This window comes from Podarcis bocagei, assembly GCF_964188305.1.
Source record: "Podarcis bocagei genome assembly, chromosome: W".
Classification (NCBI taxonomy): domain Eukaryota; kingdom Metazoa; phylum Chordata; class Lepidosauria; order Squamata; family Lacertidae; genus Podarcis; species Podarcis bocagei.
Genome location: NC_138131.1, coordinates 58,432,937 through 58,505,025, shown reverse-complemented (window position 1 = coordinate 58,505,025; position 72,089 = coordinate 58,432,937).

Genomic DNA, 72,089 nt, shown 5'->3' with positions numbered 1-72,089 from the left:
ATAGGGTCTGTTTCTGGACGGACAATCTAGCGGTCGTGTCAGTTTTGAATAAACAATTGTCACGCTCACCCAGAGTAGCGTCCCTTTTACGGTACTTTGTCCTCTCCTGCCTGCGGTTGAACCTTCACGCTTCAGCCCAGTTCGTCCCTGGTATTGATAATAACATCGCGGATGCTCTATCTCGTTTCCAGATGGAACGCTTTCGCTCATTGGCGCTGGATGCGTAGCAGCAGCCTCAACCATTCCCGGAGCACCTCTGGAATATTGGCAACAAGAAGCAATAAAGGAGTATTGTCTGCGCTAGCGCCTTCTACCCTGAGATCGTATAATAAGGCGTGGCTAGACTTCACATCCTTCCGCATCAAAAAGGGACGGTCCAAGCCAGGCAGGCCACCGTCCAAGTCTGAAGTCATAGAGTACTTGGTCCACCTTAGAGATCTTGGCCGGGCCCCCAAAACCCTCAATATTCATTCAGCAGCTATATCCTTCTTTTCTAAAACTTTATTTTCTGTGGATCCCTGTTCGCATTTCGTTGTGTGTAAGATGCTTGAGGGCTGGCGCAGGTCCAGGCCTCACAGCCGGGACAGGAGAAGGCCAATAACTTTAGATATACTCACCCAAATCCGTAGGAAGCTGAGGGCCCTGTGTTGGTCAAGATATGAAGCCAGATTATTTTCAGCAGCGTTTTCTTTCGCATTTTTTGGCGCCCTACGCATAGGCGAAGTGGTTTGTGAGGACCGCGCAGCGTCCAGGGGGCTACTACTTGAGGACGTAACTGTGGGCAGTGCTCATGTAATGTTAAGAATCCGTAGTTCGAAGACTGATCAGCTTGGCAAGGGAGCCTTGGTTCGCCTCCAGGCGACTCAAAAGGCGGGCCCTTGCCCTGTAAAGGATGCTAGAAAATACCTGTGTGTAAGACCAGAATCTAGTGGCCCCTTTTTCTTGCATTCCGACGGTTCCTCCCTCTCAAAGCAGCAGTTCACGAGGGTCATGCGCAAAGCAATTGCCGCCATCGGGCTTCCCCAAGAGGAGTACGCCGCGCACTCCTTTTGCATTGGGGCGGTGACCACCGCCGCCCATATGGGCTTACCGGCTGAAAGAATTATGGACATGGGGCGCTGGAAATCCAACGCATTCCAGGGTTATATACGGTAGACCTTCTAAATTCCCCTCAGCTTTCCCCCCGGGCACTCCTCCTGATCCGGTTCTCCGATTCTCTCTTTTCAGGTACTGGTGTGGTTCGACTGTGGATCCTCGGCCACAGCATCGTATATTGGGCAAAGCGGCGCGCCGAACAAAGGGGCTGGGTTAAAGAGCTACGGCTACCCAGCTGGGTCAAACTATCATGGATCACTAGGAGGGGTATGCGTTGGGAAGAGTTTTTCCCAGTTGTATCCAAAAAAATCGCTGCCGAGGGCCCACCCAGTGCCTTGGTCGTCCAGCTGGGCGAGAACGACTTGGCGTATAGGAAAGGGGTGAACTTGATGTGGAACATTATCAATGACTTGGAATTGTTGAGGGCATCCCATGAAAACATTACAATAATTTGGTCATCTTTGCTGGAAAGGCGATGTTGGCGGGATGCAGAGAAACCCGTGGCTGTGAATAAAGCTAGAAGGATTGTGGAGCGCACGGTGGCACGTAGAGTGGCCGCATGGGGCGGTCGGGTCATTCAGCACCCATGCATACGGTTTGACAAGGAAATGCTTTATCGCTGGGATGGCGTGCATCTATCTGATGCGGGAAATGATATTTGGTTGGCTGATATTTTTCAAGGTGTTAGGGATTGGTTACAGGTCTGAGGGTATTGGCGGCGAGCCGGCTTGAGGCTCGGTGGCGGTAGGCATTGGCCGGGGTATTGTCATGCAGATGAGGTTGGGGGGGAGGAACGCCATCACCCCCCCAATGCTTGAAGGGTAGTTCGTTAAAGGACTCCGAGGGGCGACGCCTCGTCCGAAACCTACGGAGGCTAGGGCCTAAAGCGCGCCCCCGAGCGGTAACCCCTTGGGGAGCGCCTAGGGATACGCATCTCAGGTGGCTCCCCCTGTTGGTGTTTAACCCTTCCCGGTCAGACCGGATAGTCGGTTAGGGGCCAATGCCTAAAGCCAATACCCTTCATTTCCGGTAATCAATAAAGTTGTGGCCATTTTCGCCCATTAACCTAAAACGCTGTGTCCGTTGTCTTTATTTATTCCACCTGTGGGGGGGGGGGGGAGGGAATAGCCACGCAAAAGCGAAATCACCCCCACACCATGCAAAACTAAGGTTTAACTGGCTTTGGGGTTTCTGCGCAATTTACTTTTCCCCTCTTGTCGGGGGTTTCTGGTGGTATTTCTTCTGCTTCTCACATTTCTACTTCTTTTCTTTTCTTTTCTTTTTTAATAAAGTTTATTGGTACAACAAGAAAAAAGAAAAAGAACACAAGTACCAAATTACGCACAAGAATAACCATAGACACATAATTTTCTTAGCAAATAATAAAACATCTATTGGTCTTAACACTAAAGAACCAACCTCCCTTCTATTCCATATTTCAAATTCATATTACTTATTGCCAATACACACTTTTATCATAATTAAACTTATTCTTAATACCGTATTTTTTGCCCTATAGGATGCACTTTTTCCCCTCCAAAAATGAAGGGGAAATGTGTGTGCGTCCTATGGGGCGAATGCAGGCTTTCGCTGAAGCCTGGAGAGCGAGAGGGGGTCGGTGCGCGCCGACCCCTCTCGCTCTCCAGACTTCAGGAGAGCCCCAGCGCCAGCCCCACAAGGTCGGGGGACAGAGGGAGGCGGAACGCCGCCATCCTGCTGTCTCCCGAAGTGGTTTGGAGGCTGACAGCGGGGAGACCCCACCGCCAGCCCCGCAAGCTCCGGGGACAGCGGGGAGGCGCAGCGCGTCATCCCGCTGTCCCCGGACCTGATCTGAAGGCGGGCAGCGGGGAGAAGAACGCTTCTCCCTGCTGCCGGCCCCACAAGCGCCTGGGGGGAAAATAATCCCCCCCCCTTTATTTCCCCCCCAAAAAACTTGATGCGTCCTATGGGCCGGTGCGTCCTATGGGGCGAAAAATACGGTAAATATAATTTCTTATATCTACCTTGCAACTATTACTCGAATGCTGCAACTGAATTTAAACTACTATATTTATTTTTCAGATATTCTTTGAAAACCTTCCATTTTGAAACAAATTCCTGTTTTGATTTATTCTTTATTTTTTCTGATAAACCATCTAATTCGGCATATTCTGTCAGCTTTTGAATCCAATCTTGTATAGAGAGGATTTCATTACTCTTCCATTTTGCTGCGATCAAAACTCTTGCTGCTGCTGTCACATATAAAAAGATACCCTTCCTCTTTTGTGGAATATCTAAATCTGTTATTCCCAGGAGGTAGGCCTCTGTTTTTTTATTGAAAGAGATCTTTATCATTTTTTTGCAGTTCTGCATGTATACTCTCCCAGAATACCTGTATTTTCCTACATATCCACCACATATGGTAGAATGTTCCTGAGTCCCCGCATTGCCAACAATTACTTGACACATTTTTATACATTTTTGAAAGTTTCCATGGTGTTAGAATACCATCGATGTTGCATTTTTTGAAAGTTCTCTCTAATCGTGTAACAATTTGTGAATTTCCAATTGATCTTCCATAAATTTTCCCATTGTGCCATGGTTATTGAATGGCCAAAATTCTGGGACCACCTCACCATTGCCACTGTTACCTCCTCCTCCTTGACTGTCCAGTCAAGGAGGAGTCGATAAGTTTTGGAAAGAGTTTTTCTTTTAGAATTTACCAGATCAGATTCGAATCGGGAAATTTCTGTTGAGAACCCCTTTTGTTTGTCAGATTTAAATTTTTCAAATAACTGATGGTATTGAAACCAGTCTGAGATGTGTTCTCTTATTTCCTCAAAGTTTTTAAATTTTATTTGGTAATCTCCATTTTTTAGAAGTGTTTTATATGTTGGCCAGCATTCCTGGGTTTTTTCCCCGTTTTACTGCTATGGCTTCTATTGGAGAAGTCCACCACGGGACTTTAGGCTCCATCAGGTCTTTATATTTTTCCCATACAGCAAAGAGTGACTTTCTTATTATATGGTTGGTAATTTTTTTATGAATTTTCGCTTTTCCATATATCAGGTAGGCGTGCCATCCCCAACAGTTGTCAAAACCTTCCAGGAGGTCCGAATCCTGCAACGTGCACCAATCTTTTAGCCAGGTGAAACAGGCTGCCTCGTAGTAAAGTTTTAGGTCGGGTAGAGAAAAGCCTCCTCTCTCTTTTATGTCTATTAAGATCAGGTGTTTAATCCTAGGTTTCTTCCCTTCCCACAGGAATTTGGAAATTTCTCTTTGCCATATCTTGAGACAACCTGCTTCACCCAGTATTGGAATCATTTGAAATAAAAAGATGAATTTTGGAAGCACATTCATCTTTATAATGGAAATCCTACCCAGAAATGTTAATTTTAGTTTACTCCAGGTTACAAAGTTTTTTCTAATCTCTAACCAAGTTTTGGTGTAATTATCCTGAAATAAGTTTATGTTCTTGGGGGTGATCCAAATACCCAAGTGTCAGAGCCGCTTCCAGGTCCCAGCTCACAGAGGACCACGCTAGCCGGCAGTATTGTACAAACTTCTTTATTGAGTTACAGTTTCCATTTTCAAGCCGCAGCGAGCAGCTCTACGTCTTAGAAGCTAGACCGGCAAAGCTCCGTCTGAGTCTCCGCCTCCTGTACACCAACTTAATACTCTAGCCTTACTCCACCTCTTCCGTCTTTCCTTTCTCCTCTGGGTCCCTCTACCCCCCGTGGTCTCTTCCTTCCTGGACTCTTCTGACGCTGACCCCCCCGACTCTTCTCCCTCCTTGCGGCGGGCTTTAGGACCTGGCTCCCTGTCCGGGCTGCTTACTGTGCCGCCTTCCTGTGCATTTGAACTTGGCGCGCGCGCGCAGCCTTCAACCTTCCTCTTCACTGTTTCCTTGCTCCCCGATGGAGGTGTGGCCAATCCTAACTCCTGCCCTCCCGCTTGCGGCGAGCCGCCAGATCCCGATACCTGGGACCCCTCCCCCCTACTGCGCTCTGGTGGGGAAGCTGGTCCCGATTTCCAACTGCTGCTCTCTGAGTCCCCTCTGGTCCCTTCTACCTGGGGTGTCCCCCTAGGCGCCCCCCTTGCTCTGACCACTGGCGCCCCTTTCTGTGAATCTTCCGACTCACTGGAAAGACTTGGAGATCTCGGGCCGCTGTCATCGCTCATTTTACCTTCGGATTCCTCCCCCTCGCTCTCTGTTTCCTCCCTTTCCTGTGCCTCTGCTCCTGAACCCCTGACATCCATCCCCCCTCGAAGCCCCCCCTTCCCCCTCCCCTCCTTCAGGCGTGGGTGCTGGGTGCTCCGTTGATATGGGGGTGAGTGCCGGATACAGTTCATTCCCCGTGGCGTACATCCAACTGGATAAGTCCGGCTCTTCCTCCTTGCACTCGCCGACATCGATCTCCTCTGCTTCCATCTCTGTGCCGCCGTGCTCGAACCCAAGGTCCTCCCCGAACACGTCCATGTCCGTCTCTCCCTCGGTCCCTTCTGGGGACGTTGCTCGCCCGGGACCCTCCAGCCACTTCCTGCGCCACTGCTCCTCTGGTCGGTCATCCCACCAATACGAGGGTTCTGAGGCAGATCCCGAGGGTGACCCCTCCGGGGAACGTGTGTTCAGTGTCGGTTCCTCGTCCGAGTCGAACCCCTGGAACGTGCTGGCTGAAAGCGTGGGTGTGAAAAGCCAGTCGTCGAAAAACTCGGCTGGCATGGGCCTGTGTGGGAAGAGGGCATGAAACTCGTCTTTTAGCAGAGGTTCTTCCAAAGCGTAGCCCGGCACCCAGCTGTTGGCACTGACTGTGGTGCCTTCTCTGGCAAGAAGGTATTCCACTCCGTCTTCCCCCCATCTTGAGTCTAAAATCTCTGTGACCTCGTTGATGGGCTCCCCCTCTGGTGACCCCCCCTGCTGTTGATATAGCAGAGTCCTCTGCACAACGGAATGACGAACAGTACGTGCCACATGCTTAAAGTTGCTTTATTTTCAGTTTATTGTTGAGAAATTACAAACATGCATCTTGCCTCTGCTGGAGCAGAGAAGCAACCATCCTTCTCCTCGGAATGAAGAACACCGAGAGAAACAGTGAATAACAGGAAACCAGTGTACGTCACATCCAGCTTCCCATTCCCGTGGGAAAACCCAACAGTACTCTGACTGTGGAATGTAAACATTGTCTTGTGACAAGCACTTCGCTGCACAGTGAAGAGAACAGAAACCAACATCCTCCCCCTTTCCGTGAACATCACTGGGCAGCGTGTTCGTACAGTATCAGTACAAACCCAACTTCTGTACATAGGTACAGTGTTGATCCCTTGATACAATCTTGGACAATACATCAGCAGGAATTTCATTACCTGGCATATAGGACACCGTTACGAGTCCCTTCTGAATATGTTCCCTAGCATGTTGCACCTTCAACTGCAAGTGCTTCGTGCTTTGCTTACAACCTTCCGAATTCAGCAAAGCTAAACATGCTTTGTTGTCCTGGTAAACCTGGATTGGACATTTGACAGGAATTTTCATGTCTTTGCACAATTGTAACAACCATTCACAATCCTTAAGTGAATAAGACAGTGCATTCAATTCAGCTTCACAAGTACTTAAGCTAATTGTTGTTTGCTTCTTGCATGACCAATCAAATAGACCCTGATTGTACATGTAGCAAACTCCAGACGTACTTTTCCTGTCTGCAGTGTCACTTCCAAAACTTGCATCTGCAAAGATTTCAAGACCACCAGACTTCTGATTGTTAAATCTTAGTCTGTAATGCATAGTGCCTTTCAAATAGCGTGCTATGCGTTTCAGAGCTTTCCAATCCTTAACAGTAGGATTGTTGACTTGTCTGCTTAGCAAATTACAGCTAACAGCAATGTCAGGTCTTGAACATCTGGCAATGAAGTTTAGCTTACCTAGCACACTTCTGTACAGTGTAGTGTCAGAAAATGCTTCTTCAGTGTCTTCTACCTGATAACCTGTTGTCATCGGTGTGTCTACAGGGTTAGCATCCATCAGGTTCAGTTTGCTTAACACATCAGCAATTTTCCGTGACTGGTGTACTAGAATGTTACCACTTTGATCTTTCTCTATTTCCAGAGATAGGTAGTTGTTTACCTCACCAAGGTCTTTCATGTCAAAGTGCTCTTTCAGTTGAGCTAGGGCGTTATTATACATTGTGACATCTTTCCAAAAGAATAAAATATCATCAACATAAAACAAACAATACAGCTTCTTTTGCCCTTCCTCTTTGACAAATACACATGGATCAGATTTCCCTTGTTGAAAACCTAGAGAAAACAATGCTTCAGTGAGTTTTGTGTGCCAACACCGTGCACTTTGTTTGAGACCATAAAGGGACTTTTTCAGAGCACAAACAAATCCCTGTTTTACCTGTACGCCATCAGGTGGAAGCATATAAAGTGATTCACCTAGAGATCCGTACAAAAACGCTGTATTCACATCGTGGTGACTAATGTGTAGATTCTCCTCTGCAGCTAGCTTGAGCATAAGCCTTATGCTCTCATACCTCACCGTGGGTGAGTAGGTCTCGTGATAGTCTTCACCTGGTACCTGTGCAAAAACTCTGGCTACCAATCTGGCTTTGTGTCTGACTATCTTGCCATTTTGATCAGTCTTCGCTTTGAAGACCCATTTGCTTCCAAGTAGTTTCATTCCTGGAACTACTGGAACTAGCTCCCAAGTTTTGTTCTTTTCTAAGGAATCAAGCTCAGCCTTCATTGCGTTTAACCATGGCTCAGCTTCCTTAGAATCCAAATCCTGGATTTCTTGGAAACTTGAAGGTTCAAATACCTTCTTGGAGCTTTTAACAGCTGCTACTGCTGTTTTAGCAAATTCATCAGCAAATCTCTTTGGAGGTCTGCCTTTTGTGGCTCTTTGTGACCTACGAATTAGCCTTTGGTCTTCAACACTCTCCTCTTCCTTCTTAGGAGAAAAGTGACCTATTGTGAACAATGGTTCTTCCAATTCCTGATCAGAGCTTTCAGAGGGTCGCATAGAGGCTTTCGCACTCTTGAAATCCTCTGAAGTATCCGATTCAGTTTCAGACTCAGAATCAGAACCTTCATCAGTGGGTGTGGGTTGTTGTTGCTTATCCTCAGTCTCATCACTGTCATCAGGATAACATTGAAAAATTCCCACATTCTCCCCCCACTTTGCATTGTACTCAACACTTCTTGTGAGCCTAATTGTCTTAGAGTCAGTCATCATTATTCTGTAAGAACCTTTCTGATAACCTAGAAAGATACCATGCAATCCACGTTTGCCTAATTTGGAGCTTTGTGGTGAATGAATCCACATATCAGAACCAAATATTCTCATGTGTTTGATGTATGGTTTCTTGCCAAACATCTTCTCATACGGGGTACAACCAATCGCTGAAGATAACCTGCGATTGTAACTGTAAATAAAACACGAGAGAGCTTCGGCCCAATAACTCTCTGGAAGATTGGCATCATGCAGCAAGGTTTTTAACCCTTGAAGCAATGTTTGATTTGCCCTTTCGCAAAGTCCATTCTGCCATGGCGAGCGAGGACTGGACAAATCGTGTTGAATTCCTTTCTCAGTCAGAAAAGCTTCAAACTGCTGAGAAGTGAATTCTCCCCCGCGATCTGTGAAAAGAATTTTTATCTTCTTACCATGCACATTTTCCAACCAAGCACAGAATTCCTTGAACCTTGGAAAAGCCTCTGATTTCTGCTTGAGATTGTACACATAAATATACCTGGAAAATGCATCAATGAGAACCATGAAAAACCTATTGTCATCCAAAGAGGGCGATAGTGGACCAACTAAATCAGCATGAACAATCTGGTATGGTTCTGTAGCTTGCCTACTAGACACCTTACCTTTCGCAGCCATTTTCACCTTGTTTGCTGCGCATGCTTTGCACTTCATGTGGTACCTGCAGGGCTTAATAGTCATACCTTCAACCAAGGTAGGCATTTTAGATACTGCCTCAAAATGCAAATGACCAAATTTCCTGTGAAAATCATGAATACATCCTGCATGCAAACTTTTGTTAGAACCTGCAATGCAACAAGTATCATTCTGCACAACATCATCATAATACAAAACAAACAAACGATCAACACATTCAGCATGCAATACATAATCGTCTTTCTTTGTGATGGTGCATTTCTTGTTCTTGAAGGAAACGTCAATGTTCCGTTCATTCAGCTGCATCACACTTAGAAGATTGTGTGTGGCATCTGGAACATAAAGTACATCCTGTATCGATAAGTCCAAACTGTGAAGAACAACAGTTCCGTAGCCTTGACTGGGAATCGTGTGGTCATCCGCCTGGTGAATCGCACCTTCCTGCGGTGTAAAAGACACGAACAGTCTCTTGTCGTTGCACATGTGGTGGGTAGCTGCTGAATCAACAACGAAGAAAGATCTAGACGTCTTCTGGACCTTTGCAACCTTTGGAGTGAAGCGTGAGACCATTGCCTTGTGCTGCGTTGTCCTTGAGACCGGGCCTTTGCCTTTGCTTTGGCCTTTTCCACGCGATGAGCTTCCGCTGCGCTGCTCTGTTTTGGCCCTGGGATATCTGCATTCCCTCTTCATATGGCCTAGACGTCCACACGAGTAGCATTTCACTGCCTTCAAAGCTTTGGCGCCCTCTGGTGGTTCCACTGCACTCTGGGATGACGTCTGTGAAGACTCCCCCTTACCCATGCAGCTAGCACCCCGGCGATCTGCTTCATTCTGGATCACGGCAGTAACATAGGCTACTGTGAGCTGAGCAGTTGGTTGAACAGCAATCTGAGTGGCAACGGACTCCCAACTTGGTCCCAAAGAATGTAGTATCATGAAGGAATACACAGCCTCTGGAAAATTGAGTCCTCTCTGTTGCAGCTCGTGTCTCAGATTTTGCATCTCCATCAGATGTTTACGCACATCTCCACCTTCAGCAAGAGCCATACCATGCAGCTTGGCACAGTAGTACATTGAGGAACCAGCTTCTGTCCTCAAGTGAGCCTCTCTTAAAGAGTCCCAAATTTCTCTGGCTGTGGTCTTTCCACGCAACAGACAGAGCTCTTCTGGGGATACTATCAACGTAAGCGTTCCCCGTGCTTTGGAATCCTTAGCATTCCATTCAGCTGTAATTGGAGCTGGGGGGTTGTCTGTAATAACATTAAACAGACCTTCTTTCCGCAGAATTGCCTCTGCATAAAGTACCCACTCTGTGTAATTTTTCTTATTGAGCTTTGGAATCCCAAAAGCTTCAGCCAGCTTTGCATCAGCCATCATTGCTGCTTTATAACAAGCTGTGTCACAGTACTGCAGCTTTTTCCAAAAGCACTTTTAAAAAGTACTTTCGTTTTCCCCAGCCATTGCCTGTTTCGCGGCAACACGGCTTTAAAAGTTCAAAGTCCAGCCATAAACTGGGAGGCTTCCCGGAGCATGAGCACATACCTTCATCAATCAAACTTGACGCGCAGAGCAGATAACGCGATCCGTTCCTCTGTACCTCTGCCGGCATTCCGCAGCTTGATTTACGTCTTTCTGGGCCCATAACCAAAATGTTGATATAGCAGAGTCCTGTGCACAACGGAATGACGAACAGTACGTGCCACATGCTTAAAGTTGCTTTATTTTCAGTTTATTGTTGAGAAATTACAAACATGCATCTTGCCTCTGCTGGAGCAGAGAAGCAACCATCCTTCTCCTCGGAATGAAGAACACCGAGAGAAACAGTGAATAACAGGAAACCAGTGTACGTCACATCCAGCTTCCCATTCCCGTGGGAAAACCCAACAGTACTCTGACTGTGGAATGTAAACATTGTCTTGTGACAAGCACTTCGCTGCACAGTGAAGAGAACAGAAACCAACACCTGCGTGGTCCTTTCCCTGAGCGGGCTTGGTGCCGTCCCTGGCTCCTGAAATCTGTGCGGTGCCTTGTAGGGAGTGAGCACTGATCTATGGAAAACCGGATGCATCCTGGATCCCTCCGGAAGTGTCAGCCGGAAAGCCACCGGGTTGACCTGTGCCTCGACTTGGTAGGGCCCTAGCTGCTTATGGCCGAGCTTCTTTTTCGCTAACGATCTGGCCGGCACTGCCTGGGCTGCCAACCAAACCCAGTCTCCCACCTGTATTTCTTCCCCAACCCTCCTGTGTCTGTCAGCCTGCAGTTTGTATGCGTGCTTAGCTAGCTCTAACTGCCTTCGAAGCTGTTCGTGGACCTCCTGCAACTCTGACGCGAAGGCGTCCGCTGTCTGTGGCTCCCCCTCCCCCACTCTCTCTAATCCTGGGAAGGTTCTGGGATGCCTCCCATTGTTGGCGAAGAACGGCGTCACCCCCGTGGACACGTGCTTCGTGTTGTTGTAGACGAACTCGGCGAGTGGCAGGTAGTCCACCCACGTTGCAGGCTGCTGATTTGCGTAACATCTCAGGTACTGCTGCATGATGGCATTGACCCGCTCCGCTTGCCCGTTGGTCTGCGGGTGTCTCGCCGACGCTAGGTTGATCTTGACGTTCAGGATGCCCATCAGCTTCTGCCAGAAGTTCGAGATGAACTGCCGCCCCCGGTCGGACAGTATAGACCGTGGCAGACCGTGAACCTTGAACACGTGATCTATGAACAGTTTGGCTGTCTGTTCCGCCGTGGCCACCTTCGCACACGGAATGAAATGTGCCATTTTGGTTAACAAGTCCACCACCACTAGCACTGCTGTCTTGCCCCTCGAGCTGGGCAGATCCGTGACAAAGTCCAGGGCCACTCTCTCCCACGGTTCGAGCGGAGTTTGCAGCGGTTCCAGCAGTCCCGCCGGCGGTTTGTGCACTGGCTTAGCCCTCTGGCAGGTGTCGCACCTCGCGACGTAATCCGCGACTTCCCCCCGCATCTTGGGCCACCAGAAGTCTCTGGCGACTAATTCTATCGTCTTCTCTGTGCCAAAGTGCCCGACGGTGGGTGCGTCGTGCAACTGCTGCAGTACCTTAGCGCGGAGTTCGTCTCCCGGCACGTAGAGGGCCCCTTTGCGCATGAGCAACCCTTCGCGTATCTGGAACTCGCCGCCCTTCGCCGTGCCCCTGTGCACCTCCTCCATCTTCGCTCGTGCGAAAGAGTCGTCCTGCAGCGCGCGACATACCGCATCCAGGTCGACGGTTGCCGAAGCGCACGCCCACGTTTCTGGTGCGAAAATGTGCTTGGCCGCCGCTGGCGTTGCCTCCTCTAGGTATTGCGGCTTCCTGGACAGTGCATCCGCCATGATGTTGGTGTCACCTGGGACGTACTCTATCCTGAAGTTGAAGTCCGCAAAGAACTCCGCCCAACGTAAGTGCCTCTGGTTCAGGAACCTCGCCGTGCGCCAGTACTCCAGATTCTTATGGTCCGTGCGGACCTGCACTGTCTGTTTGGCTCCGATCAGGAAGTGCCTCCACGCCTTGAATGCTGCATGAATGGCAAGCAACTCCCTGTCCCAGATGGTGTAGTTCTGCTCCGAATTGCTGAGCTTCCTGGAGTAGAAGGCGCACGGCCTCCAATCCCCATGTGGATCTTGCTGCAACAGGACTGCTCCCACGGCCCTGTCTGAGGCGTCTGTCTCAACCCTCATCGGTTTGCTAGGATTTACATGCAGCAGCTGCTCTTCGGACGAGAAGAGACGCTTGAGTTTCTGAAAGGACTGCTCCGCCTGCTCCGTCCAGATGAACTTCTTCTTCTTGGAGCTGAGCGTGTCGGTAATGGCCGCCGTCTGCATCGCAAACCCCTTGATGAACTTTCGATAGAAGTTAGCAAAGCCGACAAACCGCTGGACCTCCTTCCGGTTGCGCGGGCTCTTCCAGTCCAACACTGCGCGAACCTTGGCGCTGTCCATGGCGAGCCCCTTGTCTGACAATTTGTAGCCCAGGAAATCCACCTCCGTCATGTCGAACTGACACTTCTCCAGCTTGGCGTACAGTCTATGCTCCTGTAGCCTTTGCAGAACTTCCTTGACGTCTCTGTCGTGAACCTCCTGCGATTCTGAAAATATCAGGATGTCGTCCAGGAAGCAGACACACTTCTTATAGAGGAGCCCCGCTAACACGTGATGCATGAAAGCTTGAAAACAGTGGGAGCCATTTTGTAATCCAAAGGGCATAACTCTGTATTCGTAGGTGCCCAGGGGCATGAACATGGCCGTCTTCCACTCGTCGCCCTCCCGTATGCGAATAAGATTGTACGCCCCTTGCAGATCCAACTTGGTGAACACGCGTCCTTTGCGCACCGTCGCGAGGAGGTCGTCGATCTTGGGCATGGGGAAAGCCGTGGGCTTGGTTTTCGAGTTCAAAATGCGATAGTCCACCACCAGCCTTTTTGGGGGCGTGTCCTTCTTCTTCACAAAGAATACGGGACTGCCCCCCACTGCCTGGGACTCCCGGATGAACCCGCGCTTCAAATTATGATCTATGAACTCCCTGAGTTCCTGTAGTTCATCTTCAGACATGGAATACAGGTTCCCTGTCGGCAGCGTCGCCCCTGGCAGAAGGTCAATCTTGCAGTCATAGGGCCTGTGTGGAGGTAGCTTGTCCGCTTCCTTCTCGCAGAAAACCTCCAAAAATTCTGCGTACTTGTGGGGCACTGCTTGCAGCGTGCCCAATTGCAGCTGTGTGTCCTCTTCTTCCCCCTCCAGTCTGGGTAGGATGCAGTGTTCTGCACAGTAAGAGGAGCCGAAAGTTAGTTGCCGCTGGTACCAAGCCAACGTCGGACTGTGCCTGTCCAGCCAACTCATGCCCAATACTACAGGCGTGTCCGACAGTTGGGTGACATTAAAGCTGATGACTTCCCTGTGATTTCCAATTTGCATCACCATCGGTGGCGTTTGCTTCACCACTTGCCCCCCTAGCAATTCTCTGCCATCCACCGTGACAACCTTCAGGGGCAGCGTGGCTGGCAGTAGCGTTATCTTGTGCTGCTCGATGAAATCCTGCCCTATAAAATCCGCGTTGCTACCAGAGTCAATGGTAATTGGCACTTCCATTGTAAGTCCGTTGGGTAGCTGAAGCGATGCGGTGAGCTGCACTACTGGTTTGGGCGGGAGGGGGTCTGTGGGCTGCAACATCCCTGGGGACTGCTTCACTGACTCGTCTGGCTGGGCCCCAGTGCCTCTGTTTCCAGCCAGACTCCGTCGTTTCCCTGCTGTGGTTCTCTCTGCTGAGTTGCTTCTGTTACCGTCGCGGAGGCTGCAGTGTGCTTGTGGAGCCTCTGGGGACACTCTTTCGCCATGTGCTGAGGACTGTCACAGAGGTAGCACTTCCTGTTCCCTCTAGGAGGCTTCGCCTTGACTGCTCCCGGTGCTAGGGCTCTGGTTGCTGACTGAGCCCTGGCACCTCCAACCTCCATAGGTTCCCCTCCTCCTCCTGGCGGAGGCGTGGAGAGCGCACGCGCTGCATACCTGGGAAAGAAGGAAGGCGCTCTCGCCGACTCGCGTCCTCCACGCCCTTCATCTCTGCTCCATGGACGTTCTTCTAGACGCACTCCAATCGTCAGCGCCCTCTGAACGATCTCCTGAGTGCTCCGGGGCCTCTCCCCCCTCGCAATTTCGTCTTTTACCGCACTGTTCAACCCTTCCCAGAACAGGTCTCTGACTGGAGCTGAATCCTTGTCCCATTCCAGAGCACTGACCAGTGCAAAAAAGCGGGAATGATACTGCCTCACACTGGCCCTCCCTTGTTTCAGCCCATGTATCTCTTTTCTGGCGATATCAACGTCTATATTTGATAGAAAACACGAATCCATCGCTTTAATGAAGGCATCCGCACTTCGGAGCGCCGGATCCTTATCTCTCCATAGATTGCGCAGCCACGCTTTAGCGTCTCCATGCAGATGGGATAAAATAAACCCCACCTTCTCTTGCTCATCTCTAAAGTCTTTATCCAGCAGTTGCAGCGCAAACTGCACATCTGCTCGGAAGTTGGGGTACTGCTGTAAATTCCCATCGAAATGAGATACAAGGCTGCCTCCTCTTCTCCCCAGCCCAATTCCCTCCGATTTGGGTCCCGGTTGCCCCTGCTTAGTAAGCACTTCCAACCTGACTTGGAGATCCTTGTAGGCGGCAGCCGCTTCCTCCTCCCTCTTCCTGGAGGCTAGTATCTCGGTGTTTAGATGTGACACTGTATTTTGCAGGGCTGCTATCTGCTGTTCAGTATTCATCTCTTCCGACTTTCGTGAGCTTGCGAAGCACCAATCTCCACGCCTCGCTGCGCCCACTCACGCTGCGAGGCTTTTGGTGCAAAATCTTGGGACGGAGCTTACTGTCAGAGCCGCTTCCAGGTCCCAGCTCACAGAGGACCACGCTAGCCGGCAGTATTGTACAAACTTCTTTATTGAGTTACAGTTTCCATTTTCAAGCCGCAGCGCGCAGCTCTACGTCTTAGAAGCTAGACCGGCGAAGCTCCGTCTGAGTCTCCGCCTCCTGTACACCAACTTAATACTCTAGCCTTACTCCACCTCTTCCGTCTTTCCTTTCTCCTCTGGGTCCCTCTACCCCCCGTGGTCTCTTCCTTCCTGGACTCTTCTGACGCTGACCCCCCCGACTCTTCTCCCTCCTTGCGGCGGGCTTTAGGACCTGGCTCCCTATCCGGGCTGCTTACTGTGCCGCCTTCCTGTGCATTTGAACTTGGCGCGCGCGCGCAGCCTTCAACCTTCCTCTTGACCGTTTCCTCGCTCCCCGATGGAGGTGTGGCCAATCCTAACTCCTGCCCTCCCGCTTGCGGCGAGCCGCCAGATCCCGATACCTGGGACCCCTCCCCCCTACTGCGCTCTGGTGGGGAAGCTGGTCCCGATTTCCAACTGCTGCTCTCTGAGTCCCCTCTGGTCCCTTCTACCTGGGGTGTCCCCCTAGGCGCCCCCTTGCTCTGACCACTGGCGCCCCTTTCTGTGAATCTTCCGACTCACTGGAAAGACTCGGAGATCTCGGGCCGCTGTCATCGCTCATTTTACCTTCGGATTCCTCCCCCTCGCTCTCTGTTTCCTCCCTTTCCTGTGCCTCTGCTCCTGAACCCCTGACACCAAGTATTTCGCTTTTGAGGAGATTTTAAGGCCCAATATTTTTTCTAAGTCATCCTTTTCTTCCGTGGTTACATTTTTAACAAGCATTTTTGTTTTTGTTATATTCAGCTTAAAGCCTGCCACTTCTCCAAATTCTTTAATCAATTCCAGCACTCTTTTCAGACTTTCTTTAGGGTTTTCAGTCATAACAAGTAAATCATCCGCAAAAGCTTTAATTTTATATGTTTTGTTTCCCAGAGTGATGCCTTTAACAAGCTGATCCTTTCTTACCTGATTGTTCAAGACTTCCATCACCAAGATAAATATCAGTGGTGACAGTGGGCAGCCCTGTCTGGTTCCCTTGTTTATTTTGCACTCCTCAGTAATTCTTCCGTTGATGATTAATTTTGCATATTGTTCTGAATAGATGGCATTTATTCCTTTACAAATATTTTTTCCCAGTCTGATTTCTTCCATTAATTTTTTCATAAACTTTCAGGACATGTTGTCAAAAGCTTTTTCAGCGTCCACCAACATAATAGCTGCTGGTTTATCAATGTTAATATCCAAATATTCTAATACATTAATCACACATTGTCAGCTTGCCAGCTGCACACGTTGCTGCACTTAGCAGAAAAACACTCCCGGCAGCCAGCCATAAATTCCTTTCTTTATTTTCTTCAGACAAGATTACATGCCGAATAAACAAAGTGACCCCTCCCTCGAGACCAACAGAGCCAACGGCTCAGCCCCTTCCGTTTCCCCCTGTGACGTGGATCCCCATCTCTCTGAAGCACCCCTTCCTCCCCAGACTCATCCTCTTCTCTGTCTTCTGAGGAGGACTCAGTACTGAGCAGTGGAGATCGTTCCCTGTATCCTCTAATTCTTTCCTCCCTCGCTGCCTGCAGTTCCCTGACACACATCTAATATTGGATTGCATAAATCGTCCGGGAAGAAATCTGGTTTGATCTTTATGAATTATCTCTTTCGGCACCATTTTTAATCTATTTGCAAGAATGTCTGCAAATATCTTGTAATCGTTATTTAGCAGTGCAATGGGTCTGTAATTGGCCATGTTTGAGGCATCTGTTCCCTGTTGGTGGATAAGAGTAATAAAGCTGTCCTTCCAGGTTTTCGGTAGCTTTCATTAGGTCTTTCATGGGAAGAAATAATGCTTGTTCTAACTTTTTATAGTAATTAGCTGGGAGACCATCTGGGCCTTTCCTAATTTTGATCTCTGTATAGCTTGTTGCACCTCCATAGCTGTTATTGGTGAGTTCAAAATTTCATTTTTTTCCTTAGGTTAGGTAGTTTATTTTTGCCCAAATAATCAATTATTTTCTCTAGAGTCTCTGGACCTTCTTTATATAGTTTTCCCAAAAAAACTAGCAAAGTTTTTACTAATTTCCTTCGGTTCTTGGATCCATTTGTCTTCAGTTTTAATTTTATTGATAATTCTATCTTCCTTTTTCTTCTTTAATTGCCGGGCCAGAAGTTTGCCAGGTTTATTTGCAAACTCAAAATTTCTATGTCTCAACCATTTTATCTTCCATTCTATCTCTTCGTTTATTATCATGGAGAATTGCATCTGTAAAATTTTTATACTTTGCTTAATTAGTTCATCATCTGGTTTTTGGGAAAGGGTCCTTTCCTTTTTTCTAATTTCCTCCCAGATCTCCATTTTCTTCTCCTCCTTTATTTTCCTTTGGAATGCGTTTTGTTGGATAAAGAAGCCTCTTATGACGGCTTTACCCGCGTCCCAAACTTTCTCTAGATCTACTCCTTGATTTAAATAAACTTAAAATATTATTCTAAGATTTGCTTGGCCTTCTGTACAGTTTTTTCATCATTTAACATACTCTCATTAAGTTGCCACCTTTTAACCTTTTCTTCTTTTCCTTTAAAGAGTTAAAAGAGACTAAACAGTCAGCCGGACAGTTATTTGCTTTTGCTGCATTAGATTTGACTCTGAATGCTTTTTCTATTTTTTGTGCTACTTCTGCTTCTTCTAGGTCTAACCAAGCTGCTAGCTCTTTTGAGTTTTTCCCCCCAGTTATTTCTTCTGCGTCCTCTGTTAGTCCTCTGAATCTTAGGGTATTCTCCCTTCTCTGCATTTGCAACATCGCAACAGAGTCCAGAGTTGAATCCTGCTGCGCTTTCAGATCTGCTGTTTCTTTCCTTATCTTATCACATTCCCTTTTCGACTCTCTATTTTCATTTTGTAATTTTTTCTGAGCTTCCTCTAGGTTCTGTGTTTTACCTTTAAGGTCTAGCACTATTTTCGTCAGTTCTGAATTTTTTTGTACTAAATTGTTGACCTAAGTTGATAACTCAGCTGTTATTTTCACATTTTCATCTATTTTAACACCCATTGAAATAAATTTTTCTTCTGTTGCTTTTGCCTTTTCATTTACATTATTTTTTAAATCTTGGATATCTTTCTTCAAACTTAAAATTAATTCTCTCATATCTAGTGGTTGATCCATGTCAATTACAGAAGTTCTCCTGTTTTGTGAGACTGAAACTGCCACAGAACCTGACACAGTTGTTTTTTTACCAGACATCACTAAGAAATTCAATTAGCTCACAAGGTAATTTGTTCTCTTTCTTTCTGTCTTACAGACTGAATATCAATAAAATTCAATCTTAATGCAATCGTGACAATATTTCAATGTGATAATTAATGAATGTCAATTAAATTCAATCTTTCTTAATGCAATCACGACAGTTTTACCAATCTGATAATAATCTCTGGCCTATGTATCCACTAATTCTTTATATTCACCAGTTTCACTAAATATATTTAAAATTGATTATGGACAATTATCTAATTAGTGACAGCCAATCATCAATACAGAACTATCACAAATTCATCAGCTCAAATAAATATAATAAATGATTGCAATCCTTGCGTTCACTTACTCATTCAGGGTGATAGATCATATATACAAATCTTTAAACAGGTTAGCGGTTCAGTTAATCAGCACCTTACAACAAAACTAATGACATCTGATGCTAATATCAGCTGCATTAGCTACCAATAGATGGCAAAAGGCAAAGCAAATAAAAACAGAAAAAACAGCAACAAAAAACAAAAAACACACACAAGACAAAACCACACAAAACCACAACCAGAAAAACAACAGAAGTGAAACAGAGAAACAAAACAAAACAAAAAATACCCCCCCAAAAAAATACAAAAGAAAGAAACAAAGAAAAGATGGGAGGGTAAGAGAGAAATAAAGCAAGAGAAAGTAATAATAATAATGCTATTTATAATTTATAATTTGTAAAGGAATAAAGAGGGGGAAGAAAATATGAAAAGTATATATAAATAATAAGAAAGGAGCTGGTGAGTATTTTCAATTAATAATGTACAATGCAATAATATTAGGTACTATTCTCTCTAGATGTTACTCTTCCAGAGGCAACAGGAATGCTATTCCAGTAATGGGGTATAAGGTCTATAAAATTTTATGAAACCTTTTCTCTTTCAGCAGATTATGATGCAGTGCTTTGGTATCTTCACTAGTTGCTGATCTTGCAAAAATCCCTGTAATTGATCTTATAAGTCTTGTTAGAGGAACGTCTTTTTCGAAAGAGTGCAAAATTTTTATTCACCAGCTGATGTCGCTGTTTGAGTCACTCCCTCTCTGCAATTTCCAACCCTCTTCTCAATCTATGTCAGTCTATGTCAGTCTTATACAATCCATTTCCGTTCCTCAAACCAGGAAAATGTTGGTCTAAGAAAATGTCAGAGCACGTGAGTCAGCAGAAGTACTCTTAGCCGTTGTAAAATTGATTTATACTCCGTTGAGCGTCCATGGTAGTCCACAGCCAACGACAAACAGAAATCCCCGGAAAGGAAAGATAGCAACACTTCGTGGGAGAGGGGAGGCTATGCAAAGTTGATTACAAAGTTATAAATCTGCTTCTTTTCAATTGGTTTTGGGATTCTGGTGAATTTGGTAATGATTTGATTGAAGTCTCTGTCTGGCAATTTTCCTTTTTCATGAATTCCTTCCTTCTTGGGTTTCTGGTATCTCACTTTTGGTTTTCACATTTCTCTTAGTTTTGCTACGTTTCAGGTAGTTTGCTTACTTTTTGGAATTATCGAGTCTCATAAAAATGAAGCAATATCATTAGAAGCTTAAAAAGCATGAAAAAAAAAAAAAAACCCAGGCACTAACCCTAACCCTGAACGTCCACCTATCCCCTCCCTAACCCTAATCCTGATATTCTGGTCATCCATCTTGGGGATAACAATCTGGTGAGGTAAATTCAGTTGAGATCACTAAATATCAGCTGTGCTTCCTCATCCCTGAGTTTATCATAGTTTGGTTTGGAATGTTGTAGAGGTGCTTATGGAGTGGGGGCAGCCTTCCTAAGAAGGTGGATGGGCAAGACATAAAGCTAATCATTCTACAATGATGTTTGTGTTTGAGAATGTGGGTGCTTATATCCCTCATGGCAGAATTATGTTCTGTGCCCCACAGTTGTATAGACCTGGTGGTATGCATCTTTCTGATTTGGGTTGTGACATGATTCTTAAGGATCTGCAAAGAGCTCTGTTTGAGCACTTGTGTGTTTGTGGGTGGAGGTGAACAAGCACACCTGCCCAGACTTAATTTGATTTGGTTTCATTGGTCAAATCTGACTAGTTTTGCTGATCCTCAAGTTGTTATATTTAATAAATACAACCTATTTATCCACTTTTGGTTGTCTGGACTCTTCCTCCTGATGTGCTAGGAACCACTCCCTTTGTGGGGCACTGCAAAATGTGTGGTTTTTACTGTAAACATTTTGCCAGACTTTGGCCCTGATTTGGAGTGAGTCAGACGACATTGGGTTTTTGGGTGACCTCATGACCCCTGTCAGTTACTTGGTTTGTGGGGTGCTGCAAAATGCTACAAAACTTTTGCCAGACTTTGGCACCAGTGTGGAGTGAATTGGACAATGTTTGGTTTTGGATATTAATTATGCACCCCAGTTTGATGTATCAATTACTCTGTTTGTGGGGTGTTACAAAATGTGGGGGTTTTGCTGCAAAACTTTTGCCAAGCATCAGTTTTGATGGGATCCCAGATTTGGGGGTTTGTAGTTAAATGAAGCGTTCTTTCAGTGCTTCTTGGGAAATGTGCAGTTTCCGTCAGATCAAACTAATACTACTGGATAAAATTATATGGTTGTTGATTATCAGACAATTCTCCCATTTATCAAGGAAAACGTCTGTTATGGGTGGCTTTTGCTTGGTGTGTGTGACTGTTGACAGACAGATTTGAAAAGGAACACAGCTTCCTCTGTTTGTCTCACAGTAACTTACTGGCTTTTTTGATTATGCAGTCGGCTCGCTCAACACTTCCAGCTGGATTCCGAGGACAGGAAATGATTCTGCTAAAGGCTTTCTGTGAATATAATTCCAGTTGATTTGTTTTAATGGTCACATAAAGGCACTTTCTTTGGTTATAAAATGATGTTGTGAGTCTTATATCTGAGCAATCAATAAACTCCCTCCCCCACAGAAACGCTTGTCTTACTTCTTCTTCTGCTTAGCATCCATACTTACATGTTTGTTTAAAGAAAGACTAACCCCACCCCGAACCCCACCTCCAGCTTTCATCTTATTATTCTAGTGACTAGTCAGTGTTCATAGCAACAGTTGCTTTTGTTCCTAGACAAACTGCCCTGAAAGACAGTTACTATGAACTACATGTGTCTTCTTGATATATAAAGTTGTTGCTGGTTTCTGCAAAACACTTCTTTATCTTTCAACAAGAAATAAATGAATAGGAGGCTGCCCTAAGGAAGAAGTGTGATTGCATCTGGAATATCAGACTCTCTGTATTTTTATTTATTTACTTGATTTAGGGGTGGCCACTTCACCCCCTGGCTATGCCCATGTCCCCAACTAAGTGATCCTGCCATGCTGTGAGCTACTACATTATCCTGCACTTTACAGAACCTTCCTTAGAGAATAAAAAACTGAGGCAAATTTCCAGCCTAAACAGGCTACACAAAAAGAAACAGCAGCGATTCTTTATGTTTGACTTGTGCTTGAGCGCCTGATATCTCAGAAAATCAACATCAGTGTTGGGGTGGGTGGGTCAGGGCATTTCCAAAATGTTATGATAGATGGAGCCATGGATGTGGCCAAGGGGGGCCTACTAAATAAAAATAAATAAAAATACATAGCTAACTGAGGTTCTGACCCCCTAACAAAAGGCCTGCCCCCACTAACAAAAATGCTGGCTACGCCCATGGATGAAGCCAACTACAGTGTAGCATGTGTGGGCCGTGGGGGCACAAATTTGTGGCAGGGGGCACAAACAGGTGCCCCCAAAGCAGGCTCCCTCATTGGTGCCTGGCTCTGTGTGAGAAGGAGCTGACCTAAGCTGCTGTGCTTCTGCTGGCCAGAGTTCTGTCCTTATGTTAGGCCTGACCCAGGGAAGAGAGCAGGAGGGTGGGTGGCCGCAGTGCACCTCGCTCCCAGTCACAGCAGCAGCTCCGCCTCCGGGTCACGTCTGACCTGGCGCACTCAAGGAGCCTGAGCAGCAGCTTCCCTGCCCCTCTCCTCCCCTGGACAGGGGCATGTGGGGCATGCCCCTCTCCCCTCGTTGAGTTCTGCAAAGGCAGCCTGAGACTGAGGAGGAAAGAGCTCACTGCTCATGCCAACCCTAGAGAGGATGTAAGAAAGAAGCAGGCTGTTGGAGGACAGCAGAGAAGCAATTGAGCTTGGTGGAGCAGTGCCCCAGTCCCCCTTAAGGATGAGCCTCCACTGACAGGGAGCAAGAAGGAATTTTAAATGGGGAACTGCAATATTGGCATGGGAACTACAATAGCTCAGTGTTGCAATTTGTCTACCCTACTTAATATTTACCATTAAGGAAAGTATAAAGTCATGGAGTAAATCCATTCAGCTTGTTGATGTGAAACAGCAGGCCTCAATCTGATACTGCAAGTGTTATGGAATTATTGAATATTCAGAAGTATACCTCTCCACCACTCCTTAGTCAGGCTAGTTTTGGGCATTTATGGCAAGATTATCCCAAGTGGAAAGGAATAATATATTTTCACTGTTATGTATTCAGTGGTCTGTCTTTGCCTGAGCTTGAGCCTGGACTAAGGATTCTGAGCTCCTGTGATAATTTGATAAATTGATTTGATAAATGATGTCCAATCACAGAACATTTCAGGATTTGGGCCTCTGCCATTGGCCCTTGAACTCTGAGTCGTGATTTGCAGCTTGGAAGTTTAGATACATAAGCGTAATAGGCCATATAGTAACAATTGCAAAGCTATCTACTCGAAACTACTTTTCAAAAATTAGATACAGCTTCTTATAATGCCAAAATCAACATCGCATGCACAGTAGTCTCTGCTGCAATGCAGAGAACTACAATGCTAGATAGGTCAACACTTTTAAAAACCCACTCTGGGAAGGTGCCATTCAGAATATGCAGTTGGGCAAAGCTCCAGGGCCAGATGGTTTAACCTCAAAATATTATAGATCTTTGAAGGACTGGATAATACAACCACTAAAGGAGGTTTGTAATGAAATTTTGGAGGGGGTTGGCCAAGGGTTTGAAAATGGTATAGGTGCAATTTATTCAGAGCAAAAGGCCAAACTAATAGTTAACAATGTGGTAACAGAGGGATTTAAGATAGAAAAAGGGACACGACAAGGCTGTCCAATTTCCCCATTGCTTTTCATTTCGGTCCTGGAGGTTTTGCTAAACATGATTAGAAGGGACCGTTTGATCAAGGGTATACAGGTTGGAGCTAAACAGTACAAATTGAAAGCTTTTGCAGATGACTTAGTATTGACGTTACAGGAGCCAGAATCTAGTACTAAAAGAGTATTAGAATTGGTTCAGGAATTTGGTCATGTGGCAGGATTTAAGCTGAATAAGTTAAAAACTAAGGTGCTTGAGAAAAATTTAACACCGATTGAGAAAGAGAGGTTTCAGAAGGAGACAGGTTTAACATTAGTCAAGAAAGTAAAATACCTGAGGGCATAGGCGCCGACTCCATGGGGCCTGAGGGGGCCCGATCCCCCTCAAAAATTCGTTTGGGGGGGCTCTGCCCCCCCAATAATCTTGGGCGCCCCTCCAGCAGAGCGCCGCCGCCGATCGCGCAGCTCTGCTCCTCGGCTCAGCTTCCCTCTCGCCTTGATGTCACGGCGCCCAGCTACGGTCTGTCCACCCCCCCTCTCCACCGACACCACCCCCAAACACACACACACACAACCTGCCCAGCGTGCTCCTAACGAGCGCCCACCTGCTAGCCTCAGTGTGGCTTCTCTGGTTCCTATTATGAATGTGATTTCTGCCTCTCAGTGTATAGAAGGCATCGACAAGGGTGTGTGCCCCCTTTCTTTCTTTCTCTATCCCTCTCCCCCCTTTCTCTCTCTCTCTCTCACACACACCACAGGGAAAGGCATGTGCTGGGAGGTGGGCGGGGGGGAGCGGGGGGTGAGGGGAGAGGCGGCAGCAGCAGCGGGGAGTAAGGGAGAATAGCGATATAAAATCAATTGCGGCTGGAGGGTGAGCGAGAGTTTCAGCTGGGCTGTAGGGCGGGCGGTGAGGGGGGGAGAGTGTGAATCTGTGGGGAAGGCGAGAAGGAAGGAGGGAGGGATAGGGGTGAGATTGAGAGAGGGGGAGGGAGGAGGGGTGGGGGAAGGAAGGAAGGAAGGGTTGGAGGAAAGGAAAGAAATGAATGAAACAGGAAGCAACGAGAAGAAGGAAGGATGGAAAGGGTTGGAGGAAAGGAAGGAAGGAAGGAAGGAAGGAAGGAAGGAAGGAAGGAAGGAAGGAAGGAAGGAAGGAAGGAAGGAAGGAAGGAAGGGAGAGAGAGAGGGGTGAGATTGAGGGAGGGGTGGAAAAGGAAGGAAGGAGGGAGGGAAAGAGAGAGAGGGAAGGAAGAAGGGAAAGAAAGAAAGGGCAGGGAAGGGTTGGAGGAAAGGAAAGGAATGAATGAAACAGGAAGCAATGAGAAGAAAGGAAGGAAGGAAAGGGTTGGAGCAAAGAAAGGAAGAAAGGAAGGAAAAAGGAAGGGAGGGAGGGAGGGTGAGATTGAGGGAGGGGGTGGAAAAGGAAGGAAGGAAGGAAGGAAGGAAGGAAGGAAGGAAGGAAGGAAGGAAGGAAAGAAAGAAAATGAATGAAATAAGGAGCAATTAGACGAAGGAAGGAAGGAAAGAAAAAGCAGGGAAGGGTTGCAGGAAAGGAAAGAAAGGAATGAAATAGGAAGGGAGGAAGGAAGGAGCATCGAAGGGTTGGAGGAATGGAAGAAAATGAATGAAATAAGAAGGAATGAGACGAAGGAAGGAAGGAAGGAAGGAAGGAAGGAAGGAAGGAAGGAAGGAAGGAAAGAAAGAAAGAAAGAAAGAAAGAAAGAAAGAAAGAAAGAAAGAAAGAAAGAAAGAAAGAAAGAGGGGAGCAGTGGAAAGAGGGAGGGGAAAAAACAGGAAGGAAGGAAGGAAGGAAGGAAGGAAGGAAGGAAGGAAGGAAGGAAGGAAGGAAGGAAGGAAGGAAGGAAGGAGTACTTAGGCTATGTCTCTTGGGACAGGTTAGCTGAGCTCCTGAGCAAGCGCCCCGTCCCCGCCTGCCCTCTTCGCCCCTCGGCCCCGTCTGCCTCCGCCCCCGACTGTATCAGGACCCCCGCCTCCTCCCCACCTGCTCCCTCGCCAGCCAGCCAGCCAGCCAGCCGCGCGCCCTAGCCGGAGAGCCCCGGCCGTCCCCGTCGCGCAATCGGCTGGATCTCCCTTCAGCAGGCCGTGCTCACAACTCGGCCCAGGGACCCCCCAGCAGCGGATCTCCGGCCCAGCTGAAGAATCCGGCAACAAGCCCCCTCCTCCCCAATCGCTCCGCCAAAATACGCTCCAAAACCCCCCAGATAGGCCGCCGGCCGCCAAGTCTCGTGGCGCCCTGAGCGAGGGTCTCTCCCCAACACCGCCACCTCGAACTGCGTTCTCCCGGCTACCCGAGCGAACCAGCGGCAGGACCCCGGTATGGCCCCCCCCCAATATTTTTTATAAGTCGGCGCCCCTGCCTGAGGGTGAATATGACCGCTAAGAATTTAAACTTATTTAAAGATTTTTAAGTGCTGTCCATGAAGAAAGAATGGGCCATGATAAAGAGACTTAGTGGTTTTAATGGTAGGTGATGTTGCTGTGTTGTATTATATTATCTTTGTACATCGATTCATTTCTTGGAGTTAAGAATAGGACTAGGATAAATTGTGTTCGCTGAGCCCGTATTTTATACAGTCTGTATATGATGTTTGTTTGTTAATGTGTGGTGTGTTATGCCTAATAAAGGATTTTGAATTGAATTGAACTTATTTAAAGACAATTATGAGAAATGTTGGTCAGAAGTGAAAAAGGACTTAGAGATATGGTCAAACTTGAAGCTTTCTTTGTTAGGTCGAATTGCTGTTATAAAGATGAATGTATTGCCAAGAATGTTGTTTTTGTTTCAATCATTGCAAATTTTGGACAAAATGGACTGTTTCAAGAAGTGGCAGAGAGACATTTCTAGATTTGTCTGGCAGGGCAAGAAGCCCAGAATAAAATTTAAAATATTAACTGATGCAAAGGACAGAGGTGGATTTGCCCTGCCAGACCTTAAACTTTACTATGAGTCAGCAGCATTTTGCTGGCTGAAAGAATGGCTGCTTCTTGAGAACACAGACATTTTGGATCTAGAAGGTTTTAACAATGTTTTTGGGTGGCACAAGGTTAAAGCACATAAAGTATTTAAAAACCATATTGTCAGAAGAGCATTGTTTAATGTCTGGATAAGATATAAAGACTTACTTGAAAACAAACCCCCAAGGTGGCTATCACCAATGGAGGCGAGGGCTCAGAAAAAACTTAATATGGAGGTCAAATGGCCAAAATATTGGGAAATTTTGGAACAAGAAGGAGATAAATTGAAATTGCAGAGTTTTGAGAAATTAAAAGATAAAATGCGAGACTGGCTTCACTACTATCAGATAATGGAGGCATATAACTTGGATAAGAAAATTGGCTTCCAGGTGGAAAAATCAAAATTAGAAACAGAACTGTTAGAACCTAAAACTAAGACTTTGTCAAAGATGTATAACTTGCTGTTGAGATGGAATACTCAGGATGAAACTGTGAAATCTGCCATGATTAAATGGGCACAAGATGTTGGACATAGTATTATGTTTGCTGACTGGGAACAGTTGTGGACCACAGGTATGAAATTTACGGCATATAATGCCCTAAGAGAGAATATTATGAAAATGATATACAGGTGGTACATGACCCCAGTCAAGCTTGCAAAAATCTATCATTTGCCCGATAATAAATGTTGGAAATGTAAAGAAACTGAAGGTACATTTTTTCACCTTTGGTGGACGTGCCCAAGGATTAAGGCTTTCTGGGAGATGATTTATAATGAAATGAAAAAGGTATTTAAATATACCTTCCTGAAGAAACCAGAGGCCTTTCTCCTGGGCATGGTCAGCCAATTGGTGCCAAAGAAGGATAGAACTTTCTTTATGTACGCCACAACAGCAGCAAGAATACTCATCGCAAAGTACTGGAAGACACAAGATCTACCAACCCTGGAAGAATGGCAGATGAAGGTGATGGACTATATGGAACTGGCAGAAATGACTGGCAGAATCCGAGACCAGGGAGAAGAGTTGGTGGAAGAAGATTGGAAAAAGTTTAAAGACTATTTACAGAAACACTGTAAAATTAATGAATGTTAGAATGATGGTGGATAGAAATTAAGTGGTCTTTTGCTGTAATGCTATAAGGGAATATGAGAAAATGGTTATTAATAGGTAAAAAAAAAATAATGTTATATTTAAAAATTGAAGATTAAGATGAATGAAGAGGGGAGGGATTTGCTGAATTAACAATTGGAACTGGAATACAGAAAAGGAAGGTGTGAGGGGGTCCGGGAAATAAGCAAATGAAAAATATGTGATAGAAAGATTGAACTGTTTTTAAACTATTTTTATTTTGTATTTTTCTTTTTTCTTTTTCTTTTGTAATTTTTCTGAAAATCTTAATAAATATCTTATAAAAAAAATAAAAATAAAAACCCACTCTGATACCAACAAGAGTCATAGGAGGATTTATGTTTCCTTTGAGTACAACTATATGACAGCCAAAATTGAAAAAATAACAAGACGCCATTGGTATATTCTGAAAGAAATTCCTGGCTGTGAAGTCTTTCCCTGCCTCGCCAAACGACGTACTAGATCACTTAGGGATATGTTAGTACACACTGACTTAAAACACACATGTACACAGTAGACCTTGACAACAGGTTTTTTTCAAATGTGGACATTGCACCACATGTAGGTTTGCATTACTAGTAAAAGAATAGTTAAGACTTCAACTTTACCATACAGTCATGTGTGCCACAGCACAGGTTGTTTATATAATTAAGTGCCCTTGTGGCTTACTGTATGTTGGGCATAAGACCTATCAGGACCTATCAGAGCATCGCAGTAGGATCAGAAACAAAAACGTAGATGCACCTTTGGTACAGCACTTCATTCAGGAATCACATACTGAAGATGATCTAACATTTTTTGTTCTTTAGGCTTACCAGGGGCCTCTAGATCAAGCAAGGAAGGTTCTACAACAGAAAGAAAGTAGGTTTGTTTTCCTATGGAATATGCTTCATCCTTTATGGTTAAACACTGAATTCTGTAGCTTCGCTGTGCGCCAGTACTCTAGGTTCTTGTGGTCCGTGCGGACCTGCACGGTGTGCTTGGCTCCAATGAGGAAGTGCCTCCACGCCTTGAAAGCCGCGTGGATGGCCAGCAACTCCCTGTCCCAGATGGTGTAGTTCTGTTCCGACTTGCTGAGCTTCCGGGAGTAGAAAGCGCAGGGCCTCCAGTTCCCCTGCGGGTCTTCCTGTAAAAGGACGGCCCCCACCGCTCTGTCAGATGCGTCAGTCTCAACCCTCATGGGCCTGCCGGGATTCACGTGTAGCAGCTGTTCTTCGGACGCGAAGAGACTCTTAAGTCTCCTGAAGGACTGCTCTGCCTGGTCCGTCCAGGTGAACTTCTTCTTCTTGGAGCTGAGAGTGTCCGTGATAGCTGCCGTCTCCCTGGCGAAACCCCTGATGAACTTGCGGTAAAAGTTGGCGAAGCCGACGAACCTCTGGACCTCCTTCCGATTTCGCGGGCTTTTCCAGTCCAACACCGCGCGGACCTTGGCGCTGTCCATGGCTAGTCCCCTGTCGGACAGCCTATAGCCCAGAAAATCCACCTCCGTCACGTCGAATTGGCACTTCTCCAGCTTGGCGTAAAGCCTGTGCTCCCGTAGCCTCTGCAGGACCTCCTTAACGTCGCTCTCGTGAGCCTCCGGCGATTCCGAGAAGATCAGAATTTCGTCGAGGAAACATACGCACTTCTTGTAGAGGAGTCCCGCTAGCACGTGGTGCATAAAAGCTTGGAAATAGTGGGAGCCATTCTGGAGACCAAACGGCATAACTCTGTATTCGTAGGTGCCCAACGGCGTGAACATGGCCGTCTTCCACTCATCACCCTCTCGCACGCGTATGAGATTGTAAGCTCCGCGGAGATCCAACTTGGTGAAGATCTTCCCTTTCCGCACCGTCGCGAGCAGGTCGTCAATCTTGGGCATGGGAAAGGCCGCGGGCTTTGTCTTCGAGTTTATGAATCTAAAGTCTACGATCAGCCTCTTTTGGGGCGTGTCCTTCTTCTTCACGAAAAACACAGGACTGCCCCCTACAGCCTTTGATTCTCGGATGAATCCCCGCTGCAGGTTGTGATCTATGAACTCCCTGAGCTCCTGCAGCTCCTCCTCGGACATGGAATACAGCTTCACAGGCGGCAGCGTTGTCCCTGGCAAGAGGTCAATTGCGCAATCGTAGGGCCGGTGGGGTGGCAACTGGTCAGCCTCCTTTTCGCAGAAGACCTCCAAAAACCCCTTGTACTTGAGGGGTACTGCTTGCGCCATGCTGAGACTTAGCTGCTGCCCCTCCTCTTGGCCCTCCTCCTCCTGACCGGTCTGGATGCAATGCTGCGCGCAATAGGACGAGCCGAAAGTGAGCTGCCGCTGGTACCACGCCATGGTTGGGCTGTGCCTATCCAGCCAACTCATGCCTAACACTATAGGTGTGTCTGACAGGCGGGTGACGTTGAAACTGATGACTTCTTGGTGATTTCCAATCTGCATTACCATGGGTGGCGTCTGTTGTACCACCTGCCCACCCAGCAGCTTCCTGCCATCCACTGTGACCACGTTCAATGGCAGCATGGCTGGTAGGAGCTCTATGCGATGCTGCTTGACGAAGTGCACCCCCACGAAGTCTGCGTTGCTCCCACTGTCAATTGTAATGGGGACTTCCAGGGTGCGTCCATTAGGTAGCTGGAGAGTTGCAGTGAGCTGCACCACTGGCTTGGGTGGCAGGGGGTTTGTATGCTGCAAAAGCGCTGGGGACTGTCCTACTGACTCGCCTGGCTGTGCCCCAGCATTTCTGCTTCCAGCCAGGCATTGTCGTTTCCCTGAAATTGCTCTTCAGGTAGTGCTGCTGCAGTTACTGTTGCTAAGGCTGCAGTGTGCTTTTGGAGCCTCTGGGGACACTCTTTGGCCATGTGCATCGCACTGTCACAGATGTAACACTTCCTGTTCCCTCTAGGAGGCTTCGTCTTGACTGCTCCGGACGCTGGGGCTCCGGCAGCTGACTGAGCCTGTGCACCACCAAGTTCCATTGGTTCCTCCCCTGCCTGCAGCTGAGGTGAGGGACGCGTACGTCCTAGATCCCTGGGAAGGAAAGGAGGCGCTCTAGAGGGTGTGTGAAGCTGGCGACCCTCCTCATTGCGCCAAGGGCGTTCTTCGTGGCGCACTCCAATGGCGAGCGCCCGCTGCACAAGTTCTGCTAGGGTTTGAGGTCTGACCCCCCTTGCCAATTCATCTTTTACAGGGCCAGACAACCCCTCCCAAAACAAGTCTCTTACTGCCAGGGAATCTTTCTCCCATTTCAGTACATTCAGCAAGGCAAAAAACCTAGCATGATACTGACGTACTGTAGCCTTGCCTTGCCTTAAACCATGCAGCTCCTTGCGTGCTATATCCACATCCACGGTAGATTGGAAGCAAGCGTCCATGGCTTTGATAAATTCATCTGAGTCCCTTCGAGCAGGACAATCTTCGCGCCACAGATTGAGCAGCCAAGCCCTCGCTTCCCCATGCAAGTGGGACACAATGAACCCCACCTTCTCCTCCTCATCTTTAAAGTCGTCGCGAAGCAAATGCAACGCATATTCAACGTCTGCTCGAAAACTGGGGTACTGCTTCAGGTTCCCATCAAAGTGGGCTACCAAGTTGCCTCCCCTTCTGCCCAGTCCTACGCCTGCAGATCTGGACCCCGGGAATCCCACTTGGCATGCATGATCCCACCTGGCTTGCAGATCCTGGCATCGCTTTTCCGCCTCTTCCCCCTTCTTCTGGGAGACCACTACCGCAGTGGTAAGCTGGGAGACTGCGTTGCGTAGATCAGCTATCTGCTCCTCCATACTCATGGCCGCCAAACTTCGTGAGCTTCGCAAAAAAATTTTTGCGTACTTTTGGGAGGGGACTTACTGTCAGGGCTGCCTCAGGTCTCAGCTCACAAAAGACCAACGCCAAGCTCTTCTTATATACAAGGGTGTTTATTGCAGTTCATTATGGGTTCCACAACCGAGGCGTGCAGCCCCGCGTCTCTTAGCCTAGACGTTTGAAGTCCCCTCTGAATCGGTCCCACCCCTACACCAGTTTAATAAGCTAACGCTGCCCCACCTCTTTCTCTCTTTCCTTTTCCGCCGGGTCTTTCTGCCCGTCGGGGTTCCTCCCCTCCTGCTTTCTCCTGAAGCGGAGTCTCCAGACTGCTCCTGCCCCCTCCTGTGGGCTTTGGGTCCTGGCCCCTCCTCCTCCGGGCTCCCTGTTCTCCCGCACGCCTCCTCATTTGAACTTGGCGCGCGCGCCCAACTTCTGACCTTCCTTTTGACAGTTATGCTACTCCCCTCACTGCTTTCCTCCCCTTCCGGGAGAACGGCTTGCTCTGATCCCTCCCCTTTCTCTGTCGCCGGAGCTGCTCCCTCTGACACACTGGACCCCCCCCCCTCCCTCGCTGCGCTCTGGTGGGGAGGCTGGCCCTGATTCCCAGCTGCCGCTTTGGGGTCCCCTGCTGGCCCCCCGCTCCTGACACTTTCCCCCCGGGGCTCCCCTTGCCCTTACCACAGGCGCCCCTTTCTGGGAATCCTCTGATTCGCTGGAGAGACTCATGGAATCCCCTGCGTCATTGCTATCCTCTTCCTCGCTCTCCTGGGATTCCTCTCCATCGCTCTCCATTTCCTGCCTTCCCTGTGCCTCTGTCCCTGTACCCCTGACAGGTGTCATCTGCAAATTTGATCAGGATGCCCTTGAGTCCATCATCCAAGTCGTTGATAAAGATGTTGAATAAGACCGGGCCCAAGACAGAACCCTGTGGCACCCCACTAGTCACTCTTCTCCAGGATGAAGAGGAACCATTGATGAGCACCCTTTGGGTTCGGTCAGTCAGCCAGTTACAAATCCACTGAGTGGTAGCATAGTCAAGACCGCATTTTACCAGCTTCTTTACAAGAATATCATGGGGCACCTTGTCAAATGCCTTGCTGAAATCAAGGTAGGCTATATCCACTGAGTTCCCTTCATCTACCAGGCTTGTAATTCTGTCAAAAAACGAGATCAGGTTAGTCTGACATGACTTATTTTTCAGAAATCCATGCTGACTATTGGTGATCACAGCATTCCTTTCTAGGTGCTCACAGACTGTTTTCTTAATGATCTGCTCCAGAATCTTCCCTGGTATTGATGTCATCAGCTTCCTCCAGAATCTGGACGTGAACTGCCAGCCTCTGTCGGATAAAATCCTCAAAGGGGGGGGGGGCATGCAACCTGAAAACATGCTCTACAAACAGCTTTGCTGTTTCTTCTGCAGTCACCGCATGCGAGCACGCAATAAAATGGCACATTTTGGTCATCAAGTCAACTACCACCATTACTGCCGTTCTCCCCCTAGCTTTGGGTAAATCCGTCATAAAATCAATTGCTACCACCTCCCATGGTCTCTCTGGTGTGGGTAAGGGCTCCAGTAACCCTGCAGGTGCTGTCCTCTCCCCCTTCGCTCTCTGGCAGCACTGGCACCCGCGTACATATTCCTTCACATCTTCCCTCACCCGTGGCCACCAAAACTGCCTGGTGACCAGTAGCATTGTCTTATGTTGGCCAAAATGTCCTGCCGTGGGGTTGTCATGCAGTTGTTTGAGTATTCTGCCCCTCAAATCCCCCTCAGGTATGTACAATGCACCCTTATAGTACAGTGCCCCATCCTTTACTTCGAACCCCCCCCCCCCCTGAGTTTCCCCAGTGATACCAATTTCCCGGATCTTGGTTTGTGCATCCTGATCATCCCTCGTCAGACCGGCCAGCTCTTGCGTCCCGACGAACACTCCCCCACACACCCATCTGTCCTCGGGAATGACATGTCGTGCTTCTGGTCCTCCCTCCCCTTCCTCGTATTCAGGCTTGCGAGAGAGGGCGTCTGCTCTGACATTTTCCTTCCCAGGCACGTACCTAATCTCAAAATTAAACTTGGAAAACTCTTGAGCCCCCCGCACCTGTCGTTGGTTGAGCACTCTTGCCGTTCTCCAATACTCCAGGTTCTTGTGGTCAGTACACACCTGGACTTTGTGCTGTGCGCCTATGAGAAAATGTCGCCACCGTCGAAAAGCCTCGTGAATTGCCAGCAGTTCTCGATCGTACACTGTGTAGTTTTGCTCTGACTTGTTCAGCTTCCTGGAAAAGAAGGCACACGGCTTCCACTGTTCCCCATTTTCCTGCTGGAGCAATATGCCCCCCACAGCTCTGTCTGGCGCGTCCGTCTCTAGCCTCATCGGCTTCTGCAGATCCACATGTAGGAGCTGCTCTTCCGACGCGAAAGCCCTCTTAAGCTTTTCAAAGGAACGCTGTGCCTCTTCTGTCCATTCGAACTTCTTCTTACTGCTGAGACAATCCGTTATGGGTGCCGTTAGATGGGCGAAGTTCTTGATGAACTTCCTGTAGAAATTTGCAAACCCCAAGAACCTCTGCACGTCCTTCCTGTTCTTGGGGGGCTTCCATTCTAGCACGGCCTGCACCTTGCCTGGGTCCATGGCCAAGCCCTTGTCTGACAACCTGTAGCCCAGGAACTCCACCTCTCGTGCATGGAATTGGCATTTCTCCAGTTTGACCCACAGCTGATGCTCCTGCAGCCTTTTCAGCACTTCCCTGACATCTTTCACATGCTGCTCCTCGTTCTCTGAGTAGATAAGTACGTCGTCCAGGAAGGCCACACAATTCACAATTGGAGTCCGAAGGGCATAACTAAGTACTCAAAGGCTCCCAGAGGGGTGAACATGGTGGTTTTCCTTTCATCCCCCTCCCTCATCCTTATCAAGTTGTACGCCCCCCGAAGGTCCAGCTTGGTAAAAATCTTCCCCTTCCTTACCCTGGCCAAGATTTCATCAGTTCTGGGCATTGGGAAGGTCACTGCTTCCGACACCCTGTTCAACCCACGGTAGTCCACTACGAACCTGGGCTCATGGGAGTCTCGCTTGACCACAAAGAACACTGGACTACCCCCCACCACCCTCGATTCCCTTATGAACCCTCGCTTCAGGTTCTTGTCAATAAACTTCCGCAATTCCTGCATCTCCCTATCTGACATGGCGTACAGCTTGCCCACTGGCAGCTGAGCGTCTGGGAGCAAGTTGATCTGGCAGTCAAAGGGCTTGTGGGGGGGTAGCCGATCCGCCTCCTTCTCGCTGAAGACTTCTTCCAAGTCCGCATACTGAGGTGGTATCTTCCCTTTTTCCCCTACTGCCATCCCTGCCACCCTGGCTACTGCCATCCTCGGGGTTTCCCCTCCGTGGCAATGCTCTACGCAGTGGGCCGACCCAAAGGTGACTGTCCGCTGATGCCACCCTACTACTGGGTCGTGCAGTGCCAGCCAACTCATTCCCAGTATGATAGGTGGTCCTGCTAAGGTGGTGTAATGGGATGATTAGCTGCTTGTGCGTAAAATCGTGCTCCCTCAGAGTTTGTGCGACTCCACAAACCTCTGTGTGTGACAGAGCTCCACAAACATGTCTGCTCTTAGTCACTCGTAGAGTCTGACAGTGGCTGTCTGCGGAAGCGTTTCCAGCAAAGAAGCTCCTTAACGGAAACGCGTCTCCTGGACTCACGGCGTGACAGTTTCCGGCGAGGTGTGGGTCTCCCTATGGGAGACTCAGATACCTCCCCACTGTTCTCGCTGGAAGCGTCTCTGAGCCCTCCCTCCTGCTCGCATTCCCTCAGAGATTCACTCCTCCCCCTGCTGGTTCCTGCCTCAGCTGTTGAGTCTCTTTCTTCCTCCCTGAGACCCTCCACCGCCTGATGCTCCGATGGCAGTTCCCTGACATCCACCTCCCCTCCAGGGCCCCCCTCACCCCCTCCCATTTCCTCTTCCCTGGGAGGTGAAGGGTTAAAACCCCGAAAAGAATCTTCTTCATCTTCAGACGTCTCGAACAATTCCCTCCATCGATCGCCGTCCTGGCTCGCTGAATCCTCCTCCTCTTCGGAATCTGTGAACCCCTCCAACTCCTCTTCCTCGTCGGTGGTGGCAAAGTATTTCCTTCGGAACCTCGCTACAGGCTGAGGTTTGCGTGGGAACCTCTGATGAAAAGTTTCTATTAAAAATTCGTCATTGACATCCTCTGCCCTAACCCAGGTGTTTTCCGACTCCGGTTCCCCTTCCCACATTACCAAATACTCAACTTGATCTCCCTTCCACCTGGAATCGAGGATCTCCGCTACATGGTAGCTGTGTTCCTTCTCCTCCATTGCTGGTCCCCTAGTGACCCTCCCTTCACTGTCCCCTTTATACGGTGACAGCAATGACCTGTGGAAAACTGGGTGCAGCTTCATGTGGTTCGGTAACCGGAGTCTGAAAGCCACTGGGTTGACCTGCTGCATGACTTCAAATGGTCCCAGCCTTTTGGGTCTTAACTTCTTACAACCCCCTTTGAATGGCAACCCTTGGGTTGACAGCCACACCTGGTCCCCCACCCTGATGCTTTCACCTTCCCTTCTGTTTTTGTCTGCCTGCCTCTTATATTCCTCCTTAGCCCTGTTTAAGTTGAGTTGGAGCTGGCGATGGATCGCTTCCATTTCTTCAACGAACTGTTCTGCAGCTGGAACGCTCCAGTTCTCCCCTTCCCCCCCTGGGAAGGCTCTGGGATGGCACCCGTGATTAGCCAAAAAGGGGCTCATCCCCGTGGACACGTTCTCTGCATTGTTGTAGGCAAATTCTGCCAACGCCAGCTTCTCCACCCAATCATTCTCTGTCATTCACATAACACCTCAAATATTGCTGGAGAACACCATTAGCTCTTTCCGCCTGCCCGTTGGTTTCTGGATGACGGGCCGTTGAGAAATTAACCTCAACATGCAGTAAGCTCATGAGCTTCCTCCAGAACCTGGAAGTAAATTGTTTCCCTCGGTCTGAAACCACCCTCAAGGGGGCGCCATGCAACCTAAACACATTTTCTACAAACAATTTGGCTGTTTCTTCTGCTGTGACCGCATGTGAGCAGGCTATAAAGTGGGCCATTTTGGTTAACAGGTCTACCACAACCATGATGGCTGTTTTCCCTCTAGACCTTGGCAGATCAGTCATAAAATCTATGGCCACTGCTTCCCACGGTCTTTCAGGTGTGGGTAGTGGTTCTAATAAACCTGCTGGTGCCCGCCTCTCCCCCTTGGCTCGTTGGCATTGTTCACACCCTCTCACATACTCCCGCACATCTTCCCTGACCTTGGGCCACCAAAATTCCCTGGTAACCAGCCACATGGTTTTGTGTTGCCCAAAATGCCCTGCTGTGGGGCTATCGTGCAGTTGCTTGAGTACCTTCTCCCTCAATTCCCCTTCGGGTATATATAACGCTCCCTTGTAGTACAATGCCCCGTTTCTCTCCTCAAAACCCCCAGGTTTGTCTCCCTCCCTCCTGAGACCCCTGAGTTTGTCCTGGGCGTAATCATCATGCACCGTACCCTCTACCAACTCCCTTTGCCCCACCAATGCCGCCCCACACACCCAGCGGTCCTCTGGAATGACATGGGTCTCTTCGGGTGCTCCCTCCCCCTCCAAATATTCAGGTTTGCGTGAGAGAGCGTCCGCCCTAACGTTCTCTGGGCCTGGCACGTAACAAATCTCAAAGTTAAATTTGGAGAACTCCTGGGCCCATCTCAACTGCCGTTGGTTGAGCACTCGCGCAGTTCTCCAATACTCTAGATTCTTATGGTCCGTGCACACTTGCACCTTATGTTGTGCACCAATTAGCAGGTGCCTCCATTTCCGGAAAGCCTCATGAATAGCAAGAAGTTCCCGGTCGTACACCGTGTAGTTCCTCTCGGATTTGTTCAGCTTTCGCGAAAAGAAGGCACACGGTCGCCACTCTGACTCCTCCTTCCCCGACTGCAGAAGAAGCACCGCCCCTATGGCTCTGTCAGATGCGTCTGTTTCGACCCTCAGCTTCTTTCGTAAGTCCACATGCAGAAGTTGTTCTTCCGAGGCGAAGGCCCTCTTCAGTTCCTCAAACGCTCGCTCCGCCTCCGCCGTCCATACAAACTTCTTTTTACTGCTGAGACAGTCCGTAATGGGCGCCGTCAGGTGGGCGAAGTTTCGGATGAACTTACGATAAAAGTTTCCAAACCCTAGGAACCTCTGCACATCCTTCTTGGTTTTGGGTGTTTTCCAGTCCAGCACTGCCTGCACCTTACCGGGATCCATGGCCAATCCCTTGTCTGACAGGCGGTACCCCAGGAATTCCACCTCCTTGGTATGAAACTGACACTTCTCCAGTTTCACCCACAGCCTGTTGGCTTGCAGCCTGCTCAACACTTCTCTGACGTCTCTCACATGTTGCTCCTCATTCTCTGAATACACCAACACATCATCTAGGAAGGCAACGCAATTCTTGTAGAGCAAAGGACCCAGTACGTGGTTCATAAAAGATTGAAAGCACGCTGAGCCGGCTTGTAATCCAAAAGGCATAACGAGATATTCAAATGCCCTCAAAGGGGTAAACATGGTGGTTTTCCATTCATCCCCTTTCCTTATACGTATCAGGTTGTACGCCCCCCTTAGATCCAGCTTTGTAAAAATCTTTCCCTTCCTCACCCTGGTCAAAATATCATCAATCCTGGGCATAGGGAAAGTCACTGGTTCAGTCACTGCATTTAACCTCCTAAAATCACATACAAGTCTCGGCTTGTCCGTGTGCTTTTTATCCACAAAAAACACTGGGCTACCCCCCGCTGCTTTGGACTCTCTGATGAAGCCCCTCTTCAGGTTCTTGTCAATAAATTCTCGCAACTCCTGCATTTCTCTGTCTGACATGGCATACAACTTGCCCACAGGCAGCTGTGCTCCAGGGAGTAGATTGATCTGGCAATCAAAGGGCCTATGAGGGGGTAGTTGGTCAGCTTCCTTCTCGCTGAACACATCGCTGAGATCTGCATACTGTGGTGGTACCTTCACCTTCTCCAATACTTCTGTCCCTGCTAGGGTGGCTTGGGCCCCTGCTGAACCCTTTTCCCCTTTGCAGTGTTCTAAGCAATGTGCTGAACCAAAGGAAACCACTCTTTGATGCCAGCCCACCAGCGGATCATGTAGCGCTAGCCAGCTCATTCCCAAAATAATGGGAGCGCCTCCCAAGGTGGCCACATTAAACGCTATCAGTTCTGTGTGCCTTGCCACCCTCATTATCATTGGGACGGTCTGCAAGCTGACTCCTCCTCCCAACAACTCCCTGCCATCGATCGTGGTCACCTGCAGGGGGTTGCTTAAAGGGATCGTCTGTATCTGGTGTTCAGCAGCAAACTCCTTGCTCATAAAATTGCAGGAGCTGCCTGAGTCCAACAGCGCCTTTATTTTTAGGGGGTGTCCATTTTGCAGCTCTAGCGACACATCAATAACTAGAGCAGGTTGAGGAGCTTCTGGCACGGGCACTTTCACTGCTCTTTGGCCTGGCTGCAGTGCCCCGACTGTGGCAACCAGGCGTTGGCTTTTACCTGCTCCGTTTCTCCCTGCTCTCCTCCCTCAACAGCTCCCACCATCCCTTGCCATTCCTTCCTCTGGGGGCAGACTCTGGCAAAGTGGCCTGGCTGTTGGCAGAGATAGCATTTCCGGGCGCCTTTTCCCTCCTTCTTAACCCCCTCACTGGGTTTTGAAAATGCGCGCGCGCGCGCTGTTCCGATTTCCATCGGCTCTGCCGGCGGGAAAGCTGGCTCAGGAATGTCTGGAATGCGGAACTCCTTCCAACGTTCCCCTCTCCCTTCCCGCCTCTCCAAGGCTCTTGCCTCCTGACGCGCTCCTATGGTCAGCGCAGATTTGGTCAGCTGATCCATAGACACCGCCCTGGGGCTCCGGGACAGCTCGTCTTTCACAGCCGAAGAAAGACCTTCTTCAAATAGCATCTGAATAGGTGCCGCCGATAAATCCCAACCCAGTCTGTGAATCAGCATGGTAAACTCAGTCCAGTACTCACGGACAGATCGGCTTCCCTGCTTGCAAGCCATTAGCTGTCTGCGCACCACCCCTTCCTCAATATCGCTGGAAAACATGATATCCATTGCTCTAAAGAACTTCATCGTGTCCTTTAGGACGTCATTGTGCGTTGCCATTAGGGGTCGAACCCAGTCCCGCGCCCCTTTCTCAAGATGCCCAATTACGAAAGCAACTCGCGATTCCTCATCAGGGAACTCATCGAACTGCACATTAATGGCATATTGCATCTCTGTCCTAAAGGCATGGTAATCCTTGGGGTCCCCCCCAAACTTCTGCACCAATCCTGGTACCTTTCTGGGGAACTGAGTGGCTCTCCCCTTCTTGTCTGCATCCTGAGCCCTTCTCTCCTCAAGCCTCGCCGTCTGCAGCGCAAGTTGGACTTCCAACGCTCGGTACCTTTCTTCCAAGCTTGGACCAGCGCCAACTCCTGCTCCTCCGGTTCCGGCTGGTTCGCTCATGATGCTTTCTCCTGCACAGGCAGCGTACAGAGACTGTCAGACTGCTGTAATGGGATGATTAGCTGCTTGTGCGTAAAATCGTGCTCCCTCAGAGTTTGTGCGACTCCACAAACCTCTGTGTGTGACAGAGCTCCACAAACATGTCTGCTCTTAGTCACTCGTAGAGTCTGACAGTGGCTGTCTGCGGAAGCGTTTCCAGCAAAGAAGCTCCTTAACGGAAACGCGTCTCCTGGACTCACGGCGTGACAGTTTCCGGCGAGGTGTGGGTCTCCCTATGGGAGACTCAGATACCTCCCCACTGTTCTCGCTGGAAGCGTCTCTGAGCCCTCCCTCCTGCTCGCATTCCCTCAGAGATTCACTCCTCCCCCTGCTGGTTCCTGCCTCAGCTGTTGAGTCTCTTTCTTCCTCCCTGAGACCCTCCACCGCCTGATGCTCCGATGGCAGTTCCCTGACAGGTGGCTACGTGAAAGGCAATGGTCTCAGTGTGTCTGGAAACTGTCATTTTCATGGGCGGGGTCTGGTGGGTCATTTCCCCTCCCAAAAGTTCTCTCCCATCAATCGTGGTTACTTGCAGGGGATGTTCTAGAGGCACCACCTGTAGCTGGTGTTCTAGCGCAAAATCCTTGCTAAAGAAGTTGCAAGAGCTGCCTGAATCCAGCAGCGCCTTCACTTTGATGGGGTGTCCGTTTGGGAGTTCTAGCACCACCTCTATGACGATGGCTGCTCGGGGAGGGTCTGGTTTGGGCACTTCTACTGGTTGCTCGCCTGGCTGCTGTGCCCTCCTTCCTGCAGCCAAGCACGGCCGTTTGCCGGCGCCTCTTTTTTTTCCTCCTCACTCCCCACTGCCCCCACCATTCCTTGCCACGCCTTCTTCTGAGGGCATACTCTGGCAAAATGTCCCGGCTGCTGGCATAGGAAACACCTCTTACTGGTTTTCCCCTCCTTCTTACGCACCTCGCTGGAGTTTGAAAACCCGCACACGCGCGCTCCTCCAATCTCCATTGGCTCCTCGGGTGGCACAGTAGACACTAGTATGTCTGGAATGCGGTTGTCATGCCAACGCTCTGCTCTCCCTTCCCGCCTTTCCAGCGTGCGCGTCTGTCAGGGGCTCAGGGACAGAGGCACAGGGGAGAGAGGAGATGGAGAGCGAAGGGGAAGAATCTGAGGGCAGCATAGGGGAGTATGACAGTGACTCGAGAGATTCCATGAGCTTCTCCAGCGAATCAGAAGATGCCCAGAAGGAGGCGCCGATGGTCAGGGCGAGGGAGGTCCCAGGGGGGACACACCAGAGACAGGGGGCCAGCGGGGACTCCCAAAGCAGCAGCTGGAGATCAGGACCAGCTTCCCCACCAGAGCAGAGTGGGGGGGAAGAGTCACAGGTGTCAGGTCCAGCTAGCCCCCCCCCCCCGAAGGGGGAAGCAGTGACAGGAGCAGTGAAACGGTCAGGAGGAAGGTTGCCGGCTGGGCGCGCGCGCCAAATTCAAATGTACAGGCGCGCGGGACAGCAGAAAGCCCAGATCGGGAACCAGGTCCTAAAGCCCGCCGGAGGCAGGGGGAAGACTCAGGGGATTCAGCGTCAGAAGAGTCTAGGAAGGGAGAAAACCCAGCTGACAGGCGGAGCCAGCGGAGGAAAGAGCAAAGGAAGAGGTGGAGCAAGGCTAGGGTCTTAAACTGGTGTATGGGGGGAGGAGACTCAGATGGAGCTTCAGCGGTCTAGAGTCTCAGACGTAGAGCTGCACGCTGCTGATGTGAAAGGGAAACTGAACTTCAATAAAGACTTTTGTATATAACAACGGACTGGCGTTGGTCCTTTGTGAGCTGGGACCTCGGGCAGCTCTGACAGCGTCTCTTGTCGGACTCCTACAGCGAGTGCCAACTTGGTCAGCTGGTCCATCGATTCCGGGTGGGGTGAGCGGGAAAGTTCGTCTCTCACCCAAGGGGATAAGCCCTCCTCAAATAACATTTGTACTGGTTCCGAACTCAGGTCCCACCCAAGTTTATGGATCAGCATAGCAAATCTCAACCAGTACTCTCTCACTGACTGGTTCCCCTGTTTGCACCCCATCAGTTCTTTGCGCGTCACGCTCAGTTCAACATCGCTCGAGAACATGTGATCCATCGCGCTAAAAAACTTTCTCAGGTCCCTCAAGGCCGCGTTCTCCGCTGCCATTAAGGGTCGAACCCAATCTCTGGCCCGCCCCTCCAGGTGCCCCACCACGAAAGCGACTCTTCCCCCATCGTGGGCAAAGTCATCGTACTACAGCTCCAGCGCATACTGCACTTCTGTCTTAAAAACGTTATAATCTCTGGGGTTGCCCCCCAAACTTCTGCACAAGTCCTGGTACCTTTCTTGCGATGGGGGTAATCTTCCCCTGGGCATCATGTGTCCTCCTTTCATCCAGCCGCGCCGCTAGTAGAGCCAGTTGCTGCTCCAAGTCTCAGTTTCTCTCCTCCAGACTCTGTCCGCCTTTGGCCCCCTCTCCTGCGCCGGCTCCTCCGGTTTGACTCATGATTGTATCCCGGTCCTCTTGCACACAAGCAACGTAAGGGACTCACGGATTGCTGTCACGGGAATTGGGGTTGCTTGTGTGTAAACCTCTAGCTGTTCCAAACTGCTTAGTGTCGGTTGTGTCTTTCCCTGACTGAGCAGCCTTGGCGCTGCTGCTCAGTTGCTAGCAGAATCCGTGAGTGGGCGTCTCCTAAATTTCCTGCAGCATAAGAATTCCTTAACGGACAACATTCGCCTCGCCTCTCTGCGCGGAAGCCTTCTGCGCAGAGTGGGCGTGCCGAGTGGTGGTCCTCCACCCTCCCCACTGACTTCACTGGAAGAGTCTCGGAGCCTCGCCTCCGAGCTGCTCTCCGCCTCTCCCTTCTTCCTGGTGTCCCCTGGACTTCCTTCCCCAAATGACGTTCTCTCTCTTCCCTTACTAGTCCCCTCTCCTGCAGAATCTGGGAGCCTCGCCTCTCCACTATGCTCTGATGTCAGTTCTCTGACACACACACTTTGCGATTTCTGTGTCAATGTGCATTAACAGCAAAGAACACGACTTGAAGTAAGCGAAATCCAAGATTCTTCTCTCTATGTAGCTGGAACCCAAAACAACCTGTTTGGCTTTGTTTGGGGTTATTACACTTCGCTTTGCTATTTGTGGGTGAATGCACACCGAAAGGGCAATCGAAGCTTATTCGTCCTTTTTCTATTGAGATGGAACCAAAACACCTATGCTTGATTTGGGCTGATAACAAATATGTCATCTGCGATTTTTGGTTGAATGTGCATTCTAACCCCCAAAACACCAATTTGAAATAAGCCCAATCAGAGCTTTATCATCTTCTTTTTATGTAGATGGAACCCAAAACACCTTTTTGCTTTCGTTTGGGGTGACTCTAGCGCACACCCAAATAACACCATGCGAATTGAAAAAAGCCCAATCAAAGCTTATTCGTCTTCTTACTATGCATACGGAAGCGAAAAGATGGTGTTGTGTTCTTTTGGTCTCATTGCACACTGTCAGTGGCTCAGGAACAGAGGTACAGGGGAGAGAGGAAATGGAGAGCGAAGGGGAAGAATCTGAGGGCAGCGTAGGGGAGTATGACAGCGACCCGAGAGATTCATAGACTCATAGAGTTGGAAGAGACCACAAGGGCCATCGAGTCCAACCCCCTGCCAAGCAGGAAACACCATCAGAGCACTCCTGACATATGGTTGTCAAGCCTCTGCTTAAAGACCTCCAAAGTAGGAGACTCCACCACACTCCTTGGCAGCAAATTCCACTGTCGAACAGCTCTTACTGTCAGGAAGTTCTTCCTAATGTTTAGGTGGAATCTTCTTTCTTGTAGTTTGGATCCATTGTAGTTTGGCTCCGTGTCTGCTTCTCTGGAGCAGCAGAAAACAACCTTTCTCCCTCCTCTATGTGACATCCTTTTATATATTTTAACATGGCTATCATATCACCCCTTAACCTCCTCTTCTCCAGGCTAAACATGCCCAACTCCCTTAGCCGTTCCTCATAAGGCATCGTTTCCAGACCTTAGACCATTTTGGTTGCCCTCCTCTGGACACGTTCCAGTTTGTCAGTGTCCTTCTTGAATTGTGGTGCCTAGAACTGGACACAGTACTCCAGGTGAGGTCTGACTAGAGCAGAATACAGTGGCACTATTACTTCCCTTGATCTAGATGCTATACTCCTATTGATGCAGCCCAGAATTGCATTGGCTTTTTTAGCTGCCGCGTCACACTGTTGGCTCATGTCAAGTTTGTGGTCAACCAAGACTCCTAGATCCTTTTCACATGTACTGCTCTCAAGCCAGGTGTCACCCATCTTGTATTTGTGCCTCTCATTTTTTTTGCCCAAGTGCAATACTTTACATTTCTCCCTGTTAAAATTCATCTTGTTTGTTTTGGCCCAGTTCTCTAATCTGTCAAGGTCATTTTGAAGTGTGAGCCTGTCCTCTGGGGTGTTAGCCACCCCTCCCAGTTTGGTGTCATCTGCAAATTTGATCAGGATGCCCTTGAGTCCATAATCCAAGTCGTTGATAAAAATGTTGAATAAGACCGGGGGCGACGCTGCCGACTGGAAAACTGTATTCCATGTCTGAAGACGTACTGCCGGTCACCAAGATGGTGCACTTCATTCCTTGCGCGAAGGTGGCCACAGCGAAACAGACTGCCAAACTGTTCATAGACCACGAGTTCAAAGTTCACGGCTTACCACGGTCCATCCTGTCCTACCGGGGTCGCCAATTCGTCTCGAGCTTCTGGCAGAAGCTGCTGGGCATCCTGAACGTCAAGATCAACTTAGCGTCGGCACGACACCCGCAGACCAATGGGCAGGCGGAGAGGGTCAACGCCATCATGCAGCAGTACCTGCGATGCTACGCGAATCAACAGCCCTCGACCTGGGTGGACTACCTACCGCTGGTCGAGTTTGCCTACAACAACACGAAGCACAGGTCTACAGGGGTGACACCGTTCTTCGCCAACAATGGGCGGCATCCCAGAACCTTCCCGGGGTTAGAGACGAAGGGGGAGGGGGAGCCACGGGGTGCAGAGCACTTGGCAGCAGAGTTGCAGGAGGTCCACGACCAACTCTGAAGGCACTTAGAACTAGCAAAACACGCCTACAAAATGCAGGCAGACAGGCACAGGAGAGTCGGGGAAGACATCCAGGTGGGGGACTGGGTCTGGTTAGCGGCCCAGGCAGTGCCGGCCAGAACGTTAACTAAGAAGAAGCTCAGACACAAGCAGCTAGGGCCTTACCAAGTCGAGGCACAAATCAACCCAGTGGCCTTCCGGTTAACACTCCCGGAGGGCTCCAGAATGCACCCGGTATTTCATAGGTCAGTGCTCACACCCTACAAAGAACCCCACAGGTTTCAGGCGCCAGGGACCGCACCACATCCACTCAGAAAATCACCAACGGGGGAGGAGTCCACGAGGGCGGCGCCACTCAACAAGGTCACGGAGATTTTAGACTCGAGATGGGGGGAAGAGGGAGTTGAATATCTCTTTGCCAGGGAAGGTACCCCGGCCAGCGCCAACAGGTGGGTACCGGACTATGCCTTGGAGGAGCACAACCTCAAAGATGACTTCCATGCACTCTTCCCACACAGACCTATGCCGGCAGATTATTTCGACGACTGGCTTTTCACACCCACACTTTCAGCCAGCACGTTCCAGGGGTTCTCATCAGCTGAGGAAACGGCGCCAGACACAAGCTCCCCAGAGGGATGACTCTCGGGGTCTGCCACGGACCGCTCTTATTGGTGGGACAATCAACCGGAGGTGGGGTGGAGCAGGGAACTGCTAAGGGGGCCCTGGCACGCAGCATCACCCGAGGTAACAGGGGGAGAGACGGACATGGACGTGTTGGGGGAGGACCTTGGGTTCGAACACGAATGCAGAGAGATGGAAGCAGAGGAGATCGACGTCCACGAGCCCATTACGGGCTGGCCAGATCCAGCTGGCTGGCTACACACCAGGGGGAAGGAACGGTATCCCGCACTCACCCCCACAGCACTGGAGCACCCGGAACCCGCACCCGAAGGGGAGGAGGGGGGAAGGGGGGCTTCGAGGGGGGGATGGATGTCAGGGGCTCAGGAACAGAGGTACAGGGGAGAGAGGAAATGGAGAGCAAAGGGGAAGAATCTGAGGGCAGCGTAGGGGAGTATGACAGCGACCCGAGAGATTCCATGAGCTTCTCCAGCGAATCAGAAGATTCCCAGAAGGAGGCGCCGATGGTCAGGGCAAGGGGGGGTCCCAGGGGGAACACACCAGAAACAAGGGGCCAGCGGGGACTCCCAAAGCAGCAGCGGGAGATCAGGACCAGCTTCCCCACCAGAGCGTAGTGGGGGGGAAGAGTCCCAGGTGTCAGGACCAGCGTCTCCTCCAGCAGGGATAGAAGATGAGTCAGGGCTGACCATGCCTCTATCGGAGAGTGGGGGAACGGAGGGGAGGTCAGGTCCAGCTAGCCTCCCAGAAGGGGGAAGCAGTGACAGGAGCAGTGTAACGGTCAGGAGGAAGGTTGCCGGCTGTGCGCGCGCGCCAAGTTCGAATGTACAGGCGCGGGGGACAGCAGAAAACCCGGATTGGGAGGCAGGTCCTAAAGCCCGCCGGAGGCAGGGGGAAGACTCAGGGGACTCAGCGTCAGATGAGTCTAGGAAGGGCGAGACCCCAGCTGACAGGCGGAGCCAGAGGAGGAAAGAGCAAAGGAAGAGGTGGAGCAAGGCTAGAGTCTTAAACTGGTGTCTGGGGGGAGGAGATTCAGACGGGGCTTCGACGGTCTAGAGTTTCAGACGTAGAGCTGCGCGCTACGGTTGTGAAGATGAAACTGAACTTCAATAAAGACTTTTGTATATAACAACGGACTGGTGTTGGTCCTTTGTGAGCTGGGACCTCGGGCAGCTCTGACACACACACTTTACGATTTCTGTGTCAATGTGCATTAACAGCAAAGAACACGACATGAAGTAAGCGCAAAGCCATTTCCGAGCTAGAGAGGAGAGGGGGTTGCGGGCTAACCCCTCCCACACACTCCACTCGCAGGTGCTTGCCTTTTGCCCCCGCGAGAACAGGGGAATCCCCGGGCGTGCCGGCAACTTTTAGCAGCGTCTTCACAGGCATTAGGGTGATTTATGCAAGGTGCCTGGCGCTCCAGGGCACTTTAATCCGGAAATCTAATTAATCAACAGATCTATTTAAACTAAAGCCCTGGATAAAACAAATTTAATTGAAGGTCACGTATAAATGAAAATATAATTAATTAACAGATCTATTAAGTGCCTGCCTTCGATCAGACAAAATTTAATTGAAGTGCTTTATTGGGCAGTTTAATTGACAAGTGATCTCATCTCTTTACCCCTTTAAATAATATTCTAATTTAACGCAGAGGCGATTTATGGGGTTTAGTAAAGGGTGAATTCAAATTATCTCATTCTGCTCGCGGGCTCTGCCTAGGCATTAAGTTTCATAATTTAGTATAGTCAATTCATAGTTGTTATAGATAAATAATAAATAGAGAAATAAACAATTATTTTCTTTGGTTCCTACCTGTGTAACTGGATTGCATTGTTTTGAGTATTGCCCATTGAAATGGGTTTGGTGATTCTGGCTCCCGCCTTTTGAGGAAAGGCTGCCCTGTTTTGTTTCTTGCGTAGTGAGAGGTTAAATTCAAATAACACTGTGTTCATTTTAGAGCTAATTATATAGCCATTATTTTCATATAGACCAAATTAGGGCACACCGAGCCTTACTGAAATTAGGTTAGACCTAAGTCAGTGTGGTTAATACTGACTGAGACAGCGTGGTTAATACTGAACTAGGTTTAGCCAACCTCTTCAAGGTTAGTTAATAGCTAGGCCAGTGTTGATAATACTGAACTGGGTGCAATTAGCAATCCCATAATCAAGTGCAAGCTAGACAGCGTTGACAATACTGAGCTAGGTAATTCTTGGCCGTGTTGCTGATCACGGACAGTGGATTGCGATTGCATTTAAGTCAGCGCAGGTGATACTGAACGGGTAAGGGGGTACACGGACCTCCTAGGTAGGCAATTTTAAATTGCTAGGCGAATACCTTAGTGGTTCCAGTTCACGATTCAGTTTGAAATGGCTTCCGGTGGAGACCAGCAGGCATCCACTTCCGCCAATCAGCTGGCACCCCCCGCAGGCAATGGGGGCGCTCAAGTGCCGGCCATGCCTTGCGACCCTCAAGCCTTCGCCCAATTTTTCATGGCGTTTGAAACATTTTACAGACAGTGTAGGCCTAGGGGGGCTTTGGCGCTTCCAGCCCCGGAACTGTCACAGGAGGTGATACCCGACACTCCTTCTAGCTACCAAGTTCAACAGGACATCCCCGTCATTGCAGGGGGCAGCAACCAGTCAGAAACGGCGAATACAGGTCGCCCAAATACCCGTGCACAGGCAGCCATGGCTAAGAAAACAAACCAAAGCATAGGCAAAGGAAGGGCGCCGGCTAAGGGTCCCGGCAAGGGGAAGGCCACCGCCAAGGGTGCCAGCGGTAACGCCGTCTCACAAATTGTAGACATTCCTAGTGTGTTTCAGGAACAGCAGCCCCAGCACAGCTCTACCGAGGACAGCGCGGGTTCCGCCCTGGAGGATGAGCACATTGAACCTCCCACCCCTCAGCCAGCGGCAAGTGCGACCCCAGCCAACGTTGAGGTCCAAGGTGGGAAGAGGAAGTCCAAGAGGAAGCACACGTCCTCTAAGAAGAAGAGAAGTAAGCAGTCAGAGACCGAGGATGAGTCAGGTACGCCATCCTCTGATTCGGATAGCGAGGGCCCCATGGATAGCTACTGGGGCTTGGGGGAAGATAATCCCACTTTGGGCGCATGAAAGGAGGGCCAATTCCCATCGTAAGACCTTCAATGGTGTACTGGCATGGAAGGATGGGGCATTGGTGGAGGATGTAAAAGTTGCTACCAATCAATCCACTGATTTTATATTGGGGAACCATTTGTCCCAGAAGAAGAGGAATAAGATCCTCAATGGAGATTACGTGGACATGTTTACCCTTCTCCCTCCAACCAAATTGACAGGAAAACTAACTAATGTGGGGGAGGGAGACAGTGCTCCTGAAGGTAGGAGTCTATCAATTGATGAAGATGATCATCCAAATGTCATAGACCAAATGGAGCAAACAGCACGCAGACCTAGTGGTGGGAGGAAAAAATCCTTAAATAAGAGACACGGGGGAATGATTAATGGACTTCAATGTCTGTACACTAATGCGCAAAGCATGGGAAATAAACAAGATGAGCTTGAGCTCTTGGTACAGCAAACTAAATATGACATAATAGGCATCACTGAAACCTGGTGGGATAAGTCCCACGATTGGAATGTAAAAATGGGGGGATACAATCTATTTCAGAGAAACAGACCAAACAAGAAAGGAGGAGGAGTGGCGTTATATGTCAGGGATGTGTATACCTGTGAAGAGATCCAAGATTTAGAACCTCAAAGCCAAAGTGAGAGCATTTGGGTCAAAATTAAGGGAGAGAAGAGATCTCATTGTGGGAGTTTACTATAGATCCCCAAGCCAAACGGAGGACATAGATGATGCCTTCCTGGAACAGATGGCCAAGCATGCAAAAGGAAGGGAGATAGTAGTAATGGGGGACTTCAATTACCCGGATATTTGTTGGATGTCAAACTCAGCCAAGAGCATAAGGTCAACAGATTCCTCACTGGCCTTGCAGACAACTTCATTGTCCAGAAAGTGGGAGAAGCAACAAGAGGAACAGCCATTTTAGATCTGGTCCTAACCAATGTTGATGACCTGGTTAGTGGGGTAGAAGTGGAAGGATCATTAGGCGCGAGTGATCATGCTCTTCTGAAGTTTACTATACAGCGGAAAGGAGCAGCCAAGCATACTAGGACTCAATTTCTTGACTTTAAGAAAGCCGACTTCATAAAACTTAGGGAAGTGCTGGGTGAGATCCCATGGACAGTAATACTAAAAGGAAAGGGAGTTCATGATGGCTGGGAGTTTGTTAAGAGGAAGATAGTAAAAGCACAACGTCAGGCAATACCAATGAGACGGAAACATGGAAGGTGCTTAAAGAAGCCAGGGTGGCTATCTAAAGAACTTTTAACTGAGTTAAGATTAAAAAAGGATGTGTACAAAAAATGGAAAAGGGGGGAAACCACCAAAGAGGAATTCAAACAAATAGCCAGCACGTGTAGACACAAAGTCAGAAAAGCTAAAGCACAGAATGAACTCAGGCTTGCTAGAGAGGTTAAAAGCAAGAACAAAGGCTTTTATGGGTATGTTCGTAGCAAAAGGAAGAACAAAGAAACAGTGGGGTCACTCAGAGGAGAAGATGGTGAAATGCAAACAGGGGACACAGAAAGGGCTGAACTCCTCAATGCCTTCTTTGCCTCAGTCTTCTCCGATAAAGAAAACAATGCCCGACCTGAAGAATTTGGAGCAAATGATTCAGCAAAGGAAACACAGCCCAGAATAACTAAGGAGATAGTACAAGAATACTTGGCTAGTTTAGATGTATTCAAGTCTCCAGGGCCAGATGAACTTCATCCAAGAGTATTAAAAGAACTGGCAGATGCGATCTCAGAACCACTGGCAGTCATCTTTGAGAATTCCTGGAGAACAGGCGAAGTCCCGGCAGACTGGAGGAGGGCAAATGTTGTCCCTATTTTCAAAAAGGGGAAAAGAGAGGACCCAAATAATTACCGCCCAGTCAGTCTGACATCAATACCAGGGAAGATTCTGGAGCAGATCATTAAGCAAACAGTCTGTGAGCACCTAGAAAGGAATGCTGTGATCACCAATAGTCAGCATGGATTTCTGAAAAATAAGTCATGTCAGACTAACCTGATCTCATTTTTTGACAGAATTACAAGCCTGGTAGATGAAGGGAACGCAGTGGATGTAGCCTACCTTGATTTCAGCAAGGCATTTGACAAGGTGCCCCATGATATTCTTGTAAAGAAACTGGTAAAATGCGGTCTTGACTATGCTACCACTCAGTGGATTTGTAACTGGCTGACTGACCGAACCCAAAGGGTGCTCATCAATGGTTCCTCTTCATCCTGGAGAAGAGTGACTAGTGGGGTGCCACAGGGTTCTGTCTTGGGCCCGGTCTTATTCAACATCTTTATCAACGGCTTGGATGATGGACTCAAGGGCATCCTGATCAAATTTGCAGATGACACCAAACTGGGAGGGGTGGCTAACACCCCAGAGGACAGGATCACACTTCAAAACGATCTTGACAGATTAGAGAACTGGGCAAAAACAAACAAGATGAATTTTAACAGGGAGAAATGTAAAGTATTGCACTTGGGCAAAAAAAAAATGAGAGGCACAAATACAAGATGGGTGACACCTGGCTTGAGAGCAGTACATGTGAAAAGGATCTAGGAGTCTTGGTTGACCACAAACTTGACATGAGCCAACAGTGTGACGTGGCAGCTAAAAAAGCCAATGCAATTCTGGGCTGCATCAATAGGAGTATAGCATCTAGATCAAGGGAAGTAATAGTGCCACTGTATTCTGCTCTGGTCAGACCTCACCTAGAGTACTGTGTCCAGTTCTGGGCACCACAATTCAAGAAGGACACTGACAAACTGGAATGTGTCCAGAGGAGGGCAACTAAAATGTTCAAAGGCCTGGAAACGATGCCTTATGAGGAACGGCTAAGGGAGCTGGGCATGTTTAGCCTGGAGAAGAGGAGGTTAAGGGGTGATATGATAGCCATGTTCAAATATATAAAAGGATGTCACATAGAGGAGGGAGAAAGGTTGTTTTCTGCTGCTCCAGAGAAGCGGACACGGAGCAATGGATCCAAACTACAAGAAAGAAGATTCCACCTAAACATTAGGAAGAACTTCCTGACAGTAAGAGCTGTTCGACAGTGGAATTTGCTGCCAAGGAGTGTGGTGGAGTCTCCTTCTTTGGAGGTCTTTAAGCAGAGGCTTGACAACCATATGTCAGGAGTGCTCTGATGGTGTTTCCTGCTTGGCAGGGGGTTGGACTCGATGGCCCTTGTGGTCTCTTCCAACTCTATGATTCTTTGAGTCTATGATTCTAAAAGGGGAAAAGAGGCGGTCCTATGGTAAGCGGAGGTACAGGACGCCTAGGGCAGAGCGCACCTTTGAGAATTGGTTGGATGGGTACCAGGTTTTCACGGGAGTTGTGTGTGCAGCTTATCCTCGGCGCTCCATGGATTTGGTTGCTTATCTGGCTCACGTGAGGAGGGCACATGCTCTCGCGGGAGAAAATGCCGCTTTAACGTACAATGAGAATTTCCGTAGAAACGCTTCTCTCCTGCCTTCCACCCACTGGGATCTAACGGATCCTAATTACTGGGGCGAGGACGTCAATCCCTACATCGAAAAGAAAAATCAGGACTCATCCAAGGCGGGTAAGACAGAGGTGAAGCGGCGCCGTCAGTGCTGGGAGTACAACAGGGGTGTATGCTCGCGACCCTCCTGTAAGTATCTGCATGAATGTGAGCGGTGCTGGGGTAACCACCCCGCCTCTGCCTGCTTCAAGAACAAACAGTAGCCCTTTCGGGGGGCGGGGGTTCTTCCACAACAATAACAGGGGTGCCCCCGGATCCACCCGCCAGGGGCCTGGTAACCGCCAGTAACTTGCACCTGGGTTTAGCCTCCTCCCCCATCAAACTTCAGCCCCTCAAAACCTTACTGGACCAGTATCCCGATCGAACAGCTGCACAATACCTTTGGGAGGGGTTCTCCAAGGGGTTCAGAATCCCCGTGGCTTCCCCCCCAACACCGGGAACCCACAAAATCAAAAGTCTGTTAAGGAAAGACCAGAGATAGTTAGAAAAAAGATAGAGAAGGAAATCAAGGCAGGGAGGGTGGCAGGCCCCTTTGCCGAACCCCCCTTTGAAGGACTTCACCTATCCCCTCTGGGCATTGTACTAAAGAAGACCCCAGGGGAATTCCGCATGATACACAACCTTTCCCACCCAAGGGGAGGCTCTGTCAATGATGCGATCCCCCAGGAGCTTTGTACAGTAAAATACGCCTCCTTTGACCAAGCAGTGAAAATGATTCGGCGATTTGGGCAGGGGGCACTTCTAGCCAAATGCATCATCGAGTCGGCATTCCGCCTCCTTCCCGTCCACCCGGCTGATTTCCGTTGGTTGGGCTTTAGATTTGATGGAGCGTATTTCATTGACAAAACAATGCCGATGGGTTGTTCCGTGGCTTGCTCAGCCTTTGAGTCGTTTAGTACGTTTTTGGACTGGGCCCTACGCTTCAGGACAGGGTCGTTGGGCGTGTCGCATTGTCTTGATGATTTTATTTTGGTGGCAGATAACAGGCAGCGATGCTCCGCCCTCTTGGAGGCCTTCACGGCTTTAGCTGGTGAGCTAGGGGTGCCGCTAGCCGCCGAAAAGACGGAGGGTCCAGCCACCTCTATTGTCTACTTGGGCATCGAGTTAGATACCGTGGCCCAGACCTCTAGACTGCCCGAGAATAAATTGATCGCTCTTAAAGCACTGATACAGCAGCTGCTACCCCTGAGGAAGGTTACCTTAAGGCAAGTTCAGTCCCTGCTAGGCCACCTAAATTTCGCCTGTAGGGTAGTGGCGCCGGGCCGCCCCTTTTGTGGCCGCCTGGCCAGATTGGCCACTGGTCTCAGGGCACCACAGCATAGGGTGCGCCTCTCCAAAGAAGTTAAGGCAGATCTGGGAGTTTGGTTACAGTTCCTCGACAAGTACAACGGTATATCCTTGTGGCAAGACTCCATGGCGCTCAACGCTGATTTCCAAGTTCAGCAGGTTCCTTGGGTTTCGGGGTTTACTTCAGGGGCCAGTGGCGTGCCAAAAAGTGGCCTGCAGACTGGCAGGGCCAGCCCATTACTCGGGACCTTACATTCTTGGAATTTTTCCCTATCGTGGTGGCAGTACATCTTTGGTCGGAGCAGTTCCGCAACCATAGGGTTTGTTTCAACACAGATAACCAGGCAGTGGTAGCGGTTCTTTCTCAGCAGTCCGCGCGCTCCACCAGGGTGGGTAACTTGTTACGGTCCTTCGTCCTCCTGTGTTTGGAGCAGAATATATATTTTTCAGCCAAATTCGTACCTGGCATTAATAATGACATCATGGATGCTCTGTCTCGTTTTCAGATGGAGCGCTTTCGCTCATTAGCGCCGGAAGCGGAACAATCATCAATGCCTTTCCCGGAGCATCTCTGGAGCCTTGGGAGCAGGAAATGATGAAGGGAGTATTCGGTGCAGTTGCCCCTTCCACAATGAGATCATACAAGAAGGCTTGGGCTGACTTTTTAAAGTTCCGCAGCAGTATACCCAGCGCAAAGCAGAATTCCATTCCCTCAACAAGGGAGGTCCTCCACTACTTAACCCATCTGAAGGAGCTGGGCAGGGCACCAAAGACTCTCAATATTCAGTCCGCGGGGATTTCCTATTTTTGTAAAGCCTTTTTCGCCATCGACCCGTGCGCACAATTTATCGTGCGTAAGACCTTAGAGGGCTGGCGCCAGCTACAGCCCCCCAGCTCTGACAAGAGGAGGCCCATAACGTATGATATTTTGACTCAGATACAAAATTACGAGAAATATGCTGGTCAAAATATGAAGTGCGCCTATTCTCTGCCGCTTATTCCGTAGCCTTCTTTGGTGCCCTGCGCATAGGTGAGGTAGTCTGCGAGGGAGGGGTTGCCCACGGCCAGAGGGGCATCCTGTTAAGTGATCTGACCCTATCAGAGACTGACCTGATGGTTCAAGTACGGAGCTCTAAGACGGACCAACAGGGCAGAGGGGCCCTCCTTCGGCTACCAGCTGCACAGGCTAGTGGTCCCTGCCCGGTGAGGGATACGAGGCGTTTCCTCTACTTAAGACCCAGTAGCCCCGGCCCCCTATTTATTCACGCGGATGGATCGCTCTTGGCCAGGCATCAGTTTACGCGGGTGATGCGCTTGGCATTGTCAGCTTGCGGTCTGTCCGCGGCCGAATTTGCGGCTCACTCCTTTCGGATAGGGGCAGCAACCACTGCAGTGCACCTTGGGCTCTCAGCAGACAGGATAAAGGACTTGGGGCGGTGGAGATCTAATGCATACAGAGCTTATGTGAGAAAGAATTTATGACTAGCTGTGGGGTTTCCTGACCGTGGTTTTCTGCCTGTTTGCTTTTCAGAATACAAGAGGGTGCGCATTTGGCTGGTGGGCCACAGCATCGTGCATTGGGCCAAGAATCGTGCCATGAACACCGGTTTGGGTATAAATCTGAGCTTGCCTGCAAATGTAGAGCTGGCGTGGATAGCGCATAGAGGGATGTGCTGGAGCGAATTCAAGCCAGCCGTGATGGCGAGAGCTGCCTCGGAGGGCCCACCTGATGCCCTGGTTGTCCAGTTGGGGGGAAACGACTTAGCGTATCGCAAAGCTATTGACTTGAGATGGAACATTTTTGACGATTTTGCTGATCTGATGGCGACTTACCCAAACATTACGATCTTGTGGTCCTCGCTGCTTGAGAGGAGGACGTGGAGGGATTGTGTGAGCCCGGTTGGAATCAACAAGGCAAGAAAGGTCTTGGAACGGGCTGTGGAACGTAGAGTGGTGGCTCTGGACGGGTGCGTCATTAGGCACCCAGGCATCCAGTACAGCAACAAGGCCCTCTACAGACGGGATGGCGTGCATCTGTCAGATGCTGGAAATGATATTTGGTTGGGGGACATCATAGCAGGGATTACGGATTGGTTACAGGCTTGAAGGTATTGGCGGCGAGCTTTGCTCGATTGGCGGTTAGGCATTGGCAGGGGTAATTGTTATGCAAATGAGGGGGGAAGGAAGCGCCATCACCTTCCCCCAATGAAAATGGGTATTCCGGTAGAGGACTCCGGGGGGCGTTGCCTTGTCCGAAACCTAGGGAGGTAAGGGCCTCCGGCACGCCCCCGAGCGGTGACACCCGTGGGATCCTAGTTGGCGTACTTCAACAGGACTCCCACGGCTTGTGGACAACCCTTCCCGGTCTCCATGCCGGTTAGTCGATAGGAGCCAATGCCTAAGGCCAATACCTTCCAATTCTGTAATCAATACAGTTGTGGCCTTTTTATGCCCATTAACCTTAAATAATGTGTCCCGTGTCTTTATTTCACATGGGGGAGGGGACTTGCCACGCAAAGCCATTTCCGAGCTAGAGAGGAGAGGGGGTTGCGGGCTAACCCCTCCCACACACTCCACTCGCGGGGGCTGGCCTTTTGCCCCCGCGAGAACAGGGGAATCCCCGGGCATGCCGGCAACCCTGCCCGCCAATTGGTGGGGCCGGGGCGGCGGGGCCTAGCCCATTTACGGCCAGGCATGTCCGGGGACCGCCCTCTTTGCCCCGTTCCAGCTCACCGGTTATCCCATCCCAACCACCCTTTAGGCTTAGCTAGATATGACCTTGCTATGGACTTCGGTTGGTCGCCGCAAGGGGCCTGTTAGGAATTTTTCCAACTTGGTGCACTTCCAGCCTTTTGGTTTTTTCGCCTACCTCGTAGCAAACGTCACAACTTCTCGGTATTGGCGGTTAGGCATTGGCAGGGGTAATTGTTATGCAAATGAGGGGGGAAGGAAGCGCCATCACCTTCCCCCAATGAAAATGGGTAGTCCAGTAGAGGACTCCGGGGGGCGTTGCCTTGTCCGAAACCTAGGAAGGTAAGGGCCTCCGGCACGCCCCCGAGCAGTGACACCCGTGGGATCTTAGTTGGTGTACTTCAACAGGACTCCCACGGCTGGTGGTTAACCCTTCCCGGTCTCCATGCCGGGTAGTCGATAGGAGCCAATGCCTAAGGCCAATACCTTTCAATTCTGTAGTCAATAAAGTTGTGGCCTTTTTTATGCTCATTAACCCAGTGTTTCCCAACCTTTTTTGGGCAAAGGCACACTTGTTTCATGAAAAAAATCTCGAGGCACACCACCATTACAGCCCCGTGACGTCAGCGCGCAGCGTCACGCCGGGAGGGACATGAATTGCTAGCAAATTACATAATCACCTCCTTGAGGGCTGGCTCATCTTCTCCGAAGGCAGAACCCCATTAATTAACAGCACAGACTCACACCATAGCCAAGACGAGGGGGAAAAACCTCAGTCATGCACAGTCATGCACATGTGGGGGCTAAATGAGGACGAAGACCGGGCAGAGAGCAGGGTTCAAATCACCCCACCTGGCCAGGACAATCCCTGGGTGCTCCCTTGGGCCACTCGCCTGACCCACCTCGCAGGGCTGTTGTTGCGAGGATAACACGGGGAGAACCACGCGCGCCCCCAGGAGCTCCTTGGAGGAGAAAGCGGGCGATGAATGCAATGCACGAAATATATGAGAGGCGACCAGGTTTTGCAGGTGAGGGGCCCCCGCCAGCCTCCGCTTCCAACACCCGGCGCAACGACGCCGAAGTTTCTCCCCGGGCTCAGCTCGGGGAGCAGCGCTGCTCCCCCCGGCTCCCCTTCGCCCTCCCGGCTCTCTCTGCCGCCCACTGGGGACCCCCCTCACCTGCCAAGTCCGGAGCGCCGGTGGAAGTTGCATGCATGCATGCAGGGCGCCGCGTTGCCATTGCATTGTACTGCACTCCATGCAACGCCTGCACACATGCATTGCCTTGCACGCACGCCAAGGGGTCTCCCCGCGGTCCGATGCGTCCCCTCCAGCGCGGATGCAGCATTGCAAAAATAACACACACCCCCGACGCAGCCCTACCTGGGGGGCAGCCTCCGCCTCCGCCGCTCCGCCTCCGCGGGGATCCCCGGGCTCCATCCTGCCGCCCGATCTCCGCGGGGGCGCAGGCAGGCTGCGCGGGGTCCGCGCGGAAGAGCCCCTGCCCGCCCGGCCGCCGCCGCCGCGCTCATTCCATGGCCGGGAGAAGAGCGCTTCAAACAAAACGCCCGGCCCGCCAGGCCACGCTGGGAAACGTAGTTTGTGCACCCCGCGCGGGCGCGGAGCCCAAGGGCGAGGGGACTACGGATCCCGGCAGCCCCCGCGCCGGGGACGGAGGGGGAGAGGCCGGGTGCAGGGATGGAGGGACGGGTGGGCGAGCGAGTGAGTGAGTGGCAGCCACCAAGCCTTGGCCGAGAGCCAGGAAGGGCCTCCCCGGAGGAGGAGGAGGAGGAGGGAGGCGCAGAGCGGGAGGGAGGGAGGGAACCCCAGGGGTCATCTAGTGAGGGCGCCCCAATCGAAAATTTGACTTAAAAAAAAAAATCTTTCGAATTTTTTAATTTTTCCCTCGGCACACCAGGCAACATCTCTAGTGTGCCGCGGAACAGTGGTTGGGAAACACTGCATTAACCTTAAATATTGTGTCCCGTGTCTTTATTTCACAAGGGGGAGGGGACTTGCCACGCAATCCAAGATTCTTCTTTCTATGTAGTTGGAAACCAAAATAACCTGTTTGGCTTTCTTTAGGCTTATTACACTTCGCTTTGCTATTTGTGGGTGAATGAACACCGAAAGAGCAATCGAAGCTTATTCGTCCTTTTTCTATTGAGATGGAACCAAAACATCTATGCTTGATTTGGGCTTATAACAAACATGTCATCTGCGATTTTTGGTTGAATGTGCATTCTAACCCCAAAAACACCAATTTGAAATAAGCCCAATCAGAGCTTTATCATCTTCTTTTTATGTAGATGGAACCCAAAACACCTTTTTGCTTTCGTTTGGGGTGATTCTGGCGCACACCCAAATAACCCCATGCGAATTGAAAAAAGCCCAATCAAAGCATTCGTCTTCTTTCTACGCATATGGAAGCGAAAAGAAGGTGTTGTGTTATTTTGGTCTCATTACACACACTTTGCGATTTCTGTGTCAATGTGCATTAAAAGCAAAGAACACGACATGAAGTAAGCGCAACCCAAGATTCTTCTTTCTATGTAGTTGGAAACCAAAACAACCTGTTTGGCTTTGTTTAGGCTTATTACACCGCTTTGCTATTTGTGAGTGAAGGAACACCGAAAGAGCAATCAAAACTTATTCGTCCTTTTTCTATTGAGAGGGAACCAAAACACCTGGGCTTGATTTGGGCTGGTAACAAACATTTCTGCGATTTTGGGTTGAATGTGCATTCTAACCCCAAAAATACCAATTTGAAATAAGCCCGATCAGAGCTTTATCATCTTCTTTTTATGTAGATGGAACCCAAAACACCTTTTTGCTTTCGTTTGGGGTGATTCTGGCGCACACCCAAATAACACCATGCGAATTGAAAAAAGCCCAAAGTGTCAGGGAAGTGACATCGGAGCAGAGGGGAGAGGCGGTGCTTCCCAATTCTGCAGAAGAAGGAACGAGTAAGGGTAGAGAGAGAAGGTCATCTGGGGAAGAATGTCCCGGTGACACCAGGAAGAAGGAAGAGGGAGGAAGCACCTCGGAGGATAGGCTCCGAGATGCTGGCACTGAAGGTAGTGAAGAGAGTGGAGGGGCACCTCTGGGCATGCCCACTCTGCGCAGAAGGGTTACGCGCAGAGAGGCGAGGCGAAGGGTGTCTGTCAAGGAGCTTTTATGTTGGAGGAAATTTCGGAAACACCCACTCACGGATACGTCCAGCGACTGAGCAGCAGCAGCACCTAGGCTGCTCAGTCAGGGAAAGACACCACCAAGTTCTAAGCAGTTTGGAACAGCTGGAGGTTTACACACAAGCAACCCCATTTCCCGTGACAGCAATCCGTGAGTCCCTTACCTTGCTTGTGTGTAAGAGCACTGGGGAACAGTCATGAGACAAACAGAAGGAGCAGGCGCAGGAGAGGGAGCCAGAGGCGGACAGAGTCTTGAGGAGAGAAACCGAGATCTGGAGAGGCAACTGGCTCTACTAGCGGCGCGGCTGGATGAAAGGAGGACGCATGACGCCCAGGGCAAGATTACCCCCATCGCAAGAAAGGTACCGGGACTTGTGCAGAAGTTTGGGGGCAACCCCAGAGATTACAACGCTTTTAAAACAGAAGTGCAGTATGCGTTGGACCTCCAGTACGATGACTTTGCCGACGATGGGGGAAGAGTTGCTTTCGTGGTGGGGCACCTGGAGGGGCGAGCTAGAGATTGGGTTCGACCCTTAATGGCAGCGGAGAACGCTGCCTTAAAGGACCTGAGAAAGTTCTTCTCCGCAATGGATCACATGTTTTCGAGCGATGTGGAATTGAGTGTGACGCGCAAAGAACTGATGGGGTGCAAACAGGGGAACCAGTCAGTGAGAGAGTACTGGTCGAGATTTGCTATGCTGATCCATAAACTTGGGTGGGATCTGAGTTCGGAACCTATTCAAATGTTGTTTGAGGAGGGCTTATCCCCTTGGGTGAGAGACGAACTTTCCCGCTCGCCCCGCCCTCAATCGATGGACCAGCTGACCAAGTTGGCGTTCACTGTGGGAGTCAGACAAGAGACACGCGCGCTGGAAAGGCGGGAAGGGAGAGCTGAGCGTTGGCAGGAGAACCGGATTCCAGACATGCCAGCTCCAAGGAGCCAATGGAGATTGGAGGAGTGAGCGCGCGCGGATTTTCAAACTCCAGCGAGGTGCGTAAGAAGGAGGGGAAAATCAATAAGAGGTGTTTCCTATGCCAGCAGCCAGGACATTTTGCCAGAGCATGCCCTCAGAAGAAGGCGTGGCAAGGAATGGTGGGGGCAGTGGGGAGTGAGGAGGAAAAGAAGGAGGCGCCGGGAAACGGCAAGGCTTGGCTGCAGGAAAAAGGGCACAGCAGCCAGGCGAGCAACCAGTAGTAGTGCCCAAACCAGACCCCCCCCCCCGAGCAGCCATCGCAATAGAGGTGGTGCTAGAATTCCCAAACGGACACCCCATCAAAGTGAAGGCGCTGCTGGATTCAGGCAGCTCTTGCAACTTCTTTAGCAAGGATTTTGCGCTAGAACACCAGCTCCAGGTGGTGCCTTTAGAACGTCCCCTGCAAGTAACCACGATAGATGGGAGAGAACTTTTGGGAGGGGATGTAACCCACCAGACCCCTCCCATGAAAATGACGGTTTGCAGACACACTGAGACCATTGCCTTCCACGTAGCCACCCTGGCAGGACCACCCATCATACTGGGAATGAGTTGGCTGGCACTGCACGACCCAGTAGTAGGGTGGCACCAGCGGACAGTCACCTTTGGGTCAGCTCACTGCGTAGAGCATTGCCACGGAGGGGAAACCTCGAGGATGGCAGTAGCCAGGGTGGCAGGGATGGCAGTCGGGGAAAAAGGGAAGATACCACCTCAGTATGCGGACTTGGAAGAAGTCTTCAGCGAGAAGGAGGCGGATCGGCTACCCCCCCACAGGCCCTTTGACTGCCAGATCAACTTGCTCCCAGACGCTCAGCTGCCAGTGGGCAAGCTGTATGCCATGTCAGATAGGGAGATGCAGGAATTGCGGAAGTTTATTGACAAGAACCTGAAGCGAGGGTTCATAAGGGAATCGAGGGCGGTGGGGGGTAGTCCAGTGTTCTTTGTGGACAAGAGAGACTCTCATGAGCCCAGGCTCGTAGTGGACTACCGTGGATTGAACAGGGTGTCGGAACCAGTGACCTTCCCAATGCCCAGAATTGATGACATTTTGGCCAGGGTAAGGAAGGGGAAGATTTTTACCAAGTTGGACCTTCGGGGGGCGTACAACTTGATAAGGATGAAGGAGGGGGATGAATGGAAAACCACCATGTTCACCCCTCTGGGAGCCTTTGAGTACTTAGTTATGCCCTTCGGATTACAATCGGGATCGAGCACCTTTCAAGCTTTCATGCACCACGTGCTGGGGTCCCTGCTGTACAAGAATTGTGTGGCTTTTCTGGACGACGTACTCATCTACTCAGAGAATGAGGAGCAGCATGTGAAAGACGTCAGAGAAGTGCTGAAAAGGCTGCAGGAGCATCAGCTGTGGGTCAAACTGGAGAAATGCCAATTCTATGCATGAGAGGTGGAGTTCCTGGGCTACAGGTTGTCAGCGAAGGGTCTGGCCATGGACCCAGGCAAGGTGCAGGCCGTGCTAGAATGGAAGCCTCCCAAGAACCGGAAGGATGTACAGAGGTTTTTGGGGTTTGCAAATTTTTACCGGAAGTTTATCCAGAACTTCGCTCATTTAACAGCACCCATAACAGATTGTCTCAGCAGCAAGAAGAAGTTCGTATGGACGGAGGAGGCCCAAAGTTCCTTTGAAAAGCTCAAGAAGGCGTTTGCGTCGGAAGAGCACCTCCTGCACGTGGATCTGCGGAAGCCGATAAGGCTAGAGACGGACGCATCAGACAGAGCTGTAGGGGGGATATTGCTTCAGCAGGCAAATGGGGAGTGGAAACCGTGTGCCTTCTTTTCCAGGAAGCTTAACAAGTCGGAGCAAAACTACACAGTGTACAATCGAGAACTGCTGGCAATTCACGAGGCTTTTCGACGGTGGCGACATTTTCTCATAGGCGCACAGCACAAGGTCCAGGTGTGTACTGACCACAAGAACCTGGAATATTGGAGAACGGCAAGAGTGCTCAACCAACGACAGGTGCGGGGGGCTCAAGAGTTTTCCAAGTTTAATTTTGAAATTAGGTACGTGCCCGGGAAGGAAAATGTCAGAGCAGATGCCCTCTCTCGCAAGCCTGAATACGAGGAAGGGGAGGGAGGACCAGAAGCACGACATGTCATTCCCGAGGACAAATGGGTGTGTGGGGGAGTGTTCGTCGGGAGGCAAGAGCTAGCCGGGTTGACGAGGGATGATCAATATGCACAAACCAAAATGCGAGAAATTGATATCACTGGGGAAACTCGGGGGGGGGTTGAAGTTAAGGACGGAGCATTGTACTATAGAGGGGCCTTGTACATACCTGAGGGGGAATTGAGAAACAGAATACTCAAACAGATGCATGACAACCCCACGGCAGGACATTTTGGCCAACATAAAACTATGTTACTAGTCACCAGGCAGTTTTGGTGGCCACGGGTGAGAGAGGATGTGAAGCAGTATGTACGAGGGTGCCAGGTTTGCCAGAGAGCGAAGGGGGAGAGGTCGGCACCTGCGGGGTTACTGGAACCCTTACCTACACCAGAGAGAGCATGGGAGGTGGTATCAATTGACTTTATGACTGATCTACCCAAAGCCAGGGGGAAAACGGCAGTTATGGTGGTAGTTGATTTGATGACAAAAATGTGCCATTTTATTGCGTGCTCGCATGCGGTGACTGCAGAAGAAACGGCCAAGTTGTTTGTAGAGCATGTTTTCAGGTTGCATGGCGCCCCCTTGAGGATTTTATCCGACAGAGGCCAGCAATTCACGTCCCATTTCTGGAGAAAGCTTATGAGTCTGCTGGACGTGGAGGTGGTGTTCTCAACGGCCAGGCATCCGGAGACCAATGGACAGGCAGAGAGAGCGAACAGCGTGCTGCAACAATATCTACGCTGCTACGTCAACGAGAGGGAGTATGATTGGGTGGACAAATTAGCGTTGGCTGAGTTTGCATACAATAACGCAGAACATGTGTCTACAGGGATGAGTCCGTTTATGGCAAATTACGGGTGCCACCCCAGGGCTTTCCCAGGGGAAGGGGAGGGAAGTTGGAGTGTTCCCGCAGCGGAGGAGTTTGTGGAAGAGATGCAGGCTTTACACCAACAGCTTAAGTTAAACCTGGAGAGAGCCAAAGAAGTGTATAAGCGGCAGGCAGACCGGCACCGCAGGGAGGGGGAAAACATAGGAGTGGGGGACCAGGTGTGGTTGTCCACCAAAGGGTTACCGTTCAAAGGAGGGTGCAAGAAGCCAAAGAGGCTGGGACCATTCCAAGTAGTTCAGCAAGTTAATCCGGTGACCTTTAGGCTCAAATTGCCATCTCACATGAAACTGCACCCTGTGTTTCACAGGTCCTTACTTTCACCTTTCAGGGAAGGGAGGGAGTGTCTGGGTCAGCAAAATGAAGCACCCTTGCATCCACAGATGGAGGAAAGGGAACTCAGTGGACATTCAGCTGAGATTCTCGATTCCAGGTGGAAAGGGGGGAGGGGGGAGTATTTGGTGGCATGGGAGGGGGAGCCAGATGAGGAAAACGCATGGGTCCCAGCAGAAGAAATGAGGGATGAGTACCTGCAGGAGGAGTTTCATAGCAGGTACCCGAGAAAGCCCAAACCACCAGAGAGATTTTGGAGGGAGCAATTTGGCACCACCGATGAGGAGGAAGAGTTTGAGGGTTTTCCCACCTCCGAAGAGGAGGTAGGGGGTTGGCCAGAAGAAGAATCCGATTGGGAAGAGGGGAGAGACAGCAGCAAATGGAGAGGGGTGTTTGAATCGTCAGATGGAGAGGAGAGTTCTTTCCGCGGGTTTCCTGCGTCACCGTCAGAGGGAAGGACGGGGGGAGGGGAGGGCCCTGGGAGGGAGGTGGATGTCAGGGAACTGACATCGGAGCAGAGGGGAGAGGCGGTGCTTCTCGATTCTGCGGAAGAAAGAACGAGTAAGGGTAGAGAGAGAAGGTCATCTGGGGAAGAATGTCCCGGTGACACCAGGAAGAAGGAAGAGGGAGGAAGCATCTCGGAGGAGAGGCTCCGAGATGCTGGCACTGAAGGTAGTGAAGAGAGTGGAGGGGCACCTCTGGGCACACCCACTCTGCGCAGAAGGGTTACGCGCAGAGAGGCGAGGCGAAGGGTGTCTGTCAAGGAGCTTTTATGTTGGAGGAAATTTAGGAAACACCCACTCACGGATACGTCCAGCGACTGAGCAGCAGCAGCACCCAGGCTGCTCAGTCAGGGAAAGACACCACCAACTTCTAAGCAGTTTGGAACAGCTGCAGGTTTACACACAAGCAACCCCATTTCCCGTGACACAAAGCTTATTCGTCTTCTTTCTACGCATATGGAAGCGAAAAGATGGTGTTGTGTTATTTTGGTCTCATTGCACACACTTTGTGATTTCTGTGTCAATGTGCATTAACAGCAAAGAACACGACATGAAGTAAGCGCAATCCAAGATTCTTCTTTCTATGTAGTTGGAAACCAAAACAACCTGTTTGGCTTTGTTTAGGCTTATTGCACTTCGCTTTGCTATTTGTGGGTGAATGAACACCGAAAGAGCAATCAAAACTTATTCGTCCTTTTTCTATTGAGAGGGAACCAAAACACCTGGGCTTGATTTGGGCTGGTAACAAACATTTTTGCGATTTTTGGTTGAATGTGCATTCTAACCCCAAAAACTGTTGTAATTGCAGAGTCCTGTGCACAACGGAATGATGAGCAGTACGTGCCACATGCTTAATGTTGCTTTATTTTCAGTTCAATGTAGAGAAATTACAAACATGCATCTTGCCTCTGCGGGAGCAGAGAAGCAACCGTCCTTCTCCTCGGAATGAAGAACACCGAGAGAGTCAGTGAAAAACAGGAAACCAGTGTACGTCACATCCAGTTTCCCATTCCCGTGGGAAAACCCGACAGTACTCTGACTGTGGAATGTAAACATTGTCTTGTGACAAGCACTTCGCTGCACAGTGAAGAGAGCAGAAACCAACATCCTCCCCCTTTCTGTGAACATCACTGGGCAGCGTGTTCGTACAACATCAGTACAAACCCAACTTCTGTACATAGGTACAGTGTTGATCCCTTGATACAATCTTGGACAATACATCAGCAGGAATTTCATTACCTGGCATATAGGACACCGTTACGAGTCCCTTCTGAATATGTTCCCTAGCATGTTGCACCTTCAATTGCAAGTGCTTCGTGCTTTGCTTACAACCTTCTGAATTCAGCAAAGCCAAACATGCTTTGTTGTCCTGGTAAACCTGGATTGGACATTTGACAGGAATTTTCATGTCTTTGCACAATTGTAACAACCATTCACAATCCTTAAGTGAATAAGACAGTGCATTCAGTTCAGCTTCACAAGTACTTAAGCTAATTGTTGTTTGCTTCTTGCAAGACCAATCAAATAGACCCTGATTGTACATGTAGCAAACTCCAGACGTACTTTTCCTGTCTGCAGTGTCACTTCCAAAACTTGCATCTGCAAAAATCTCAAGACCACCAGACTTCTGATTGTTAAATCTCAGTCTGTAATGCATAGTGGCTTTTAAATAGCGTGCTATGCGTTTCAGAGCTTTCCAATCCTTAACAGTAGGATTGTTAACTTGTCTGCTTAGCAAATTACAGCTAACAGCAATGTCAGGTCTTGAACATCTGGCAATGAAGTTTAGCTTGCCTAGCACACTTCTGTACAGTGTAGTGTCAGAAAATGCTTCTTCAGTGTCTTCTACCTGATAACCTGTTGTCATGGGTGTGTCTACAGGGTTAGCATCCATCAGGTTCAGTTTGCTTAACACATCAGCAATTTTTCGTGACTGGTGTACTAGAATGTTACCACTTTGATCTCTTTCTATTTCCAGAGATAGGTAGTTGTTTACCTCACCGAGATCTTTCATGTCAAAGTGCTCTTTGAGCTGAGCTAGGGCGTTATTGTACATTGTGACATCTTTCCAAAAGAATAAAATATCTTCAACATAAAACAAACAATACAGCTTCTTTTGCCCCTCCTCTTTGACAAATACACATGGATCAGCTTTCCCTTGCTGAAAACCTAAAGAAAACAATGCTTCAGTGAGTTTTGTGTGCCAACACCGTGCACTTTGTTTGAGACCATAAAGGGACTTCTTTAGAGCACAAACAAATCCCTGTTTTACCTGTACGCCATCAGGTGGAAGCATATAAAGTGATTCACCTAGAGATCCGTACAAAAACGCTGTATTCACATCGTGGTGACTAATGTGTAGATTTTCCTCTGCAGCTAGCTTGAGCATAAGCCTAATGCTCTCATATCTCACAGTGGGTGAGTAGGTCTCGTGATAGTCTTCACCTGGTACCTGTGCAAAACCTCTGGCTACCAATCTGGCTTTGTGTCTGACTATCTTGCCATTTTGATCAGTCTTCGCTTTGAAGACCCATTTGCTTCCAAGCAGTTTCATTCCTGGAACTACTGGAACTAGCTCCCATGTTTTGTTCCTTTCTAAGGAATCAAGCTCAGCCTTCATGGCATTTAACCATGGCTCAGCTTCCTTAGAATCCAAATCCTGGATTTCTTGGAAACTTGAAGGTTCAAATACCTTCTTGGAGCTTTTAACAGCTGCTACTGCTGTCTTAGCAAATTCATCAGCAAATCTCTTTGGAGGTCTGCCTTTTGTGGCTCTTTGTGACCTGCGAATTAGCCTTTGGTCTTCAACACTTTCCTCTTCCTTCTTAGGAGAAAAGTGGCCTATTGTGAACAATGGTTCTTCCAATTCCTGATCAGAGCTTTCAGAGGGTCGCATAGAGGCTTTCGCACTCTTGAAATCCTCTGAAGTATCCGATTCAGATTCAGAATCAGAATCAGAACCTTCATCAGTGGGCGTGGGTTGCTGTCGCTGCTTTTGCTGTTGCTTATCCTCAGTCTCATCACTGTCATCAGGATAACATTGAAAAATTCCCACATTCTCCCCCCACTTGGCATTGTACTCAACACTTCTTGTGAGCTTAATTGTCTTAGAGTCAGTCATCATTATTCTGTAAGAACCTTTCTGATAACCTAGAAAGATACCATGCAAACCACGCTTGCCTAATTTGGAGCCTTGTGGTGAGTGAACCCACATGTCAGAACCAAAAATTTTCATGTGTTTGATGTATGGTTTCTTGCCAAACATTTTCTCATAGGGGGTACAACCAATCGCTGAAGATAATCTGCGATTGTAACTGTAAACAAAACACGAGAGAGATTCGGCCCAATAACTCTCTGCAAGATTGGCATCATGCAGCAAGGTTTTTAACCCTTGAAGCAATGTCTGATTTGCCCTTTCGCAAAGTCCATTCTGCCATGGCGAGCAAGGACTGGACAAATCGTGTTGAATTCCTTTCTCAGTCAGAAAAGCTTCAAACTGCTGAGAAGTGAATTCTCCCCCGCGATCAGTGAAAAGAGTTTTTGTCTTCTTACCATGCACATTTTCCAACCAAGCACAGAATTCCTTAAACCTTTGAAAAGCCTCTGATTTCTGCTTGAGATTGTACACATAAATATACCTGGAAAATGCATCAATGAGAACCATGAAGAACCTATTTCCACCCAAAGAGGGCGATAGTGGACCAACTAAATCAGCATGAACAACCTGGTATGGTTCTGTAGCTTGCCTACTAGACACCTTACCTTTCGCAGCCATTTTCACCTTGTTTGCTGCGCATGCTTTGCACTTCATGTGGTACTTGCAGGGTTTAATAGTCATACCTTCAACCAAGGCAGGCATTTTAGATACTGCCTCAAAATGCAAATGACCAAATTTTCGGTGAAAATCATGAATACATCCTGCATGCAAACTTTTGTTAGAACCTGCAATGCAACAAGTATCATTCTGCACAACATCATCATAATACAATACAAACAAACGATCAACATTTTCAGCATGCAATACATAATCGTCTTTCTTTGTGATGGTGCATTTCTTGTTCTTGAAGGAAACGTCAATGTTCCGTTCATTCAGCTGCATCACACTTAGAAGATTGTGTGTGGCATCTGGAACGTACAGTACATCCTGTATCGATAAGTCCAAACTGTGAAGTACAACAGTTCCGTAGCCTTGACTGGGGATCGTGTGGTCATCCGCCTGGTGAATCGCACCTTCCTGCGGTGTAAAAGACACGAACAGTCGCTTATCGTTGCACATGTGGTGGGTAGCTGCTGAATCAACAACGAAGAAAGATCTAGACGTCTTCTGGACCTTTGCAACCTTTGGAGTGAAGCGTGAGACCATTGCCTTGTGCTGCGTTGTCCTGGACACCGGACCTTTGCCTTTGCTTTGGCCTTTTCCACGGGATGAACTTCCGCTGCGCTGCTCTGTCTTGGCCCTGGGATATTTGCATTCCCTCTTCATATGGCCTAGACGTCCACACGAGTAGCATTTCACTGCCTTCAAAGCTTTGGCGCCCTCTGGTGGTTCCACTGCACTCTGGGATGACGTCTGTGAAGACTCCCCCATACCCATGCAGCTAGCACCCCGGCGATCTGCTTCATTCTGGATTACGGCAGTAACATAGGCTACTGTGAGCTGAGCAGTTGGCTGAACAGCAATCTGAGTGGCAACGGACTCCCAACTTGGACCCAAAGAATGTAGTATCATAAAGGAATACACAGCCTCTGGAAAGTTGAGTCCTCTCTGTTGCAACTCATGTCTCAGATTTTGCATCTCCATCAGGTGTGTACTCACATCTCCACCTTCAGCAAGAGCCATACCATGCAGCTTGGCATAGTAGTACATTGAGGAACCAGCCTCTGTCCTCAAGTGAGTTTCTCTTAAAGTGTCCCAAATTTCTCTGGCTGTGGTCTTTCCACGCAACAGACAGAGCTCTTCTGGGGATACTATCAACGTAAGCGTTCCCCTTGCTTTGGAATCCTTTGTAGCCCATTCATCTGTAATTGGAGCTGGGGGGTTGTCTGTAATAACATTAAACAGACCTTCCTTCCGCAGAACAGCCTCTGCATAAAGTACCCAGTCCGTATAATTTTTCTTATTGAGCTTAGGAATCCCAAAAGCATCAGCCAGCTTTGCATTAGCCATCATTGCTACTTTAATCAAGCTGCGTCACAGTACAGCTGCTTCCAAAAGCACTTGTGAAAAGTACTTTCGCTTTCCCAGCCACCAAGCCTGTGAGCCTGTGACTTAGTGCCTTTGCCTGTATTGCGGCAAAAACGGCTTCAAAAGTTCAAAATCCAGCCATAAAACCATAAACTAGAAGCTGGCAGGCTGCCCGGAGCATGAGCACATACCTCCATCAATCAAACTTGACGCGCAGAGCAGATAACGCCGATCCGTTTGTCTGTTCCTCTGCCGGCATTCCGACTCGACTTCTGGAGTCTCCATTCTTCAGTTTGATTGCGTCTTTCTGGGCCCGGAACCAAAAATGTTGTAATTGCAGAGTCCTGTGCACAAGGGAATGATGAGCCATACGTGCCACATGCTTAATGTTGCTTTATTTTCAGTTCAATGTAGAGAAATTACAAACATGCATCTTGCCTCTGCGGGAGCAGAGAAGCAACCGTCCTTCTCCTCGGAATGAAGAACACCGAGAGAGTCAGTGAAAAACAGGAAACCAGTGTACATCACATCCAGTTTCCCATTCCCGTGGGAAAACCCGACAGTACTCTGACTGTGGAATGTAAACATTGTCTTGTGACAAGCACTTCGCTGCACAGTGAAGAGAGCAGAAACCAACAAAAACACCAATTTGAAATAAGCCCAATCAGAGCTTTATCATCTTCTTTTTATGTAGATGGAACCCAAAAAACCTTTTTGCTTTCGTTTGGGGTGATTCTGGTGCACACCCAAATAACACCATGCGAATTGAAAAAAGCCCAATCAAAGCTTATTCGTCTTCTTTCTACGCATATGGAAGCGAAAAAATGGTGCTGTGTTATTTTGGTCTCATTACACACACTTTGCAATTTCTGTGTCAATGTGCATTAACAGCAAAGAACATGAAATGAAGTAAGCGCAACCCAAGATTCTTCTTTCTATGTAGTTGGAAACCCAAACAACCTGTTTGGCTTTCTTTAGGCTTACTACACTTCGCTTTGCTATTTCTGGGTGAATGAACACCTGTAATGGTTGGGAGTTACTCGTGCGTAATCCTGCTCCGTTTGAGCATCGGATTGCCTGGTTAAACCCTCCGGGCTACGCAGCCCATATTAGCGTGGCTGCACTTAGTCACTTGTAGAATCTGACTGTGGGCGTTTCTTAAAGCGTTGCCGACATAAGAGTTGTTTGACGCCCAATCGTTTCCGCCTCTCACTGCGCGGGAGTCTCCTGCGCAGGGTGGGCGTGGGCAGCGGGGTGCTTGGGCTCTCCTTGCTAACTTCCAATGAAGAGTCTTGGAGCCCCTGCACCTCCCTGTCCTGTTGCTCTCCTGGATCCCTGGTGTTACACTCATTCTCTTCCCCTTCTTCCCGGCTAAGTCTCCCTCTAGTGCTAGGACCTTCCCCTGCAGAATCCGAGACCCTCTCCTTCTCCCGTGCCTCTGATGGCAGTTCCCTGACAACACCGAAAGAGCAAACGAAGCTTATTCGTCCTTTTTCTATTGAGAGGGAACCAAAACACCTATGCTTGATTTGGGCTGGTAACAAACATTTCTGCGATTTTTGGGTGAATGTGCATTCTAACCCCCAAAACACCAATTTGAAATAAGCCCAATCAGAGCTTTATCATCTCCTTTTTATGTAGATGGAAACAAAAGGCATTTTTGCTTTGGTTGCGGGTAATTCTGGTGCACAACCAAATAACACCATGCGAATTGAAAAAAGCCCAATCAAAGCATTCGTCTTCTTTCTACGCATATGGAAGCAAAAAGATGATGTTGTGTTATTTTGGTCTCATTGCACACACTTTGCGATTTCTGTGTCAATGTGCATTAACAGCAAAGAACACGACATGAAGTAAGCGCAATCCAAAAATCTTCTTTCTATGTAGTTGGAAACCAAAACAACCAGTTTGGCTTTGCTTAGGCTTATTACACCGCTTGGCTGTGGGTGAATGAACACCGAAAGAGCAATCGAAGCTTATTCGTCCTTTTTCTATTGAGATGGTACCTAAACACCTATGCTTGATTTGGGCTTATAACAAACAGGTCATCTGCGATATTTGGTTGAATGTGCATTCTAACCCCAAAAACACCAATTTGAAATAAGCCCAATCAGAGCTTTATCATCTTCTTTTTATGTAAATGGAACCCAAAACACCTTTTTCCTTTCGTTTGGGGTGATTCTGGCGCATACCCAAATAACACCATGCGAATTGAAAAAGCCCAATCAAAGCTTATTCGTCTTCTTTCTACGCATATGGAAGCAAAAAAATGGTGTTGTGTTATTTTGGTCTCATTACACACACTTTGCGATTTCTGTGTCAATGTGCATTAACAGCAAAGAACACGACATGAAGTAAGCGCAATCCAAGATTCTTCTTTCTATGTAGTTGGAAACCAAAACAACCTGTTTGGC